Genomic DNA, 71,344 nt, shown 5'->3' on the forward strand with positions numbered 1-71,344 from the left:
GAAGGAACCGTCGACGGTTTGGAAGTGAGGGCTGCTTGGATGGCCACCCGGAAACATTCTGTGGCGCCTTGGAGGTCGGTGCGCACAGTTATGATCCCTTGCGGTCCTGGCATCTTCAGTATCATGTACGTATAATGCGGGATGGCCATGAACTTGGCCAATCCCGGCCTTCCGATGATGGCGTTGTACCCGCAGTCGAAATTCGCCACTTCAAACCTCAGGAACTCGGTTCTGTAGTTCTCCGGAGTTCCGAAGGTGACCGGCATGTAGATGTGGCCCAGCGGGTACTCCCCTTCCGTCAGCACGATGCCGAAGAAGGGAGTGTCCGACTTGTGGAGCTCTTTGAGGTGAGCTCCCAAGCCTTGGAGTGTCCGGGGGAAGGTAATGTTGATGCTGCTCCCCCCGTCCACTAGCACCTTCTTCACCCGGCTCTCTCGGATCACCGGATCGACGAGGAGCGGGTATTTGCCGGGATGGTCGAAGTTGAGCCATTGATCATCCCGAGTGAAAGTGATCGGGTGTTCTGACCACCGGTATGGAGCGGGAGGACCGGTGGTCGCCACCAGTATCTGGCGGTCGTTGAGCTTTTGCTGTCTCTTGCTCTCCTGCGACCCATGTCCGCCGAAAATGACGTTGACCTCCCTGTCGACGTGTGGGAAAGCTCCTCCTCCTCCCTCCTCCTGCTGATGAGGTTGTTGTGGTTCATCTGGTCCTCCCCTCGGCGGAGGAGGAGGAAGAGGTTGGAAGGGTCGGCCGTGTCCGACGAAATGCTTGAAGTCCCGACAGTTGCGAAGAGTATGGCGCATGTCCTTGTGGTACGGGCACTGGGCGTCGAGGATGTCGTCTAGTGTGCGTTCGCCCCCGCGAGGTCCACCTCGGGCGTGGGAGGCAGGTGGTCCGGCGGCGTGCACTTCTTCGCGAGGCCTCTTCTCCCAGCGTTTGTCGGGTGGCTGGTTCGCGTCGCGTCGTGGCGCTACCGGTGCGGGCTTTGCTCCTCCGATGAGGTCCTAAGCTCGCTCGTCGGCGGTGATGTAGAGGTCGGCTTCCCGGAACAGCTCCTCGGATGTAGTCGGCGCCTTCTGTAGTATGGCTCGGACGAAAGCCGAGTCGTTGGATCCCCTGTAGAAGTCCTCGATCACAGCCGCCTCCGTGACCTCGGGGATACGATTTCTCATGGTCTGGAACCTTTTGAGGTACGACCGGAGAGTCTCGTCGCCCCGACGCTTGATGGATTTGAGGTCCCACGGTTGCGCCGGCTTGTCGGAGAGGGACTGGAAGTTGGCGGTGAAGCTTCGACTGAAGTCTCCCCAGCTGTCGATGCAATGTCGGGGTAGGTGTCGCAGCCACTGCAGCGCATCTTGCCCAAGGACGATGGGCAAATACGCGGTCATAACGTCCTCGGATGCCCCGGCAGCTCGAGCGGCGGTGGTGTAGACGGCTAGCCAACCCCCTGGATCCTGCTTAGGTTCATACTTGTCAACATTGGATACCTTGAAGTTGGGAGGCCATTGGATGGCCCTAAGGCGCGGAGTAAGAGCGGACACTCCACACGTGTCCTCCTGTCGCCGAGGACGATGTCTGTTCCGGGGAGGGGAGTTGTGATTGTGGTTCCTCGACCGTCCCCGAGTGGTACCGCCAGTTGAGTCCGTGGCCGACTCAGTCCTGGTGGCCTGGCTCTGAGTCGGGATGCCATGATCCCTGTCGTACTCCTCCCGACGGCGAATCTCGTTCTCATGCCGCCGTTCGCGCGAAGCATTGATGGAGCTTCGCGCGTCCCGGCGACTGTTGATGGCGTGCCGTAGATCGTTCGGCGGATGAGCAAGCGGTAGAAGATGGTTAGCCGCCTGAGTAAACAGACGTCGGTAGCCCTCAGCGTCGGGAGTCCGAGGAAGTCCATCAGCTATCTGAGCTAGTACTCCTCCGACTTCGCTCGGCGTGTTCATGGCTCGGGCGAAGTCAGGATTCAGGTTGCGCCCGAAGAGTGGATTCTCCCGGCGCTGCCTTGCATCTTGCTCAGCCTGTTCCTGAGCTCGTCGGCGATCACGTCGTCGGGAGTTCCTTCGTTCTCTGAAGACGCGTTCTTCCGGAGTTTCTCCTATCTCCGAGACCTCGTCTCGCGAAACAGGCTGCTCCGGATTCCGCTCTCCGGCCGCGTGATGTCGTCGAACGTTCCTGTGCCGGTTTCTCCGTCGTCGGGACTCTTGTTGATGCGGTTCTTCTCCAGGCGCGGTCGGTTCATCGTCGGAGACGACGGGCGATTCCACTCTCCCGATGAAGAGGACGTCGGGGTAGAATGGTGCTGCTGTCGTGGCGACCTTCTTTCCATTCTCCTTTGAGGCCGGAGGAACGGAAAGAACGACTTGCTTCTCCCTGGTCTCCTTCTTCCTCGCGATCCGCGTCCATTCTTTTGTCGGAGAAGTAGACGGTGGAGTTTTCCGGGTCAACGGGCCCTCGGCCCCCGACTTTCCGGAGACGATCTTCATCCGGAAAGCTGGAGGTTGTGCTTCTCCGGTATTTTCGGAGTTCGTTGGGGGAGACTTCTTTTCCGGCGGCTCCGCGATACGGTGCAGAATTCCTTCTTCATCCGCCACAGATGAGATTGTTCCGAAGCAGAATACGGATCCGGGACACAGGGTGATCTTGCTGTAGAAGGTGATGGCCATTGAGCTAGCTTGGATCATCGACACACCCCCTACCTGGCGCGCCAGCTGTCGGTGTTTTGGGTCCGACCGCACACCCGGGGTTGCTCCTCAAGGTGTTTTAGGAGTAGGACGGCGTCGACAACTGTAGCAAAATGGTTCGTGCCGATCGCACGAGGGACAGCGGACAAGGTTTACAGGTTCGGGCCGCTTAGAGATGCGTAGCACCCTACGTCCTGGTGAGTATGCTAGGTGAATGTGGTTACAAGAGGGCTCTCTGGATTGAGAGTACAGAGGGCTGGCGTGGGTGGCTAAGTAAAGGGTCGATCGATCTGAAGGGGTGCCCCCTAGGCCTTATATATTCGACCGTGGGGCAGTACACGTGGATATGATAACAACAAGCAACCAAAAGGTAGTGAACCTCTTGAGTTTATCCCTACGTAACCCTTGCCGACTTATCCTCGCATGGCTTCGCTGCATGGGGGCTTCAGCGCGGGAAAGTCGGGTCTCTGTTGCGATTTACTCGCTCAACGTTGTGGGCCGTCCGGGTTTGCATCAATCCAATCTCACGTCGCTCTGCTTTGTTGGTTGTTTCCCCCAGGCCCACGAAAGAATGACCTTATGATTTATTGGGCCCTTGGGCCTTTCGTGAGGTCTTTTACTCCTTTAGTGGACCCGGGGGATATCTATCCCCCACAACGCAAGTGGGGAGAGTTGCCTTTAAAAGGAGGGTGACCCCCTTGGAAGGCAACCATGTCTTCGCATTCCCTTCATGCATCGCGTCCTTCCACCTTCCGAGCCCCGGATGGGGAGCACCCACGGTTCTTCCGCCTTGTCGTCGTTGGAGGAACGCAACTTCGCGGAAGTTGGTACCTTTCAGCCATCGTTCGGCTTCAAGGATTTTCATCAGGCAGCCCGGCCGCATCCCCTCGCCGATGGTCACCCAAGACGGTGACCACCAGTTCCAGGGTGGGGAGAAGCAAGCCGGGCTGCGGCCTCTGCCCCTCGCTCGGCTTCAAGGATGTTCATCATTAGTGCTGGGGCGGGGAGTGCGCCGAGTTGGGGCCTGTCTCCGCGCGGGCAGCGGCACGCTCCTTCCCTCAGTGATCGGGGGAAAGGGCGTTCGCCGTTCGTGGCGCTGGCAGCTGCCGCGTGTCCGGCTCTCCGGCCTGAGCGGCTTCGGCGCTGCTTCCAGTGCCACCTCCCACCGAGGCAGCTGGAAGAGGTTTCTCCACCGACGAGATAGCCAGCGCCACCCGCAGACTGACCTCCAACTCTACGGCCTTCTGCTCGTCCTCGCCCCTTGAGCGGGGACGCGGGCGAGGGCCTTGTCGCAGCAGTGTCTGCCCTAAGGTCATCGCTACTGCTGTTTGGCCGCCCGGAGCAGAAGTCGTTGTCACTGCTGTCGGAGCGGGCGGCGGCGAGCCACTTGGGGTTTCGTCGCCCCGCAGGCCCTCCAATGTGGGGGGTTGTTCGTACCTGCGGGGGTGGAACCGGAGTTCCGCTTGTAATGGCACCTTGAGTGCCGATGTCTGTTCATTGTGGCTGTCGGGGCCTGAACATGTATGTATTTTTGGCATGAAGCCGTGTTTTTTCCTCATTTCGAGCACTAGGACTCACCTGTCGGCTGACTGAACCGCTTAACCAAGTGTAAGTTGCCTCGTGCGAAGGTGACGAGTGAGGTATCCGTATCCCGAAGGCGTAGGAGTCCCTTGGCTCGGTCAGCCTTGCCGCCCGAGGCTTCTCTTGCTTAGTTAAAGGAACCCTTGGCCGCTCTGCGATGAGCCAGAGCCGGAGGCAACGGTGTCAGTGTGGACAGAGGCAGAGTTGGCTTGAAAAGAATACTTCGTCGGCCGAAGCCTGGCCGGGCCGTCCACTGGCGGGACCAGCGCCGGAGTCGAGTTGCCGAGGCCATGGGCCGGGCTGATGTCCTCGGGGGACAGCTGGCTGAAGCTTCGGGGCGGCCGGCCGAGCCGTCTGCTCGGGCCAGATTCCTGGAGGAGACCCTGGCGGTGATAGCCTGGGCGTGGCGCTGACGTCGTCCTTCGGAGCGGAGATCCTTCGCCCGTGTTGCCGTCCGAGGCTCGGTCGGACTTCGCCGAAGGTGGAGTTGACGTCGAGGGTGTTGCTGCTCCCCCTCCGTCAAGGTCCGAGCCTGCAGGATCAGTTTATCTTGTAGTGTGCGTATGTTTTCTGCGGCCGCCGAGGCCCAAACATACTGTCGTTGTGTTGTAAAGCTACGTTTCTTTTCCTCTTGTTTCGAATATCAAGACTTTTTTGTCGGTAACAGAATTGTTTGTCCGAGCGAGAGTTACTTTTCACGGAAGGTGATGAGTGAGGTATCCGTATCCCGGAGGCGTAGGAGTCCCTCGGCTCGGTCGGCCTTGCCGCTTACGTGTACTCTTACTCGTCCATAGGATTCTGCTATCGATATAGTCGAGAAGGCACGAAAAATCGTTTCGGCAGAAAAGTTCCCGAGCATTAAGACTTGTTCGGTCAATGGAATCGCTTATCCGAGCGTGAGTTACTTATCGCAGAAGGTGACGAGTGAGGTATCCGTATCCCAGAGGCGTAGGAGTCCCTCGGCTCGGTCGGCCTTGGCTGCTTACGTGTACTCCGTCGTTTTCAAGATCCCACTTTCGAAGTAGTCGAAAAGCATGAAAGACGTTCCGGAAGAAAGACCTTTTCTGAGGAAAATTTTGACGTAGAGGGGGTTCCCCCCTTCTAGCCCTCGAGGGAGGGTCAGGCTTTGCCGAGGCAAGGCTGACCCTTCATTGATGGTTAGACTTTGTATGTGAACGAGGTGTAGGAACGACTTGAAAGCATCTTAAGGGTAGAAGCGACGTAGCTGTCAGATGTTCCAAGCGTTGCTATAGACCTCGCCTTGACTGTTGGCCAGCTTGTATGTCCCGGGCTTCAGAACCTTGGCGATGACGAACGGACCTTCCCAGGGAGGCGTGAGCTTGTGCCGCCCTCGGGCGTCTTGTCGCAGCCAAAGCACCAAGTCGCCCACATGGAGGTCTCGGGACCAAACCCCTCGGGCGTGGTAGCGTCGCAGGGACTGCTGATACCGCGTCGAGTGTAGTAAGGCCATGTCCCGAGCCTCTCCCAGCTGGTCCAGTGAGTCTTCTTGGTTGGTTCGATTGCTTTGGTCGTCGTACGCCCTCGTCCTCGGGGAACCGTATTCTAAGTCCGTGGGCAAGATGGCCTCGGCCCCATAGACTAGAAAGAATGGTGTGAAGCCCGTGGCTCGGCTCGGCGTTGTCCTCAGACTCCAGACCACCGAGGGGAGTTCCTTCATCCATTGCCTACCGAAATTGTTGAGGTCGTTGTAGATCCTCGGCTTGAGTCCTTGCAGAATCATGTCGTTGGCACGTTCTACCTGCCCATTCGTCATGGGGTGAGCCACGGCGGCCTAGTCCACCCGGATGTGGTGATCCTCGCAGAAGTCCAGGAACTTTCTGCCGGTGAACTGGGTGCCATTGTCGGTGATGATGGAGTTCGGGACCCCAAAGCGATGGATGATGTTGGTGAAGAACGCCACCGCCTGTTCGGACCTGATGCTGTTTAGGGGTCGGACCTCGATCCACTTGGAGAATTTGTCGATGGCGACTAGCAGGTGCGTGTAGCCCCTGGGTGCCTTTTGCAAGGGAACGACGAGGTCCAGACCCCACACAGCGAACGACCAGGTGATGGGTATTGTCTGCAGGGCCTGAGCGGGTAGGTGTCACACCCGGTTTTAAGGAACAAAGCCGGGTGCATCTCATACATGCGCCAAAGAAGACAACATATATAATAACAGAGTGTATAGAGATAAATGTCACAATATAATCAGAGTACTTTATTACATAGCGGAAGTCTTACAATATAAGAGATAAATATCGCAGGATCTAAAATCTATCCTTGGCGCCAGAAAGCTGACTGGGAGACGCCACCTAGATCGAATCGAACTCCTCGATACTTGGCTCCACTTGAACCACCTGTTCTTCTCCTGTGGGGGTGTGAGACAGCAAGAGTGAGCTCACATACGTTCATCGCTCAACAAGTCGTGGGGAATAATGTGGCATGAACTCACCAAAGGTGGGAGTTCATGTAGTGTAAGGCTGATCAATGAAATAAAGGCTGAGGCTGAGCATTGCTTTTATAAGTTGGTCAAAATTTTATTAGCAATTACTAAGTATAAGTAAATACCAAACCTTAATAATAATAAAGGAAAGTAATAGTAAAATAATCCCAAATGCGATGCAAATGTCAAATTAACTTTAAGTTCCATAATTAATCATGTGAGGGTCCGAGCCGCTCATGACCGTGAGCACGGCTAGTATACCAGTTTTACACTCTGTAGAGGTTGCGCATCTTTACCCACAAGTCATGTTACCCATCTGCCAAGAGATGGCCAATCCCATACACCTCTACCGAGGAGGCGAGGCAGGGTAACACTACGAGGCCTTTACAAAGTTCCACTAGCTTCAGAAATCCCGCTACAGTTTATAGGAAGCTCCAATGCAGGGTTCTTGCCTGACCGCCATCGCAGCAAAATCAACCCAAGGACCTCCCTACACTGACCACTCCCCTACTGCCCTTGCCCCTTCCGGGTAAGGAAGACCTCCACTAGCTTTCCTAGTTAATCAGCCAAGGGCGTCCCATTATACCCTTGTGGTAGCACTGTTTTCCCGGGTGGTCGCTCCATGTTCCCATTAATTTAATGATCTTAACATGAACAGTAATAATAACAAGATAATAACAGAATAATCATGAATAGTATATCTCCATACCCAATCCACATAAAGCAATAGCAAGTACTACCCAAAAATATTTCAGGGGTGAACAAGGTATAGAGGTAATCAAAACTGGGGTAACATAAAGGCTCCCATCAAAATTAACCTATGCAGATCATTAAAATTAATAAGAACATGGCTGGGAAAAGTAAGTGATCAAGGGCACAACTTGCCTGGCACTTGAGATTCCAGGTACCAACTCGCTTTTCAGATGACATGTGTCCTCGCGCTAGTCGTAGCAATACAAAAAGATATGGTATAGATAAAATTAACATCACACCAAACATAAGAACAAACTGAATATTAATAATCTATGCGTTGCTACGAGACTAACGCAACTTGAATGGATCAAATCGGAGTTAAAACGAAGGAGTTATGACTTTTCTAAGGTTTTATGTATTTGATACAAGATTAATTAGGATATAAATTTAATGTGACTTTTATGTCAAAACAGAGGTACTATGTGATAAAAAAAATATTATAGAATTATAGGAATTAGAATGAACTAATTTGGACATCATATGAAATTTCTATGATTTAAACACATTCTAGCATTTATTTTTGCATTAAATATCATTTTCTAATCCCATTTATCTAATTTCTTAGCTTCCTGGACTAGACACACTAATACAGAGAAGTGCAGGGGCCTCGGAGCAAAAACCCCGCAGACTCAGACTACCTTCAATGTGGACGGCGGGTTGATTAATGGATTCTACAGGGGCTCTTTTACAAAATCAAACGGCGAAGGGGTATCGTGATCTCAGGGCCGTCCGATCAACACCGGACGTGCCAGATTAAATCGCGAGGGTTTGAATCGATACGCGCCGTGAGCAGTCTGATCACGATCCGACGGTGGACACCCTAGCTCCAGGAAAACCGTTCGATCTCCAATCGACGACCGCGATCGATCCCCAAAACGCTACAGCCCAACTAAATCTCCTCCACACGCTAATAGATCAACGGCCCCAGAGCATCCTCTCCCCAACTCTAATCCTAGCCGCACATGACTCATCCAATGCCCCACCGATCGCCTTCCTCCCCAGGCAGACCCCGGTCAGCGGCAAGCGATCCCCACGGCGGAGATCCACCGACAACAACTCGTTCTTCGCCGAGTGAACTAACCTTCGATTGGAGACACACAACACGATGCAAGAGCGGAGGCAAGGACAACGGGTAAGGTATTACCGACGGAGGTGTTGCGGTGATGCCGGTCCGCAGCATGAAGCGGAGCTGCGGCGAAGCTAGAGCTCCGATGAGGAATTATGGCGCCACCATAATGCCCCGCACCCGGACTGACTGCCGGTGAGATTCCTTGAGCACCAGAGACGATCCTCGTGAACTCTCCATGACGTTAGCGACGATGAGCAGTAATTCATAGGTGGCGGCCCTCTCTCTTCTCAGGCACTCCTCCCAGAGCGGCGGCAAAGCTTAGCGGCGCAACTAGTGATGGCTCATGGACTTGATGCCAGCGCCGTGGGTACTGCATGGTGGAGACGAAGGAGGGGCGCAGGACCCGCCCTCCCACGCGGTGAATCAGATGGCCCGGGCGGAGATCATCCGCGGCGGCACTCACACAAATCTCTCGGCGCTTGTTAATGGTGAACACGATGGAAGCGATAGGGAACGGCTCGGTAGGGGTCGTGCCAAACTTATGGAGGCAGGGCAAGTCGCGCACTACCACAGGAAGGAAACGGCCCCAGAAATCACCGGCGGACGGGTCCGATTTTCATGGGAGAAGTTCCGCCATGCGTGGGATTGAAGACGACGACGTCCAGGGAACGGGCTGGGAACATGGCCCCATATTGCAGCGACTCAGATTTTGACAAGGGCGCGCCCCTGGAGTCTGACCAAGGGGCCCCACACGGCAGTGGAACACCAGTGCTGAAGCGCGTGAGACAGACGGGCGGCTGACGCAAGGGTCCGCGATGTCAGCGACCACGACGCCAGGCCAGTGGCGCAGCACAAACACGGGTGGGCTAGGTGCGCGTGGGGGAGAGAAGACTGGGCCGAAATGGTGGTGGCTGGCCCAAGTGTCCAGTTTTGTTTTATTATTTTCTTTTCTGTTTTCCTTTATTTTCAAATTTAGAATTTGAATTCAAAATTTGCATCAAAATTTGTACTTGAATTAAGTATTCAACTTGAACCTACCAGTGTAGGATAAATTTATTTATTTACGGATTTATTTTGTGTTTTATAGTATTTCTTCCTTCTTTTCCATTTTTTTTCAATCCCCTTTCCGAATTTAGGTTTTAATCCAATTCAAACCAAGTTTGAATTCTAAATCTCAATTTTATGCACAAGCAAAACTCCAACATGATGCAAGTTATTTATTTTTTTTTTATTTTTTTATCATTTGTCTAAATTCTTCTCTAAATTTCGTGTATGCTCTTTTTATGATGCAAATGAGGCACATCAAATACGAAAACACTATATATTTCTTGTACACAATTTTGAGTATTACAAATCCTACCCCCCTTAAAAATAATCTCGTCCTCGAGATTTACGAAGATCTAGGGAAAAGGTGGGGAAAATCTATATGAAGCTCTTCTTCTCTCTCCCAAGTCGCTTCATCTTCACCGTGGTGACTCCATTGAACTTTGCACATCTTTATAACCTTATTCCTTGTGACACGAGTCAGTGTATCCAGAATCTTGATCAGGTACTCCGTGTACGTCAAATCACCCTGAACACTGAGCTCTTCCATTGGTAACTGTTCCTCAGGGACACGGAGACATTTCTTCAGTTGAGATACATGGAACACATTATGCACATCCGATAGACTAGTAGGTAGCTCGAGTTGGTATGCCATCTCTCCAACTCGCCTAAAAAAACTCTGAATGGTCCAATAAAACGAGGGAACAATCTGCCCTTGACTTAAAACCTCCTCATTCCATGAAGTGGTGACACCTTGAGGTACACATAATCTCCTTCCTCAAATTCCAGTGATCTTCTTCTGTTATCAGCGTAGCTCCTTTATCTGGTCTGAGCTACCCTCAAATTCTCCCGAATTATACGGACTTGTTCTTCTGCCTCTTGAATAATTCTAGGTCCAAAGAACTATCTTCCTCTAGTCTGATCCAATATAGAGGAGTCCTGCATTTCCTGCCATATAGAGTCTCAAACGGTAACATCTTCAGACTGGCCTGGTAATTATTATTATATGAGAACTCAACATAAGGCAAACTCTTATCCCAACTACTACCATGCTGAAGGGCACAAGCACTCAACATGTCCTCCAATACTTGATTAGTCCTTTAAGTCTATCCATCAGTCTGAGGATGGTAGGCCAAACTAAAATTCAACTTCGCATCCATATTCTCATGAAAACTTTTCCAAAATCTGGGGGTAAACTGTGATCCTATTATCCAAAATGATCTTCTTCGGTACACCGTGTAGAGACATAATCCGAGCTATATATAACTCTACCAATTGAGATCCCTTGTACGTAGTCTTGACCGGAATGAAGTGAGCCACTTTGGTCAGGCTATCCATAATAACCCATATAGAATCATATCCTTTCGAGGTGTGAGGCAACCCAGTAATAAAATCCATACCAATCTCTTCCCACTTCCACTCGGGTATCTTTAATGGGTATAATAGTCCAGCTTGTCTTTGGCGTTCTGCCTTAACTCTTTGACACACATCGCACATAGCCACATGTGTGGCCACATCTCTCTTCAATCCATACCACCAATATTTCTTTTTCAAATCCTGATACATCTTGGTACTACCAGAATGAATAGAATAATCCGGGTCATGGGCCTCCTTTAAAATAGTCTCACGAAGGCTTTCAATCTCCGGACACATATCCGATCCGTGAACCATATTGTGCCTTGCTCATCGTCCGTGAATTCCGGACCTCGTCCTTTAGTAATTAGATACTTAATCTCTTTAATTTTAGCATCACCAATCTGGCTCTTACGAATTTCTTGCTCCAAGGTAGATTCCACATCAATAGTAACTCCTTCAGTGTGAGCAACTATCCCCAGGCTAAGTCTACTGAAATCCTCAATAATCTCATCGGGTAGCTGGGCAACAACAGCTGAATGAACATGCTCCTTTCGACTCAAGGCATCTGCAACCAAATTTGCCTTGCCCGGGTGATAGTGAATCTCCAAATCATAATCCTTAATAAGCTCCAACCAAAAGCGTTGCCTAAGGTTGAGATCCTTCTGAGTGAATATATACTTCAAATTCTTATGATCCGTGCATACTTGACACTTGGTTCCCTAATATAATGTCTCCAAATCTTAAGCTCATGCACAACGGCTGCCAATTCCAAGTCATGAATGGGGGTAGTTCAACTCTTGTTTCCGCAACTGACGAGACGCGTAGGCAATCACATGTCCTTCTTGCATAAGCACGCATCCCAATCCTTGGCCACATGCATCACAATAAATATCAAATCCCTTCTGCAGATCTGGCATAATCAATACTGGTGGCGACATTAGTCTCTCCTTCAATTGATCAAAGCTTTCTTGGCACTTCTCATCCCACTCGAATTCTCTTCCTTTCTCCAAAAGCGAGGTCATAGGCTTAGCAATTTTAGAGAACCCTTCAATAAATCTCCGATAATATCCTGCGAGTCCCAAGAAACTCCGAATCTCAGTAACTGTAGTGGGCACTCCCCACTCCATTATCTCATTCACTTTAGCAGGATCCACTGCTATTCCTCCATTAGAAATAATATGACCAAGGAATGGTACCTTGTCAATCCAAAACTCGCATTCACTGTACTTGGCGTAGAGTTGATTATCTCGTCGCTTCTGTAGCACCAACCTCAGATGTTCCTCATGATCACTTTCACTCTTAGAATAGATAAGAATATCGTCGATAAATACCACGACGAATCTGTCCAGGTCACGAACACCTTATTCTTTCGATCCATAAAATAGGTTGGTGCATTAGTTAATCCAAACGACATAACAGTGAACTCATATAATCCATATCGAGTCGAGAAAGCCGTCTTGGGAATATCCGATGGCTTAATCTTCATTTGGTGATAACCCGATCGGAGATCAATCTTCGAGAATACCCTTGCACCTCTCATCTGATCAAATAAACCTTCAATGCGGGGTAATGGATACTTGTTGTTCATAGTGACACCATTAAGGGACCTTTAATCCACGCACATCCCTTGCGATCCTTCTTTCTTCTGTACAAATAGAACCGACACTCCACGAGGTGAAGAATTCGAGCGAATGTACCCAGCCTCTTGTAATTCCGTTAATTGCTTCTTAAGTTCTTTTAACTCTTTTACAGACATCCTGTATGACCGGAGTAGTCCCAGGTAAGAGATCAATGACAAACTCAACTTCCCTATCTGGTGGCATTCCTAGTAACCCTTCTAGGAAGACATCCGAAGAATCTCTAACCACACGGATGTTGACACCAACAAACTTCCCATCTACTAAGAATACTGCTAGTCTGGTGGCAGTAGTTACTGCAATTTCAACTTCAAATCTTTCTCCTTTGGACTGTTGAGTTCTACGGTTCCCTTAGCACAGTGTATAAAGTGCCTTTGCCTTTCTTAACCATGACATACCAAGGATCACATCTATAGTGTTCTCTTCTAACACTATAGGGGTAGTTCATCTGAGTTAGAAATACAGGGTAAGAAATGAAGAATTGTAGACAAGGCAAGTAATTATGAGAAATGTTACTGCGGGGGATTTATTAGCTAAGTAGATTAGTGTGTTATCCACTAAAGCTAATACATTACCTTATGGTGGTACATGCTAAGATGCCCGTCTATACTATTTCAATCAATCAAAGAAGCAAATCAGGCATTGATCATCAGCACAATCAATCAACATTTTTTTAAAATAGAGAAAATAGTTTTATTTTCATCTTAGGTTCCCTATCTCTGAAAAATGTCATAGGGGTAGGGATTCCAAGGTGTGAAATCCATCTTGACTAAGAGTAGAAAAGGTAAGAATGATCAGAGTAGAACAGTAGAAGATGAGTCTGGATCAAGATAAGTATAGAAAGAATCAGAGTGAGGTAAGTGTAGAATGAATCAGAATAAGATAAGTAGGTAAGGGTTTGACCATTTCTATCTAGGTTTCGTCCTACAGTCAACATTCCTCTGATACCACTTCTGTCACACCCGGTTTTAAGGAACAAAGCCGGGTGCATCTCATACATGCGCCAAAGAAGACAACATATATAATAACAAAGTGTATAGAGATAAATGTCACAATATAATCAGAGTACTTTATTACATAGCGGAAGTCTTACAATATAAGAGATAAATATCGCAGGATCTAAAATCTATCCTTGGCGCCAGAAAGCTGACTGGGAGACGCCACCTAGATCGAATCGAACTCCTCGATACTTGGCTCCACTTGAACCACCTGTTCTTCTCCTGTGGGGGGTGTGAGACAGCAAGAGTGAGCTCACATACGTTCATCGCTCAACAAGTCGTGGGGAATAATGTGGCATGAACTCACCAAAGGTGGGAGTTCATGTAGTGTAAGGCTGATCAATGAAATAAAGGCTGAGGCTGAGCATTGCTTTTATAAGTTGGTCAAAATTTTATTAGCAATTACTAAGTGTAAGTAAATACCAAACCTTAATAATAATAAAGGAAAGTAATAGTAAAATAATCCCAAATGCGATGCAAATGTCAAATTAACTTTAAGTTCCATAATTAATCATGTGAGGGTCCGAGCCGCTCATGACCATGAGCACGGCTAGTATACCAGTTTTACACTCTGCAGAGGTTGCGCATCTTTACCCACAAGTCATGTTACCCATCTGCCAAGAGATGGCCAATCCCATACACCTCTACCGAGGAGGCGAGGCAGGGTAACACTACGAGGCCTTTACAAAGTTCCACTAGCTTCAGAAATCCCGCTACAGTTTATAGGAAGCTCCAATGCAGGGTTCTTGCCTGACCGCCATCGCAGCAAAATCAACCCAAGGACCTCCCTACACTGACCACTCCCCTACTGCCCTTGCCCCTTCCGGGTAAGGAAGACCTCCACTAGCTTTCCTAGTTAATCAGCCAAGGGCGTCCCATTATACCCTTGTGGTAGCACTGTTTTCCCGGGTGGTCGCTCCATGTTCCCATTAATTTAATGATCTTAACATGAACAGTAATAATAACAAGATAATAACAGAATAATCATGAATAGTATATCTCCATACCCAATCCACATAAAGCAATAGCAAGTACTACCCAAAAATATTTCAGGGGTGAACAAGGTATAGAGGTAATCAAAACTGGGGTAACATAAAGGCTCCCATCAAAATTAACCTATGCAGATCATTAAAATTAATAAGAACATGGCTGGGAAAAGTAAGTGATCAAGGGCACAACTTGCCTGGCACTTGAGATTCCAGGTACCAACTCGCTTTTCAGATGACATGTGTCCTCGCGCTAGTCGTAGCAATACAAACAGATATGGTATAGATAAAATTAACATCACACCAAACATAAGAACAAACTGAATATTAATAATCTATGCGTTGCTACGAGACTAACGCAACTTGAATGGATCAAATCGGAGTTAAAACGAAGGAGTTATGACTTTTCTAAGGTTTTATGTATTTGATACAAGATTAATTAGGATATAAATTTAATGTGACTTTTATGTCAAAACAGAGGTACTATGTGATAAAAAAATAATATTATAGAATTATAGGAATTAGAATGAACTAATTTGGACATCATATGAAATTTCTATGATTTAAACACATTCTAGCATTTATTTTTGCATTAAATATCATTTTCTAATCCCATTTATCTAATTTCTTAGCTTCCTGGACTAGGCACACTAATACAGAGAAGTGCAGGGGCCTCGGAGCAAAAACCCCGCAGACTCAGACTACCTTCAATGTGGACGGCGGGTTGATTAATGGATTCTACAGGGGCTCTTTTACAAAATCAAACGGCGAAGGGGTATCGTGATCTCAGGGCCGTCCGATCAACACCGGACGTGCCAGATTAAATCGCGAGGGTTTGAATCGGTACGCGCCGTGAGCAGTCTGATCACGATCCGACGGTGGACACCCTAGCTCCAGGAAAACCGTTCGATCTCCAATCGACGACCGCGATCGATCCCCAAAACGCTACAGCCCAACTAAATCTCCTCCACACGCTAATAGATCAACGGCCCCAGAGCATCCTCTCCCCAACTCTAATCCTAGCCGCACATGACTCATCCAATGCCCCACCGATCGCCTTCCATTCCAGGCAGACCCCGGTCAGCGGCAAGCGATCCCCGCGGCGGAGATCCACCGACGACAACTCGTTCTTCGCCCAGTGAACTAACCTTCGATTGGAGACACACAACACGATGCAAGAGCGGAGGCAAGGACAACGGGTAAGGTATTACCGACGGAGGTGTTGCGGTGATGCCGGTCCGCAGCATGAAGCGGAGCTGCGGCGAAGCTAGAGCTCCGATGAGGAATTATGGCGCCACCATAATGCCCCGCACCCGGACCGACTGCCGGTGAGATTCCTTGAGCACCAGAGACGATCCTCGCGAACTCTCCATGACGTTAGCGACGATGAGCAGTAATTCATAGGTGGCGGCCCTCTCTCTTCTCAGGCACTCCTCCCAGAGCGGCGGCAAAGCTTAGCGGCGCAACTAGTGATGGCTCATGGACTTGATGCCAGCGCCGTGGGTACTGCATGGTGGAGACGAAGGAGGGGCGCAGGACCCGCCCTCCCACGCGGTGAATCAGATGGCCCGGGCGGAGATCATCCGCGGCGACACTCACACAAATCTCTCGGCGCTTGTTAATGGTGAACACGATGGAAGCGATAGGGAACGGCTCGGTAGGGGTCGTGCCAAACTTATGGAGGCAGGGCAAGTCGCGCACTACCACAGGAAGGAAACGGCCCTAGAAATCACCGGCGGACGGGTCCGATTTTCATGGGAGAAGTTCCGCCATGCGTGGGATTGAAGACGACGGCGTCCAGGGAACGGGCTGGGAACATGGCCCCATATTGCAGCGACTCAGATTTTGACAAGGGCGCGCCCCTGGAGTCTGACCAAGGGGCCCCACACGGCAGTGGAACACCAGTGCTGAAGCGCGTGAGACAGACGGGCGGCTGACGCAAGGGTCCGCGATGTCAGCGACCACGACGCCAGGCCAGTGGCGCAGCACAAACACGGGTGGGCTAGGTGCGCGTGGGGGAGAGAAGACTGGGCCGAAATGGTGGTGGCTGGCCCAAGTGTCCAGTTTTGTTTTATTATTTTCTTTTTTGTTTTCCTTTATTTTCAAATTTAGAATTTGAATTCAAAATTTGCATCAAAATTTGTACTTGAATTAAGTATTCAACTTGAACCTACCAGTGTAGGATAAATTTATTTATTTACGGATTTATTTTGTGTTTTATAGTATTTCTTCCTTCTTTTCCATTTTTTTTCAATCCCCTTTCCGAATTTAGGTTTTAATCCAATTCAAACCAAGTTTGAATTCTAAATCTCAATTTTATGCACAAGCAAAACTCCAACATGATGCAAGTTATTTATTTTTTTTATTTTTTTATCATTTGTCTAAATTCTTCTCTAAATTTCGTGTATGCTCTTTTTATGATGCAAATGAGGCACATCAAATACGAAAACACTATATATTTCTTGTACACAATTTTGAGTATTACAGTAGGTGCGTCTGCCTTGCGTAGAATTGACACCCTTGGCAGGTGCGGACAATTCTATTGGCATCGGCCATCGCGGTTGGCCAATAGAAACCTTGTCGGAAAGCGTTTCCGACAAGGGCTCGAGGCGCTGCGTGATGACCGCAAGCCCCCGAGTGTATTTCTTGTAATAACTTCTGACCTTCGGCGATGGGTATGCATCGCTGGAGGATGCCGGAGGGGCTGCGGTGGTAGAGCTCCTTCCCGTCCCCCAGCAAGACGAATGACTTGGCGCGTCGCGCCAGTCGTCGAGCTTCGGCTCGGTCGAGGGGCAGCTCTCCTCGGTGGAGATATTGCAGGTACGGGGTCTGCCAGTCTCGATTAGGCGGGACCCCATTCCGCTCTTCCTCGACGCGCAGTGCCTCACCCTCGGGGGCCGAGGGTGCCTCGGGCTGAGCCGAGGGCGCCTCTGGATGAGCCGAGGGTGCCTCGGGCAGGGCCGAGGCCTTCTCGCGCTCGGGCGTATCGTCGGTCTTGACTAAGGGATGATGTAGGTCTCGGGAGAAGACGTCGGAAGGGACGGTTGTCCGCCCCGAGGCTATATTGACCAGCTCATCCGCAGTCTCGTTGCGTCGTCGGGCGATGTGGTTGAGCACGAGCCCGTGGAACTTGTCCTCCAGGCGCCGAACCTCATCGCAGTAGGCTTCCATCTTTGGGTCGCGGCAGTGGGAGTTCTTCATGACTTGGTCGATGACAAGCTGCGAGTCACCGCGAGCGTCGAGGCGTCGGACCCCTAGCTCGATGGCGATGCGCAACCCGTTGACCAGAGCCTCGTACTCGGCCACATTGTTGGACGCCGGGAAATGGAGGCGCAACACGTAGCGGAGGTGCTTCCCGAGGGGCGAGACGAAGAGCAGGCCGGCGCCTGCCCCTGTTTTCATCAGCGACCCGTCGAAAATATGGTCCAGAGTTCCGGTTGGATCGGAGCTGCTGGAAGCTGGGTGTCGACCCATTCAGCCACAAAGTCCGCCAAGACTTGGGACTTGATGGCCTTCCGAGGGGCGAACGAGATTGTCTCGCCCATGATTTCCACCGCCCACTTTGCAATCCTACCTGAGGCATCTCGGCACTGGATGATCTCCCCCAAGGGGAAGGATGACACCACAGTCACCAGATGAGACTCGAAGTATTGTCGCAACTTCCGCCGCGTCAGAATCACCGCGTACAGCAGCTTCTGAATTTGTGGGTAGCGGATCTTGGTCTCGGACAGTACCTCACTGACGAAGTAGACCGGCCTCTGGACGGGCAATGCATGCCCCTCTTCTTGTCTCTCAACCACGATCGCGGAGCTGACCACCTAAGTGGTAGCGGCGACGTAGATCAAGAGGGCTTCTCCGGCAGAGGGGGGCACCAAGATGGGCGCGTTCGTGAGGAGCGCCTTCAGGTTCCCGAGGGCTTCCTCGGCCTCAGGGGTCCAAGTGAAGCACTCGACCTTTCTTAAGAGACAGAACATAGGTAGGCCTCTTTCGCCGAGGCGCGAGATGAAACGGCTCAGAGCCGCAAGGCATCCCATGACCCTCTGTACGCCTTTCAAGTCTTTGATGGGGCCCATGTTGGTGATGGCCGCAATTTTCTCCGGGTTGGCCTCGATGCCCCACTTGGAGACGATGAACCCCAAGAGCATGGCTCGGGGGACTCCGAAGACACATTTCTCGGGATTGAGTTTTACGCCCTTCGCCTTGAGACACCGGAATGTCGTTTCAAGGTCGGAGAGGAGGTCGGAGGCTTTCCTCGTCTTGACTACGATGTCATCGACGTAAGCCTCGGCCGTTCGACCAATGTGCTCGCCAAACACGTGGTTCATGCACCTTTGGTATGTTGCACCCGCATTCCTCAAACCAAATGGTATAGTAACGTAGCAGTACATGCCAAAAGGTGTGATGAAAGAGGTCGCGAGCTGGTCGGACTCTTTCATCCTGATTTGGTGATACCCTGAGTAGGCATCGAGGAAAGACAGGGTTTCGCACCCAGCAGTGGAATCCACGATTTGATCGATGCGAGGCAGAGGGTAGGGAACCTTCGGACATGCTTTGTTTAGACCAGTGTAGTCTACACACATCCGCAATTTCCCTCCTTTCTTTCTCACAAGCACAGGGTTGGCAAGCCATTCGGGATGGAATACCTCTTTGATGAACCCTGCAGCCATCAGCTTGTGGATCTCCTCGCCTATGGCTCTGTGTTTTTCTTCGTCGAATCGGCGCAGAGGCTGCTTCACGGGTCGGGCTCCAGCTTGGATATCCAACGAGTGCTCGGCGACATCCCTCGGTATGTTAGGCATGTCCGAGGGACTCCATGCGAAAACTTCGGCGTTTGCACGGAGAAAGTCGACGAGCACAGCTTCCTATTTGGGGTCGAGCTCGGAGCCGATCCGGATCTACTTGGAGGCGTCGTTGCTGGGGTCGAGAGGGACGGACTTAACCGTCTCTGCTGGCTCGAAGTTGCCAGCATGGCGCTTCACGTCTAGCGCCTCCTTGGAGAGGCTCTCCAGGTCGGCGAGGAGGGCCTCAGATTCGGCGAGGGCCTCGGCGTACTCCACGCACTCCACGTCGCATTCATACGCGTGTCGGTACGTGGGGCCGACGGTGATGACCCCGTTGGGGCCCGACATCTTGAGCTTGAGGTAGGTGTAGTTGGGGACGACCATGAACTTGGTGTAGCATGGCCTCCCCAGTACTGCGTGGTAGGTTCCTCGGAACCCGACCACCTCGAACGTGAGGGTTTCCCTTCTGAAGTTGGAGGGAGTCCCGAAGCAGACGGGCAGATCGAGTTGTCCGAGGGGTTGGACGCGTTTCCCAGGGATGATCCCGTGAAAAGGCGTCGCGCCTGTCCGGATCAAGGACAGATCGATCTGCAGGAGCCCGAGGGTCTCGGCATAGATGATGTTGAGGCTGCTGCCTCCGTCCATGAGGACCTTGGTGAGCCTGACGTTGCCGATGATGGGGTCGACAACGAGCGGATATTTCCCCGGGCTCGACACGTGGTCGGGGTGGTCGCCCTGGTCGAAGGTGATGGGCTTGTCGGACCAGTCTAGGTAGACTGGCGCCGCCACCTTTACCGAGCAGACCTCCCGACGCTCTTGCTTGCGGTGCCGAGCTGAGGCATTCGCCACTTGCCCACCGTAGATCATGAAGCAGTCGTGGACCTCGGGGAATTCCTCTGCCTTGTGGTCCTCCTTCTTGTCGTTGTTGTGGGCCCTGCCACCTTCCGCAGGTGGCCCGGCCTTGTGAAAGTGGCGCCGAAGCATGACGCACTCCTCAAGGGTGTGCTTGACGGGCCCCTGATGATAGGGGCACGGCTCCTTGAGCATCTTGTCGAAGAGATTGGCACCTCCGGGAGGTTTCCGAGGGTTCTTGTACTCAGCGGCGGCGACAAGGTCCGCGTCGGCGGCATCGCGTTTCGCTTGAGACTTCTTCTTGCCTTTCTTCTTGGTTCCGCGCTGAGTGGACGCCTCGGGGACATCTTCCGGCTGGCGGCCCTGGGGCTGCTTGTCCTTCCGGAAGATGGCCTCAACCGCCTCGTGGCCAGAGGCAAACTTGGTGGCGATGTCCATCAGCTCGCTCGCCCTAGTGGGGGTCTTGCGACCCAGCTTGCTCACCAAGTCGCGGCAGGTGGTGCCGGCGAGGAACGCGCCGATGACATCCGAATCGGTGACGTTGGGCAGCTCGGTGCGCTGCTTCGAGAATCGCCGGATGTAGTCCCAGAGAGACTCCCCCGGCTGCTGGCGGCAGCTTCGGAGATCCCAGGAGTTCCCAGGGCGCACGTACGTGCCCTGGAAGTTGCCGGCGAAGGCTCGGACCAGGTCGTCCCAAATGGAGATCTGCCCTAGAGGCAGATGCTCCAGCCAGGCTCGAGCGGTGTCGGAGAGGAACAGGGGGAGGTTGCGGATGATGAGGTTGTCATCGTCCGTTCCACCTAGCTGGCAGGCCAGTCGGTAGTCCACGAGCCACAGTTCCGGCCTCGTCTCTGAAAGGGAAATGTGCCCTTGGGCCATTTCTAAGTATTTTGGTGATTGAGTGCCAACACAAGTGCTTAAATGTGAATCTATACCCATGGATGGACAAAGTGCAAATCAAGAGTAAAGGTATGTTTCTAAGCCTTAGTACATTGTTTTGAAGACTAATGTATTGTGCCTAAGTGCTTGAAACAGGAGAAATCGAGTCAGAGAAAAGTTGGCTGTGTACAGCCAAAAGGCTGTTCGGTCTGGAGCACCGGACTGTCCGGTGGTGCACCGGACAGTGTCCGGTGCGCCAGACTGACTCGGGCGAACTGGCCGCTCTCGGGAAGTTACCGGCGACGTACGGCTATAATTCACCGGACTGTCCGGTGAGCCAACGGTCGGCCGCGCGATCTACGTGGGACACGTGGCCGAGCCAACGGCTAGAAGGGGGCACCGGACTGTCCGGTGCGCCAACGGCTCTCTGGTGGCCAACGGTCGGCTGTGCCATTTAAGGAAAGAAATCGGGCACCGGACAGTGTCCGGTGTGCACCGGACTGTCCGGTGCGCCAGGCGACAGAAGGCAAGAATGGCCTTCCAGATTTGATCTCAACGGCTCCTAGCTGCCTTGGGGCTATAAAAGGGACCCCTAGGCGCATGGAGGAGAACACCAAGCAACCTTAGAGCATTCTTGATCATCCACACTCAGTCTTTGCGCATTCGTTTGTCATTCTCAGTGATTCGAGCTCCGTTCTAGTGAGAACTTTGAGATAGACCTTTGAGCTCGATTCTTGGCCGTGTGTGTGCGCATTTTGCTGTGGATTTGTGTGTGTTGCTTCCCTCCCTTACTCCGTGCTTCTTTGTGAACTTCAAGTGTAAGGGCGAGAGACTCCAAGTTGTGGAGATTCCTCGCAAACGGGATATTGAAAGGCAAAGCAAAACACTGTGGTATTCAAGTTGGTCTTTGGACCGCTTGAGAGGGGTTGATTGCAACCCTCGTTCGTTGGGACGCCACAACGTGGAGTAGGCAAGCGTTGGTCTTGGCCGAACCACGGGATAAACCACTGTGTCATCTCTGTGTTTGATCTCTTGTGGTATTGTGTTTTGTTGAGACTCATCTCTAGCCACTTGGCGATTATTGTGCTAACACTTAACAAGTTTTTGTAGCTATAAGTTTAAGTTTCACAGGATCACCTATTCACCCCCCCCCCTCTAGGTGCTCTCAATTGGTATCAGAGCCGTTCTCTTCAAGAAAGGGACTAACCGCCCGAAGAGATGGATCCTAAGGGCAAGGGGATGGTGATCAACGACAAGGAGAAGGAGTCCTTCGTCAATGAGCCAAATGATGACAAGCCCACCGACTCAGGCTCGGGCCACAAAAGAAAAGACGGGAGGAAGAAGAAGACAAGGCACATCAAGGAAATTGTCTACTACGACAGCGACGAACCTTCCTCCTCCCAAAAGGACAACGACGACTACGGCAGACGAAAGACGGTTAACTCAAACTTTTCTTTCGATTGTTCGCGCATTCTGCATAGCTCAAATGCTCAATTGCTCCCCATTCCACTTGGCAAGCCCCCTCACTTTGATGGAGAGGACTACGGATTTTGGAGCCACAAAATGCGTACTCACCTGTTTTCTCTCCATCCAAGCATTTGGGAGATTGTGGAAAGTGGAATGAAATTTGATAGCTCGGATAGCCCTGTGTTTATTAATGAACAGATTCATAAAAATGCACAAGCTACTACTGTGTTGCTAGCCTCTTTGTGCAGGGACGAGTATCACAAGGTGAGCGGCTTGGACAATGCCAAGCAGATCTGGGACACCCTCAAGATCTCTCATGAGGGGAACGACGTCACCTTGCTCACCAAAATAAAGTTGGTGGAGGGCGAGCTTGGAAGGTTCGCGATGATAAGGGGCGAGGAGCCAACTCAAACATACAACCGGCTCAAGACCCTTATCAACAAAATAAGGAGCTACGGAAGCACGCGATGGACGGACCACGACGTCGTCCGACTGATGCTAAGGTCCTTTACCGTTCTTGATCCTCATTTGGTGAATAATATTCGTGAGAATCCCAGGTACACCAAAATGTCGCCCGAAGAAGTCCTCGGAAAATTCGTTAGCGGGCGAATGATGATCAAGGAGGCGAGGTACGTGGACGACGCCTTGAATGGTCCGATCAACGAGCCGCAACCCCTTGCTCTCAAGGCAACAAGAAGCAAGGAGGCGCTACCTAGCAAGGTGGCACAAATCGAGGCGGCTGGACTTAATGATGAAGAGATGGCCCTCATCATCAAGAGATTCAAGACGGCGCTTAAAGGTCGCAAGGGACAGCAAAGCAAGACCAAAGCCAAGGGGAAGCGCTCATGCTTCAAATGCGGTAAGCTTGGTCATTTTATTGCTAACTGTCCCGATAATGAAAGTGACCAGGAACAAGGGAGCAAGAGGGAGAAGAAGAAGGCATACAATAAGGCAAAGGGCGAGGCACATCTAGGCAAGGAATGGGATTCGGATTGCTCCTCCTCCGACTCCGACAATGAAGGACTCGCCGCCACTGCCTTCAACAAGTCATCCCTCTTCCCAAACGAGCGTCACACTTGCCTCATGGCAAGGGAGAAGAAAGAAAGCACTCATGATACTAGTACTTATGCTTCTTCAAGTGAGGATGAGTCTAGTGATGATGATGAGATAGATTACTCATGCTTATTCAAGGGATTAGATAGATCTAAAATTGATAAGATTAATGAGTTGATTGATGCTTTAAATGACAAGAATAGATTACTAGAAAAACAAGAGGATCTTTTATATGAGAAGCATGATAAATTTGTTAGTGCACAAAAATCTCTTGCTCTAGAAATTAAAAGAAATGAAATGCTCTCTAGTGAATTATCTTCTTGTCATGAAACCATTGCTACTTTAAAAAGTGTTAATGATGATTTAAATGCTAGTAAATCTAAGTCTTGTGTAGAAATTGTCGAAACTTGCAATAGGTGTAAAGACTTTGACATTAATGCGTGTAGTGATCATTTAGTTTCAATTTCCAAATTAAATGAGGAATTGGCTAGTCTTAATGACCAACTTAAGACTAGCAAGAATGAATTTGACAAGCTAAAATTTGCAAGGGATGCCTACACGATTGGTAGACACCCCTCAATTAAGGATGGACTTGGCTACAAGAGGGAAGCCAAGGACTTGACAAGCCATAAGGCTCCCATCTCCGCCAAGGAGAAAGGGAAGGCCCCTATGGCTAGTAGTGTGCAAAAGAACCATGCCTTTATGTATCACGATAGGAGACAATCTAGAAATGCTTATAGGAGTTATAATGCATATGATGCCTTTGATTCTCATGCCATGTTTGCTTCTAGTTCTTCTTATGTGCATGATAGAAATGTTGGTAGGAGAAATGTTGTTCATAATATGCCTAGGAGAAATGTTGTTCCTAGGAAAGTTAATGAACCTTCTACAATTTATCATGCTTTAAATGCTTCCTTTGCTATTTGTAGAAAGGATAGGAAAATAGTTGCTAGGAAGTTAGGGGCAAAATGCAAGGGAGACAAAACTTGCATTTGGGTCCCTAAGGATATTTGCACTAACCTTGTAGGACCCAACATGAGTTGGGTACCTAAGACCCAAGCCTAAATTTGCCTTGCAGGTTTATGCATCCGGGGGTTCAAGCTGGATTATCGACAGCGGATGCACAAACCATATGACGGGGGAGAAGAAAATGTTCACCTCCTACGTCAAGAACAAAGATTCCCAAGATTCAATAATATTCGGTGATGGGAATCAAGGCAAGGTAAAAGGGTTAGGTAAAATTGCAATCTCAAATGAGCATTCTATCTCTAATGTATTTTTAGTTGAGAGTCTTGGATATAATTTACTATCTGTTAGTCAATTATGTAATATGGGATATAATTGTTTATTTACAAATGTAGATGTGTCTGTCTTTAGAAGATGTGATGGTTCACTAGCTTTTAAGGGTGTACTAGACGGCAAACTTTACTTAGTTGATTTTGCAAAAGAAGAGGCCGGTCTAGATGCATGCTTAATGGCTAAGACTTGCATGGGCTGGTTGTGGCATCGCCGCTTAGCACATGTGGGGATGAAGAACCTCCACAAGCTTCTAAAGGGAGAACACGTGATAGGTCTAACCAATGTTCATTTCGAAAAAGATAGACCTTGTGCAGCGTGTCAAGCAGGTAAACAAGTGGGAGGAGCACATCACAGCAAGAATGTGATGACCACGTCAAGACCTCTGGAGCTGCTGCATATGGACCTCTTCGGACCTGTCGCCTATCTGAGCATAGGAGGAAGTAAGTATGGTCTAGTTATTGTTGATGACTTTTCCCACTTCACTTGGGTGTTCTTTTTGCAAGATAAGTCTGAAACCCAAGGGACCCTCAAGCGCTTCCTAAGGAGAGCTCAAAATGAGTTTGAGCTCAAGGTGAAGAAGATAAGGAGCGACAACGGGTCCGAATTCAAGAACCTTCAAGTGGAGGAGTTCCTTGAGGAGGAGGGGATCAAGCACGAGTTCTCTGCTCCCTACACACCTCAGCAAAATGGTGTGGTAGAGAGGAAGAACAGGACGCTCATAGATATGGCGAGGACTATGCTTGGAGAGTTCAAGACCCCCGAGTGCTTTTGGTCGGAAGCCGTGAACACTGCTTGCCACGCCATCAACAGGGTCTACCTTCACCGCCTCCTCAAGAAGACGTCGTATGAGCTGCTAACCGGTAACAAACCTAATGTATCGTATTTTCGTGTTTTTGGGAGTAAATGCTACATTCTAGTGAAGAAGGGTAGGAATTCCAAATTTGCTCCCAAAGCCGTAGAAGGGTTTTTACTAGGTTATGATTCAAATACAAAGGCGTATAGGGTCTTCAACAAATCATCGGGTTTGGTTGAAGTCTCTAGCGACGTTGTATTTGATGAGACTAATGGCTCTCCAAGAGAGCAAGTTGTTGATTATGATGATATAGATGAAGAAGATGTTCCGACGGCCGCTATACGAACCATGGCGATTGGAGAAGTGCGGCCACAGGAACAAGATGAACGAGATCAACCTTCTTCCTCAACAACGGTGCATCCCCCAACTCAAGACGATGAACAGGTTCATCAAAAGGAGGCGTGTGATCAAGGGGGAGCACAAGATGATCACGTGATGGAGGAAGAAGCGCAACCGGCACCTCCAACCCAAGTTCGAGCGGTGATTCAAAGGGATCATCCCGTCGACCAAATTTTGGGTGACATTAGCAAGGGAGTAACTACTCGATCTCGATTAGTTAATTTTTGTGAGCATTACTCCTTTGTCTCTTCTATTGAGCCTTTCAGGGTAGAGGAGGCCTTGCTAGATCCGGATTGGGTATTGGCCATGCAGGAGGAACTCAACAACTTCAAGCGCAATGAAGTTTGGACACTGGTGCCTCGTCCCGAGCAAAATGTTGTGGGAACCAAGTGGATGTTCCGCAACAAACAGGACGAGCACGGGGTGGTGACGAGGAACAAGGCTCGACTTGTGGCAAAAGGTTATGCCCAAGTCGCAGGTTTGGACTTTGAGGAGACGTTTGCTCCTGTGGCTAGGCTAGAATCAATTCGTATCTTGCTAGCATATGCCGCTCACCATTCTTTCAGGTTGTACCAAATGGATGTGAAGAGCGCTTTCCTCAACGGGCCGATCAAGGAGGAGGTGTACGTGGAGCAACCCCCTGGCTTCGAGGATGAACGGTACCCCGACCACGTGTGTAAGCTCTCTAAGGCGCTCTATGGACTTAAGCAAGCCCCAAGAGCATGGTATGAATGCCTTAGAGACTTTTTAATTGCTAATGCTTTCAAGGTTGGGAAAGCCGATCCAACTCTTTTTACTAAGACTTGCGATGGTGATCTTTTTGTGTGCCAAATTTATGTCGACGACATAATATTTGGTTCTACTAACCAAAAGTCTTGTGAAGAGTTTAGCAGGGTGATGACGCAGAAATTCGAGATGTCGATGATGGGCGAGTTGAACTACTTCCTTGGGTTTCAAGTGAAGCAACTCAAGGACGGCACCTTCATCTCCCAAACGAAGTACACACAAGATTTGCTAAAGAGGTTTGGGATGAAGGACGCCAAGCCCGCAAAGACGCCGATGGGAACTGACGGACACACCGACCTCAACAAAGGAGGTAAGTCCGTTGATCAAAAAGCATACCGGTCCATGATAGGTTCTTTGCTTTATTTATGTGCTAGTAGACCGGATATTATGCTTAGTGTATGCATGTGTGCTAGATTTCAATCTGATCCGAAGGAGTGTCACTTAGTGGCTGTGAAGCGAATTCTTCGATATTTAGTCGCTACGCCTTGCTTCGGGATCTGGTATCCAAAGGGGTCTAACTTTGACTTGATTGGGTACTCAGATTCCGACTATGCTGGATGTAAGGTCGATAGGAAGAGTACATCAGGGACGTGCCAATTCTTAGGAAGGTCCCTGGTGTCATGGAACTCTAAGAAACAAACCTCCGTTGCCCTATCCACCGCTGAGGCCGAGTACGTTGCCGCAGGACAGTGTTGCGCGCAACTACTTTGGATGAGGCAAACCCTCAGGGACTTTGGCTACAATCTGAGCAAAGTCCCACTCCTATGTGACAATGAGAGTGCTATCCGCATGGCGGAAAATCCTGTTGAACACAGCCGCACAAAGCACATTGACATCCGGCATCACTTTTTGAGAGACCACCAGCAAAAGGGAGATATCGAAGTGTTTCATGTTAGCACCGAGAACCAGCTAGCCGATATCTTTACCAAGCCTCTAGATGAGAAGACCTTTTGCAGGCTGCGTAGTGAGCTAAATGTCTTAGATTCGCAGAACTTGGATTGAATTGTAGCATACATGTATTTATGCTTTTGATCATGTTCCTTTTTGCATTTTGTTGTTTAGTATGGTGCTCAAGTTGTACAAACACTCCCTGGACCTCACAAGTCCGTTGCAAAGTGATGCACAGTTTTAGGGGGAGATGTGTTACAACTTGACCCTTTGAGACTAACCATATGCTTGAGTTTGCTTGTTTTAGTCTCGAAGGAGAATTAAAAGGGAAAAGGTGGACTTGTACCATGCAAGACTTCCACTGCACTCTGATGAAACGAGTAACTTTTCCAAGTTCATCTTTTAACTCTTATTGCCTATTTACTCTTAATTGAAGATTTTGGTGAGGCAATGGGGTTAAAGGGGCCAAGATTGATCCCGTTTTGGTGCTTGATGCCAAAGGGGGAGAAAATAAAGGCCAAAGTGATAAATGGATCAGCTACCACTTGAGAGATTTTGAAAATAGTAGAATAGAGTTTTTTGTTTTGTCAAAACTCTTTTATTGTCTCTCTTGTCAAAAGTTGGCTTCTTGTGGGGAGAAATGTTGATTATGGGAAAAAGGGGGAGTTTTTGGAATCCTAAATCAAATACTCCTGAAATGACTCTCTTTATGACTTAACATGTGTGTTTGACTTAGAGATAGAAATTTGAGTTTTGATTTGCAAAAACAAACCAAGTGGTGGCAAAGGATGATCCATTTATGCCAAAATTGAATCAAAATAAATTTGAGTTTTATTTGAAGTGATATTGCACTTGTTCTAGTTGCTTTATGTTGTGTTGGCATAAATCACCAAAAAGGGGGAGATTGAAAGGGAAATGTGCCCTTGGGCCATTTCTAAGTATTTTGGTGATTGAGTGCCAACACAAGTGCTTAAATGTGAATCTATACCCATGGATGGACAAAGTGCAAATCAAGAGTAAAGGTATGTTTCTAAGCCTTAGTACATTGTTTTGAAGACTAATGTATTGTGCCTAAGTGCTTGAAACAGGAGAAATCGAGTCAGAGAAAAGTTGGCTGTGTACAGCCAAAAGGTTGTTCGGTCTGGAGCACCGGACTGTCCGGTGGTGCACCGGACAGTGTCCGGTGCGCCAGACTGACTCGGGCGAACTGGCCGCTCTCGGGAAGTTACCGGCGACGTACGGCTATAATTCATCGGACTGTCCGGTGTGCACCGGACTGTCCGGTGAGCCAACGGTCGGCCGGGCCAAAGGTCGGCCGCGCGATCTGCGCGGGACACGTGGCCGAGCCAACGGCTAGAAGGGGGCACCGGACTGTCCGGTGTGCACCGGACATGTCCGGTGCGCCAACGGCTCTCTGGTGGCCAACGGTCGGCTGCGCCATTTAAGGAAAGAAATCGGGCACCGGACTGTCCGGTGCGCCAGGCGACAGAAGGCAAGAATGGCCTTCCAGATTTGATCTCAACGGTTCCTAGCTGCCTTGGGGCTATAAAAGGGACCCCTAGGCGCATGGAGGAGAACACCAAGCAACCTTAGAGCATTCTTGATCATCCACACTCAGTCTTTGCGCATTCGTTTGTCATTCTCAGTGATTCGAGCTCCGTTCTAGTGAGAACTTTGAGATAGACCTTTGAGCTCGATTCTTGGCCGTTTGTGTGCGCATTTTGCTGTGGATTTGTGTGTGTTGCTTCCCTCCCTTACTCCGTGCTTCTTTGTGAACTTCAAGTGTAAGGGCGAGAGACTCCAAGTTGTGGAGATTCCTCGCAAACGGGATATTGAAAGGCAAAGCAAAACACCGTGGTATTCAAGTTGGTCTTTGGACAGCTTGAGAGGGGTTGATTGCAACCCTCGTCCGTTGGGACGCCACAACGTGTAGTAGGCAAGCGTTGGTCTTGGCCGAACCACGGGATAAACCACTGTGTCATCTCTGTGTTTGATCTCTTGTGGTATTGTGTTTTGTTGAGACTCATCTCTAGCCACTTGGCGATTATTGTGCTAACACTTAACAAGTTTTTGTAGCTATAAGTTTAAGTTTCACAGGATCACCTATTCACCCCCCCCCCCCCCTCTAGGTGCTCTCAGTCTCCCCCGAGTACTTTGTGATGGTAGTCGGGGTTCAGAACCGGGTCGAGAACGGCGCCCGTCATATGGCCCGGCTGAAAGCCTGCGGACCGGGTGGCTCGGGCGAGGGACTCTGATCCTCCCCGCTGTCGTAGCGTCCCCCACGCCTGGGATGGTAGCCTCGGCGCACCCTCTCGTCGAGGTGGGCTCGACGGTTGTGGTGGTGGTGCTCGTTGCCGAGGCGACCCGGGGCCGCAGGCGCTGTGTTGCGCATGCGCCCGGTGTGGACCGAGGCTTCCCGCCTGAATCGGGAAGTCGCGGCGCGATGCTCCGAGGGGTACCCCTACCTTTGGGAGGCAGAGCTTTCGACACGTCGGATCGCGGTATCCTCCAGGAGATTCTTGAGCTCTTCCTGGATACGCCGCCCTTCGGTGGTCGATGGTTCCGGCATCGCGCGGAGTAGTATTGCTGCCGCAGCCAGGTTCTGGCCGACCCCACTGGAAGCCGGTGGCGGCCTTGCCCTGACGTCGTCGGCAATGCGGTGCTGGATGCTCTGGGGTAGATGACGCGCTTCTTCGGTCGGCGCTTGGTCTGCCCATTCCTGTCCGATGTTCAGTCGGAACTGCTCAAGTGTTCCTGCTCCCTCGTCGAGCCTGGCCTGCACCTCGCGGATTTGCTCGAGCTGTGCGTCCTAACCCCCCGCAGGGACTGGGACCACAACTAGCTCCCGAAGGATGTCAACGCGAGGCGCAGGCCTAGGGGGTCGCCGTTTTCCGGCATACCAAGATGGTTGCTTTCTCCGAGACCCCCTAGATCGACGTGGAAACATTCACGACTAGGGCTGCAGTCCTCGTCGCCGAAGCTGCGGCTACCATCGGAACAATCGGAGAGGCAGTAGTCGCATGCGGTCATGAAGTCCCACATGGCACTGGGGTTATCGAGCCCGAAGAAATCCCAACAAAAGTCGGGCTCGTCATCTTCCTCGGAACCCGAGGGTCCGTAGGTCGAGACGGTCGTCAGCCGGTCCCAGGGTGACCGCATATGATACCCCGGAGGGTTTGAACATGCCTTTATAAAAGCGTCCACCAAAGCGGTGTCGCTCGGTGGGTCGCAGCTGGATCTAAAAGGCACGAGATGGGAATCGGTCGGTACCTCCTGATCGACGGGTGGTGACGAAGTCTCGTCAAGGGCGGACTGCACCGTCGTCTCAGGTACAAGGGTGACGCCCAGCAAGTCCCTTGCGAGCGTGCTGGCGTCGTTCGTCCGCTTGGAGTTGGCGTGTCGCGGGGAAACGACGCTCGTCTTCGTCTCAGACGCGAGGTCGTCGCCCGACGTGTCCCCCGTTGGGGGCGCCGGTGCCGTCGACTCGCTCGACAGCCGACGAGGTGCCGCCTCCTGCTTGGCCGTAGTTGCCCCGCCTCCTCCTCCGTCGGCGGGGGAGGTGACGGGACATACCCGAATGTTGTTCTTCCGCCACGTGGGGAAGATGTCGTTGATTCCGCCGCCGGCGGGCGGGCCGTCGGCCGCCATTGTCGCTGTCGCGCGGCGGAGGAAGGAGTATCATGTCGTAGCCGCCGTCGAGGGACATGAACTCAAGACTCCCGAAACAGAGAATCGTCCCAGGTTGGAAAGGTTGCTGGAGACTACCCATCTGGATCTTGACGGGAAGCTGTTCGTCAACACGCAGCAGGCCCCTACCTGGCGCGCCAACTATCGGCGTTTCGACCCCGGGGGGTCCCTGGACCGACGAGTAAATTGTCGCCGCGTGCCCTAGCCCAGATGGGTCGGCGCGAGACGGAACACGAAGGGGGAAAAGGAGACAGGCAAAAGGGGAAACCCGCGGCCTTCATGTTGTCCTGCGCCCAGGTCGGGTGCGCTTGCAGTAGGGGGTTACAAGCGTCCGCGTGGGAGAGAGCGAGAGACTTACGCGCCGGCCCATTCTCCCGCGCGGCCAACCTTCCCGTACGAGAGCCCTGGACCTTCCTTTTATAGGCATAAGGAGAGGGCCCAGGTGTACAATGGGGGATGTAGCAGTGTGCTAACGTGTCTAGCAGAGAGGAGCTAGAGCCCTAAGTACATGTCGTCGTGGCAGCCGGAGAGGTTTTGGCACCCTGTTCATGTGATGTCGTGGCCGTCGGAGGAGCGCTGGAGCCTTGCGAAAGGACAGCTGTCGGGGCTGTCGAGTCCTTGCTGATGTCTCCTTGCTTCCGTAAGGGGCTGAGAACCGCCGTCATCATGGAGCACGCGGGGCGCCATCATTATTTGTTTACCGGGGCGAGCCAGATGGGACGCCGGTCTTGTTCCCCGTAGCCTGAGCTAGTTAGGGGTAGGGTAATGATGGCCCCCCTTGTGACGTGGTCGGTCCGAGCCCTGGGTCGGGCGAGGCGGAGGATCCTCCGAGGTTGAGGTCGAGTCTGTCTTCCAAGGTCGAGGTCGAGTCCGAGCCCCGGGTCGGGCGAGGCGGAGATCGTCGTCCGAGGCCAAGGCTGAGTCCGAGCCCTGGGCTCGGGCGAGGCGGAGTTTGTCGTCTTCCAGAGCCGAGGCTGAGTCCGAGCCCTAGGCTCGGGCGAGGCGGAGTTCGTCGTCTTCCGGAGCCAAGGCTGAGTCCGAGCCCTGGGGTCGGGCGAGGTAGAGCCCATCGTCCGAGGTCGAGGCTGAGTCCGAGCCATGGGGTCGGGCGAGGCGAAGTCCATCTTCCGAGGCCGAGACGGGGGCCGAGCCCTGGGGTTGGGTGAGGCGGAGCTTCCTATAGCGCCCGAGGCCGGACTTGGCTGTTGTCAGCCTCACTCTGTCGAGTGGCACAGCAGTCGGAGCGACGCAGGCGGCGCTGTCTTCTTGTCAGGTCGGTCAGTGGAGCGGCGAAGTGACTGCGGTCACTTTGGCTCTGTCGACTGAAGAGCGCGCGTCAGGATAAGGTGTCAGGCCATCCTTGCATTAAATGCTCCTGCGATATGGTCGGTTGGCGTGGCGATCTGGCCAAGGTTGCTTCTCTGCGAATACTGGGCCTCGGGCGAGCCAAAGGTGTGTCCGTTGCTTGAGGGGGGCCCTCGGGCGAGACGTGAATCCTCCGGGGTCGGCTGCCCTTGCCCGAGGCTGGGCTCGGGCGAGGCGAGATCGTGTCCCTTGAGTGGACTGAGCCTTGACTTAATCGCACCCATCAGGCCTTTGCAGTTTTGTGCTGATGGGGGTTACCAGTTGAGATTAGGAGTCTTGGGGGTACCCCTAATTATGGTCCCCGACACGTTGGAACTCCATTTGGAAGGCTCTGGTTGCCTTCTGTCCGCGGGTGCACAAGATTGTCCGATGCACACCAGACACTGCACAGTAGCCGATTTCTTTCCATCTTCGGCCGAGCTGACCGTTGATTCAGCCGTTGGAGCCTTCGGTCGCCTAGCACATCGGACTGTCCCAGTGGTGCCTCTCGACCATTGGCCTAGCAGACGTGGCCACCACGTGGCTGTCGTTGATTGCACGCCGACCGTTGGTGTGGGCAGAGTTGCTGGCCTCCTGGCTCACCGGACTGTCCGGTGCACACCGTACTGTCCGGTGAATTTATCCAGCGCACTTGCCACTTTTCCCTAGAGCGGCCAGTACGACCACTAAATAGTCTGGACACCGGACATTGTCTGGTGCTCCCAAACTGGCACAAGTTTGGCTACACTTAGTCAAACACCATTTCTCTGAAAATGGTTCGATTTGAGAAGTTTGCTAGCAATTTGATAAACATAGTTAGTAACTCAACAATTTACTAAGTGCTAGAATCATACCTTTGTTCCTTCCATACAATAGGATTTGCAATATACACAAATATTCACTTTTCCCATGTTTCTCAATTTGCCTTTCAAATACCTGTGCTTATGCTCATACATCAAGATGTTAGTCCAATACAATGTGTTAAATATTTAATCATCAAAACAAAATAGAAATGGTCCAAGGGCACATTTCTGTTTCACTAATTACTAATTAAACTTATATTTTGTAGTCGCCTTGTACTTGTGTGAGTTAGTGGCGTCCAATCTTCAAGTGTGGCAACAACTTGTGAGGAATTAAATACAGGTGCAGGTGGGAGCATCCAGTGTTTTAGGAACACAAGGTGTAGTGCCAAGTGGAGAAGGTGGAGCTGGCACAGATGGAAGACCTCTTTACAGCTAGGAATGTCCAGTATTGTACCTACGCAACTTGTTGCGCCAAGTGTTGTAGCTACTCCATCATGCCATCCAATTATTGCAGAAGCAAGTGGAGGAGGTGGACCTGGCACTGGTCCTCAAATGCTTAAAAAGAAGCTCACACCAAAAAAGGAAGGCATGGGCACCTGATATGTGAACGAGAATGTGTTATGTGAAGCTGAAACACTATGTTATTGTGTTGTGTAAAACAATATGTTCTTTGAAACACTATGTGATTGTTGTGTTATTGTGATAGAATATGTTCTGTGAAACACTATGTGATTGTTGTGTTATTGTGAAACAATATGTTCTGTGAACTAGTTGTTACTTGTTTCTGCAATAGTGAACACACTATGCAACTGTGTAAACAACATTGTTTTATTTCTACTCTTTTTTGTTTGGGAGCTGGTTGTTACTTGTATTGGAAACAGGCTGCACCAGCTTGCAGGCTATATGTTGTTTTTTCTGCAAACACCACCAGTCACAAACACTATAAAATTGGAATTTGCAGACAAAAACAGTCTAAAAGTGCCACAGACAGACATGACTGAAATTTGCATACCATAATCAGACTGAAAGTCTCACAAACCATTAGGTTCAGTTTACATAGACTAAAAAGACATACCATTACATCATACATTCAGTTCACATTGACACAAACCATTACACCATATATCTCGTTCACATTGTCCCAAATATCATGGACTACAACCTAGTCGGAGTAGCTAGGCATCTGGTCTGAGTTGTAATCGACGCCCAAACTTCTCAATGTGCTCTTCAAGGGATAGGAAGCAGTCTGAACTAGGAGAAGGTAGTGGGCTTTCAATCCTCTCTAAAGCCACCATCTCGTCGTGCTCCAAATATTCCTCCTTAACAGTAGCATCCAAATCCTCTTGGCAAAAAGGGAGTCCTGGTCCAATCCTTTGGCAGCGAATTCAAGTGCTTCCCGAAGTTCCTTAACCTCAATTGTAGTCAACCCCTTACCAAAGGGTAACTTCTCCTTGCAAATACGAAAGATATGCTTGGCATGATCCTGCATCAAGATGGTTGCCTTGTCGGCGATTTCAGTGCTCTTCGACATCCCTGCATCCATAATACTATTGCAAATAAATAGACATTTGAACTAAATAGAATCAGCGTTGTTGGTAGGAAAAATCAAGGTGGACAAGCAAATCAAGGTGGACAAGCAAATCAAGGTGGACACCAAACTGAAGCTAAACACACTACTTTTATGACAGGATTTCACATAACACAATCATGAGAAGCATACATTCCTCTGTATCTTGTTATGAAATTTCTAAAAGCTAATCACAGGATTTCACAGCCAGCACAAAGCACAAAGTGGTAAAACATCCAGGAAAAGCAGTGTGTTACACAATCCATCAGGTACGAATGTGTACCCTAAACCCTAAATTACACTGGGCACAAGCATACATAAATGAAATGCCTAACCATGGCGACGAAGGAGTCGTGGACGACTGACCTGCAAAGGGGAGTGGGAGACATTGTCGTTTCCGTCGTCGGTGGTGGCGGCAAACGTTGAAATCCACGGCGACGGAAGGGAGAGAGGGTTATCGCCGATGCCGTGACAGAGGGAAGGGGAAAGGTGGCCTATTTTGACGGGAGATGGAGTTCTTCTATGCCAGAGAGACGGAGTCGGTGAGACCGTAAGGGCATAAACGGCACAACGAGGCTATGGGCCCACCTGTCAGATCCGCCAAACAATCCGTGACCTATTTCGACGAACAACACAGCTTGAGCGACTCTCTTTTCGAACTAACACGAGAAGCGACAACGTAGAGTGACACGTTTTGCCAAATTTCTCTTTGTTTCTCCTACGTGTCATCAGTGAGAGAAGCCTACGACAGTTGTGATATTGGCGCCGTGGGCTTGATGGGCAGCGAGGACTTCTTCTCCATCGAAGTTGCAGCCCAAGTGCCAATGCCAACCATGGTTCCAGGGCGGAACATGGAAACTATATCACCGCTGGACTCCATGCCAAGCTTTGTGTGCTCTTCCTCAACGCTCACTTATGGATTCTACGACTTCATAACCACAACCAGGTGCATATGTTGTTGATGCCATACCGGCGCCCTTGCACGTGTAAGGCTTGCAAGTCGTGGATGGACGCCAGTCCTATCTATCTTTTCCAGTTCGCTTCTCTGCTTCAGCGCTCCTTCCCATTCTCACCCTGCTTGGCTGTCTCCATAATGTGATTTCTCCTATTATTAACTTCCAGATGTCCTAGTGTTAGAAAAATTAGACAGATGTTTTTAATTTAATCCAAAAACAAATAATCCAAAAATAAAAGCATAACCATGACAACAAACATGTATATAAAGCGGACAGTCTAAATATGCGCGACGTTTAGCCCTGCCTCGTTATTGCCAAAGACAACAGATGAGAAAAAACTTATCATGGAGATGACTCAACTATTCAAGTTGAGTTATTTCTACGTTAATTATCATGTGGGGCAAAATATTTCCACGTAAATCTCAATGTTGCCATATACGTATTGTATTCATAAATGGTGAGATAATGGTTTTGAAATTAAAATGGGCTAGGCCCAATAATTCTAACACCTAGCAAAATTAACCCATTGATTTGGAATTTCTTCGTGGTCCATTTCAGTTTCAAGTTCCAAGTCGATGATAAAGCTTCTTGTGCTGTCTCTATATGTTTAGGGTTTATGTTTAAACAACCATTTTATAGTAGTGTTGAAACCATTTGCCTTCCAAGGGTCAGGCGCATAAAATTACAGAGCATCTAACCAAGACCTTATCTGTTTTTTTAACGAAAACCTGAAACTAGCTGTTAAATAAACGAAATGATAAAATTTGTTAAATCCGAGTGCTCCTCGTGCCATCTCCAGCAGATCCCTATCACAGCTCTCATATTTTAAACTTCACTTTACAAACACAGTGTCAAACAGTTCTACCTCCTCTATTCTACGCTATCTAACAGAGACACGGCTGGCCCTGAGGGGGTGTGGAGGGTGTGGCCGCACCGGGCCGCCAAAACAGAGACCCCCTTAGCCATTGGACGCTAGCACTTTTTCCTATTAAATTTATCTATTCTAGACACAAATACACAAAGAGCAATGCGCTATCGATCAGTCTCATTTAGATTGTTAAACTCACGTCTCAATTACTTATCGAATACTCCATCCGTTTCAAAATAGTATTTGTTTTAGCTCTTGATTTTTATGTTTATATTCAACTAGACGATGATGAATCCACTAAAGAAACAAAACGAATTCTATTGTGATATAGAGAGAGTATTATTTATTATACATATGATGGTTGCATCTGCAGAGAGAAGCTTTTTAAAATTGAAATATTTTTGTGAACTATTTATGGTCAACAATAACTCAAAAGATGTTAAATAGTTTGACATTCTATATATTGAAAAAAGTTGTTGGATGAGATTGATTTCAATGATATAAGCGATGACTTTGTATCAAAAAATGTTATAAGATATTTTTAATGATATCAGATAACAAGTACGTGTTTTGCCTATATTTTACATTTTTATCTTATAAACAATAAAACATTACATAATAATTTTTGTAAGTTAAATATTTGATATTATATGTATAATTATATATATTTGTGTGTGGATGGTCCTTCATATCGAAATAATTATATATATTTATGTATGGATGGTCTTTCATATCAAATTTCGCATTGGACTCCTGAAAAATCGGCCCTGAACGGAGACATCCTCATGACAAAGGTCTAGGTAGCGAAGTTTGGTAGAGAAGTTTGGGGCGCCGCTATTAGTTCCATCAACAATTTCAAATACAGTGGGGCTGGTTACTGTTGTGTAATCGTTGTGCGAAGAACAGCAACGCGTGCGGACTCATCCCCGTGATCCAATCTGTGATTTCTGCAACAGCTCTTCTACTTGGACTTAGACCTATTTGAAAGTTGAAACGGCACCATATTAGAGATGGCAACAGGTAAAAATTCGTTGGGTATTACTTGCTCAAACCCATATCCACAAAGAAAAAATATGTCCGCTAAAAAACTGATACTTATGACGGCTATAAAATTTTGTCCAAACTCATATCCATGTGGGTTTCGGATACCCAACGGGTTTCCCATACCCACCAACATCAACATAAAAAATAATTCATCATGTAAATAACAATCAATACATTAATAGGCTAGGATAAAAGGAACAAGTGATAACTAATTTTAGCTTAAAATTTATTACATGAAGTTTATTTCAATTAGAACATATTCAATTAATAATATTATGAGACATATTTATAAGGAATGATGATTTTAAGACGGGTTTTAAAAACTCATGGATTTACGGGTATGGGTGGTGTAAGAACAAACTCATGTTCACGTACCCATTGAGTTTCTATTTGGACCCATTAACAAACTCATGAGTAGAGAAATTGATCTAAACCCATATCCTAATAGAGCAAAAACCTACCGGGTTTCGGGTAGCGGGTACCTATTGCCATCTCTACACCATATGCCTTTCTCGTATAAGGCTATCCGCAACCGTTACCCCTAAATTTTCCCCCTATATCACTTTTCCCCCTATTTTCCCCCCTATTTTTTCATCTCTCGCAGCGGTTCCCCCTAAATACTCCCCATATATCCCACTACCATTATAAAATATCATTTTCTATATCAACTATCAATTTTTTATCTACTAACAATTACTCGTGGACCCACAAGACAGTGTTTAGGGTGATGAACAGTGACACGCTAGATCTGGGGGGAGAGAGAAGGGGACCGACACGTAGGGGGCGTTGTAGGGGGCACCGCTGCGGCCATAGGGTACCCCCTACAGCCGACATGAAGGGAGGGGGAGCGGTAGGGTCGACCGCTGCGGTCAGTCTAAGCTGGATCCGGCGAGGCGGATGACGTGGCAGGGTCCAGCTGCTGATACGCGGTGAACCAGTCAAAGGCATTCGCCAGTCTGGGGTCAGCGGGTCAAATTCTGGTCTCCAGCCGTCAGAGAGTTGCGGCGGGCTCGACGTGAACATCCGGTGACGTCCGCAGCGCAGCCACTCTGCCCCCCACGTGCTCGATGCCTGCACGTCTCGTACTCTAATCGCTTGGGTTATTAATTTATTACTAGATAAGTACCCGTGCGTTGCAACGGGATATAATATCATGGTAATTTATGTATTTGGTCGCACGACTGACTGACCCACCTGCCTCGAGCGTTCCTCGATCCTCATCCGTGCTCGCCAAGCGACGAAACCCAAGACGGCAACGCCACAGCCCACAGCACACCGCGCGGCCACACCAAAGCCAAGTAAGCAGCTTAGGAACCCACGCGCCCGACGTAGGCCTGAGAATGGGTCACAATCCAGCCCTAACCCCACTCCAATCCTAGAAGACTTAGAAGCTGACTCGGCCCTACCTAAATCCAAAATAATTTGTTGTAGCTCAATCCGAATCGATTTTAAAACCTTCTCACCCTAATCCGCTCCGATCCTTTCAAAATCCATGGGCCAATCCACATTAGCAATCCAAGGGCCCTCATAAACAAGCAAACACCTCCAGCGACTAATGAATCAGTATAAATCCATGGGCTCACGCTGTCCACATGGGCGCATAACAGCAATAGTTAAACAAGCTAGCACGTAGACTGTGCTATCTAAAAATACACAACATTGTGCTATCTAAAAATACAGTGTTGCAGTCAAAATATAATCATGTCCATTCAAATTGTGCTATCTAAAAATCGAATTATTACAAATTGTCAACGATTTCGTCTCAGTTTTTTTTGATAAAATTCAAGCTGATGCCATGGCTTGAAGCTGGTGCCATTGTTCTTGCTGATCGTGGTGTTGTCTTCATTGATGAATTTGATAAAATGAATGATCAAGATCGAGTTGCTATTCATGAAGTTATGGAACAGAAAACTGTAACCATTGCAAAGGCAGGAATACATGCCTCACTAAATGCAAGATGTAGTGTAATTGCTGCAGCAAATCCAATATATGGAACTGTAAGCTGCTAAGCTCTTATCATGTCTTTCACTTGCTCCATAGTACCTCTTGATTGTTTGCTATTTCTGACAACAATTCCTGGCTTTATGACAGTATGATCGTTCATTGACACCAACAAAGAATATCGGGCTTCCAGATTCACTGCTTTCTTGTTTTGATTTACTTTTTACTGTTCTTGATCAAATGGACCCTGAGATTGACCGGCAAATCTCAGAACACGTTGCACGAATGCATAGATATTGCACTGACGATGGAGGTAGTTTTTCTGTTTTACAGTCCAATATATATTCAATATATATTTGTTTTCAGTTCTTTAATTCTTTTCGTTTGGTTAATAAAAGACAAACCTCATAATCTGTAGGAGCAAGGTCTCTTGATAAAGAGGGATATGCTGAAGAAGATGATGGTGATGCTAATGCAGCCATTTTTGTCAAGTATGATAGAATGCTCCATGGTCAGGATAGAAGAAGAGGAAAGAAATCCAAGCAGGACAGGCTAACTCTCAAATTTTTGAAGAAATATATTCATTATGCGAAGAACCTTATTCAACCAAGGCTCACTGATGAGGTAACCTTTTTCCAATCCTGGATACAGTCATACAGAGCAATACAAAGTTGTGGAGGTATTAGTGTTTATGGAAGAGCTACAGGTCTGAGATCCATGCAGAATTTAGAGTTTTTATGATGTCAAATACCCTCAATCTGCCCACAGTTTTAGCTCCAGGAATTTTTTGGACCTAGTGATGACCAAGCTCCAAAAATTCTTGGAGCTGGAACTCTGCCAAAAATTTCTGGACCTAGTGATGGCAGGTAGCTGCTTAAATGGAGGACGAGTGCAACTACAATCATTAATAATAGTGATAAGAGAGAAAGTGGCGTGCTTGCAACTAACATACACCAATTAATCAGAATGGTGGCTAGAGTTCGTATGATACTAATTAACTCCACCCAAATATGATACTAATTAATAATACTGATTTTTTCTTTTGCGATTATGCATAAACTTTGTGACAAGAACCATGCTTTAGATGAAATTCATAATCACTAACCGAAATATGGACAGAAACCCGTAATAACTGGGAAATCATCTACACGGGAGTTCTGAACCAAAACCCAAAGAATCCCCTTCTCTGTTTAACTTGTGGGATGCCGGTTGGGGACCAATTCCTCACACGATTGACCTTGTGTCGCATGATTCCACTGCATTTGCGCCGGAGGCCATAGAGAGCACTGCACTTTTAAGCCTCCACCGGATGCTCGAAAGAATCTGTCGCCAAAGAAACAATGGGAGCAGAAATTTATCCTATTATTTCTACCAGCGGAGAGCTGGAACTCTGCCAAAAATTTCTGGACCTAGTGATGGCAGGTAGCTGCTTAAATGGAGCCCCAATCCATACGAACACAATCCAAGCATATGGTGATACAATAATAATGTATTGAGGAAAAAAATGTACGGACTTGCATGCAAAGCTGTGAGCCCAGCGGTCTCCACGCTCGCAGCGGTTCCCGGTGACGCAGCAAGGGGCACCGCCGCAGAAGCCGTAGTTGAAGATGGCCTCCAGAATCTGGATCTGCTCCGGCCTGGGGTTCCACCGGGGCTTTGGATCCGGGGTCCGCTCCTCGCCACCTACGCATGCACAAATCGAGAACCAAGATAATCAACCAGCACGTACGTAGTCAGCTTCAGTTCACCCCTCGATCTTGATCCCCGTCTCGCTACAAATAAACACTACCTCTAAAACTGATAGGGGGCATCACGAATGGGGCGTCCATACGGCAACTGTCGGGGCGGGGACCGCACGACAAGCAGGGGCGCCGGCCATGGATGGTGGCGAGGCGTAGTCCAACACAGAGGCGAGGTCGAGCACCAAGAACGGTCGACGCTGGGAGCGGCGCGAGCAGGGGCAGTGGTCGTGGATTCCGGGTATCCCGGGCGCGGCGCTGGGTGCGCGACGGTGGGGGCGGCCGCAGGGGCGACAATCATAGCGCCGAGGTCGGGGAAAAGGGGGCGCTTCGCACGGGCGGTTTGCGGCGGGCGGCGGGAGTTCGTACCGGCGGGATTCGCGACGGCGGGCACGCGGGATTCGCGGAGCGTGCGCTACGGCAGGTAGGCGGGCGTGCGGGCGTTTCGCGCGGCCGTTCGGTAGCGGCGGGGGCAGTCTACAATAGACTCTTAATAGTTATTTATATTATTATATTGATTCTTTCTGCTCTACTATAGGCCCGGACCACCGAAAGACACGTACATTAGAAGATATAAAGGTGAGAGCATCCTGACCATCCGAGCAAGCCGATCCAGCGGCTGCGAGCCTGCGATGTGCTACTTGACCGAACTCGCCGTGTCTCTCGCTGCGCGCGCACTCACCCATGGCTGCAGCAAGAGCAAAACGTAATCCGTGCGCACTCATTCTCTGAACAGTCTATCAAGAGGCCTGTCAGGCACTCATTCGGCACGTGATGCTAAACTGCGTTCGAATTCCTGATCGGCCGACGAACGATAAGCAGAGGAAAATGGTCCCCCGTCCACTGCTGCTGCCTTCGGCTGACTTTGGCTGGTCTCGGACCTATGTGCTAGTGCTACTCTAGATGACTAGATCGAACCATTATTAGGCCCAAGAGTTATTACTATATTAAAAACAAAATATATTGAGACTGGACCTTAGCCATTGCTATTGCTTCAATAAGGCTATGTTTAGACACCCTCCGATTATAATAATCAGCTTATACAATTAAATTATAATCCAAATAGGATTAGGGCCTGTTTCTTTAAGATTATATTCTGCCCAGATTATATAATCTAACAAATTTTAAACTAAATGTCAGTTCAAAATTTGTTAGGTTACATAATCTAGACAAATTATAATTCCAAACAAACACCCGGTTAGTCGTATAATAGATTACTACAATCAGAATCTTTTACTAAAATAATCCTATAGTGTAGATATGACATGATTTAGAGACCATGGTAGCGAGGCTTTATTTTCGTCTAAGAATAGTGTACGATACAACATCACATCTTTATATCGTGTCGCTTCAAGTACCATATTTTATTAGGTTTTTTTGTCGGTAATATAATAATATATATATGTCGGAGAAGGAATTCTCCGGCCGGGTGGCGGAATGCACCCGTCCTAAATCCTAAGATGAGAAATGGGCTTAAGCGTTTTGTCTGTCTTGCTAAGCGATCACCGAGCACATGAACACGCGGCGATTTAGAGTGGTTCGGGCCGCCGGAACGTAATATCCTACTCCACTGTGTGTTGGATTGCTATGGAAACTTGAGAGCTGTCTAAGTTTGGTCTAAAAGAGCCTGTGTTGTAACGTTGCATGCCTCCCCTTTTATAGCCAAGGGGGCATGCACAAGGGTACTGAGCCCCGATATGTGGACCCAGGAACATAACGGATGTAGTACTTGGAGCTACTAATGTCTGCCGCTCAAGCAATCTTCTTGCGCCCGACATCCGAGATCTGCGTAGTATCGGCATGCAGGGGAAGCTTCTCGTATAAGGGATGATGGACACAGTGCGTCGCGCAGCACGGACGCACTGTTTGACAATGGACTGGACAGGCGCGCCGTCTGCAGGATGACCCTGGCGCCACCTGCCAGCGGAGTGGACAGGATGCATTAAATGCTGAGGGGGCACATCGCCTGTCAACAGGGTGGACAGATGGCGCATCCTGTCCGCAATAAATGCAGAGACCGCGCGGCCTAGAGGCCTTACGTCAGGCTCCGCCCGCTGGCTTATGTCACGGGCAACAAGCCACGCGGTAGCATCGGGTCTCCGCCTGAGCGGGGAGCGCAAGCGCACAGGATAAGGCCTGACACGTGTCAGTACCGGACCCTTGCTTATGCCAGGGTATCCCCTGTCCCGGGACCTCATTGTGGCCCGGACCTTACTCGGAGGGATCTGGACCCCATCCAAGGGACCCGACATGCTTACTTGGGAGTCCCGGACCATAATCGGGGGTCTGGGTTGTGCGTACAGGGGTCCGGTGCTTCCTCGCGGAGGTACGGTCCAACTAATACATCCTGGGATGTATCATCTTTTCTCGCCACGTGGTGCCCCTTGAGCCGTCCACATGGTGGGGTCGGGTGTTGTTCACCGTACGGCTAGAGATCGCCGTACGGGCACCATGTCTTCATACTGTAGCAAGGGGTACCCCTGATTCAGGGTACCGACAGTGGCCCCCGGGCCCACCTCAGGGGAGGATACGAGCCTGCAGGTGGGGCCAAAGTTTAGTTGGCGATTGGCTCGCTGTTTCTGCGCGCCCGTTGGTGTAATTACTGCCAGTCCACCCATGGTCACGCCGACTGCCACACCTGTCCCCGCGGCTGACTGACCCGTGACCTCCGCACTTAATGGCTTTGTTGGGCCATGTGCGGGGTGCCTCGAGTTGCTGCATTGGTTTAACTTCTTTGTCTTCTACGGCGGCCCCGAGGAGGCACGGTACTGGCGCGAGCGGCGGTGCGACTTCTCTGTACTCAGGAACCGGCGCCCAAGGAGGATGACTCGTGGGCCCCGGCCCCCGTGTCAGAGACTGGGCTGTTGGTTTCGGCGGGGGCAAAGAGACGCACTATCGCAGGCGGTAGCGTGCTTCTTCACACGTCGGTTCGCCTCCTCCGCACACAGAAACCGGCGCACTAGGTGCATGACATGTGGGCCTGGCCCCCCATGCCAGAGGTCGGATGACTGGTTGCGGCGAAGCCGAGGGGGCGCGCTACCTCGGGGTGGTAGCATGCTCCCTGTGCGGTGGATCGCCTTCTTGACCGTTAGTCGCGGCGAAGATGAAGGGGGCGCACTACCGCGGGGCGGTAGCATGCTCCTTATGCGGCGGTTCGCCTTCTTCGCACTCGAAGACCAGCGCGCCAGCTGTATGACTTGTGGGACCGGGCCCCCGTGTCATGGGATGGATACCCCAGTGTGCATCGGGGGAGGCTTCGCGCGGCGCTTCGAGGCGGGAGCAGGGGAGTAGCAGCCATGCCTTGCTTCTCTCCCACTCGTAGCGTCCTTTCGCCTCCAAGCTCTCTGCGCCCCTTTTGCCTTCAAGTTCTCTGCTTTGCGTTGCCGTAGTTTGCCATGGCCTTGTGATTTCATCCCAAGCGCGCCCAGACTGAGTGAGTGCTCGAAATGGTATACCGCCTGCTTGGATGGGATGCGCCGGCGCTCGGCGGGAGGATTTGCGTCGGCGTCATCCACCCCGATGAACTTGCCGCTAGAGAGTTCGTGCCTTTTGTCCTCCCTAGCGGGTCGGTGTTACCGGTCTTGTCTTTCCTCTGCTGGAGGTGTGCGGCCTTGTGGGAGCGACGCTCTTCCACCGGTGCTTGGCTTCAAGGATGTTCATTAGCCTCGCGGTGGTGGAGAGCGAGCTGAGTCTCAGCTTCGCCTCCCACATGGGCTGGTGGCCCGCCTCTTCCTCCAGCATTCGGAGGAAAAGGATGATCACCAGCCTTGTGAAGGAGGCGAACTTCAGCTACGCGGTCCCGGCCAGACCGCAAGCACCGCCTTCCGTCGTGCTCCCGACTCCATGGCTTGGATGGTCTTGTCCTCACCCCCGTAGGGGGATGGAGGCAAGGACCTCTTTGCCATGGTGCGCATGCTGAGGTGGTCGCCACTGCTGGGGAGGCTGTCCGGTGCAGAGGTGGTCGCCGCCGCTGGTGAGGCTTCTTGGTGCAGAGGTGGTTGCCTCTGCTGGCGAGTCGCTCGGAGCTGAGGTAGTCGTCGCTGCTAGCGAGCCGTCGGTGCAGAGGTGGTCGCCTCCGCTGGTGAGCTATCCGGAGCTAGCTTCCAACGCGACCCTGCTGGTGCAGACTAGTCCATTCCTGGAGAGTAGAGGTGGAGCTAGGACTCCGCTTGAAAGAGGATGTAATACTTTTGATTTTTGTAAGGTACTTTTTGAGTACTATTTATCAAGCATTATTAGCACTTATCTGTGTACCACTTGTCCCTGTTGTGTGTGGTGTAACTGATTCCTCCTTGGTACCTAGCCCCCCTGGGATGTAGGCTCGATTTGTCGAGGCTGCAGACCAGCATACCTAAGAAAGAGTTGGCAATGGCCCCTAGGAGGTAGCCTCGACTGGGACCTGGACCTGCACACAGCTTCGGCTAGGGAGCATTAGTAGTACACCCACAGGACCCGCCATCTGACACTAGCCATCCTTTGATACATGCTCGGGATCTACAGGGTCTAGTCTGAGAGGCCAAGTTGTGTGTCTGGACCCCCTGGATGGTGGTTCTAGGTACTAGGACACTCGTCGCAGAGTGGTGGAGCGTGCAGGCCCACGGTACGGAACCAGGCTGAGCGCCTACACTGGCTCCGGACCACCCCAGGAGACAAGTGTCCATTCTCTAGTTCCGGACCCCAGGTTGCCGGACCCACAGGACTTATAGCTCCAAATATTAGGGTACCCGTCACAGAGTGGTGGAGTGTGCAGGCTTTCGGGTACGGGACCAGGCTAAGCGGCCACACAGGCTCTAGACCACCCCATGGAACGGGCTCCCGTTCTTTAGAACCGGCCCCCAGGCTATCGGGCCCTCCTGCTTTCGCAGAGAGGTCCTAAACTGCAAGCCTGGCTGTTCAATTCGGATGTCATTATGTCTGATGGAATGGGAACTGTTTGGGTGGGTTAGATAAAATAACATTAGGAAAACTACAAGGTAAGACCATGGAGCAGTAGGATAAAACTATCATAGAGGCACATCTGAGGGGGTAAATCTTTTCTTTATAACTTGTCATGCATGGGTGCAGACCTACAGGCTGGGCTTATGAGGGCGGACCTCACCGGGTTGGCGTACACGTATGCATTACCTAGTTACAAAAGGGAGAAAATTTCGACCCCTTAGACTTGCTCCTATGGATAGTACTTACAGAGATGCTCTAGTGGTCAGGAAGAGGTACTCCTTCAGTCGTAGCAAGATAGTCACCCCCGGGTCGACGCGTTCCCGTCGCCTTGAAGGGTCCTTTCCAGCTGGGGGAGAGTTGCGGAGCCCTTCTTGGTTTGGTACTTGCCGTAGGACTAGGTCCTGACCCTGGGTTCCCATCTGCGTCTAATGAGGGAGCCCTCGTCCTCGTGCTATAGCCATTTCTGCATGGACTAGTCAGAGGCCTGGACCCGTGGGGAGTCCAGAAGGGTTTCCAGGGGAAGGCAGGCTTTGGCCCCGTAGACCGGGGAGTACGGGTCCCTCTAGGGGTCCATCTAGTTGTCGCCACCAGAGTAGGAATCTCTGGCGAAGACATCCTTCAGGTCCCCCTCGGGTGACTGATACCCGAGGTCCCATTCAGCCGCGACCACCTCGCCGTCGTCGACCTTTTCTTTGCCAGGTCGGCGGCAATGTGGGGAGCCATCCTTGGAAGACTGCTCGTGCCGCTCACTGACGCGTTTCGCGAGGTCAATGATCTCACGACACTCCGCGACCGTTGGGGTGCATAGGGCATGAGCCGATGTTACCCCTCTGCGGCCGTGGGCGTTTGTTGCGGTCGCCCCGGCCCCCGGTCGCGGTTGCAATGACTAGAGCGGTGGAACACGGCTTCTGGTAGTCGCGGTCCTTCTTCTTTTTCTTCTTGCCATCCCGGGGGACGGCGCCCGAGCCGCCCGACTGGGCAGCCCCGGTTTGCGGGGCCGAGTTCCATGCACAGCCCTCGGCGACTCTGGCGCATTTGTCGGCCAGAGCGAAGAGTGTGGGGACAGTCTCCACATCATGCGTGGCCAACTTCTCCAACATTTTCTCATCACGTACTCCCTGGCGGAAGGCCGTGATGATGGAAGCATCGGAAATGCGAGGTATAGTACCTCGCACCTTGGTGAAGCGGGAGATGAACGTCCGGAGAGTCTCCACGGGCTCCTGCCTTACCGAGTGGAGGTGGGCCTCCACACCATGCTGTTGGTAAGCACTGGCGAAGTTCGCAGCGAACCACGCGTAGAGCTCTTCCCAGAAGTAGATTGACCCTGGGCGAGGTTCATGAGCCAAGTTCGGGCAGGTCCAGACAAGGCGACATGAAAATATGTCGCCATCACAGCGGTGTTTCCACCTGCTGCTGTGATAGCGATGACGTACATTAGCAGGAATTCCGACGGGTTTGACGTACCGTCGTACTTTTCTGGCAGGTGTGGACGAAACTTGGATGGCCATGATGCCGCGCGGAGATGAACCGCGAGAGCGGCGCAGCCTACGCCGGCCAAGGGGACACCCGCTTGGGACCGGGTGCCCATTGGGGCTTGCGGTGCTACCGCAGCGAAGTCTTGATCGAGGTTGTGACCTTCGATGTTTTGTCGGCGCTCGCGCGCCCTCTCTAAAGAGACCCGAGCGTCCTCTCCCGCACGCCTGCGGTTGAGTTCTGCCTGGAGGTCGTTGGTCTGTGTGCCCCTCACAGGGGGTGAGCGCACAGACGTCGACGCCTCATGTTGGCGCCGAGATGACCGTGGCCTCGACCTGGTCGAGGTAGAATGTGCCATGCCGAGCAGTCGGTCGACGTCGTCCCGCCACTGCTTCATGGCCCCGGTGAGGCTGTGGAGCTTGGAGGGTGACGCAGCAACTCCCAGGCTGCTGACAATGCTCCCGGAGCCGCTCTCGACGGAGTTCGGGATGTCTGCACAGTTGTATGCTGCCGTGCAGCGTGCACAGCAGCAGTGCCCAGCACTGGGCGGTTGGGAACCTGTGGCGTGGAAGAAACAGCTTCTTCCTCCACCAGGAAATCCATTGAAGTCTCGGCGCAGTGCTCCACGATTTGCACCATCATGCTGAGTGAGGAAACAAGCAAAAACCTAATGCCTAGCCCCCTACCTGGCGCGCCAAATGTCGGAGAGGGAATTCTCCGGCCGGGTGGTAGAATGCACCCGCCCTAAATCCTAAGATGAGGAAAGGGCTTAAGCGTTTTGCCTGTCTTGCTAAGCGATCATCGAGCACATGAACACGCGAGGATTTAGAGTGGTTCGGGCCGAAGGAGTGTAGTACCCTACTCCACTGTGTGTTGGATTGCTATGGAAGCTTGAGAGCTGAAAGTCTTTGTCTAAGTTTGGTCTAAAAGAGCCTGTGTTGTAACGTTGCATGCCTCCCCTTTTATAGCTAAGGGGGGCATGCACAAGGGTACTGAGCCCCGACATGTGGACCTAGGAACATAACGGATGTAGTACTTGGAGCTACTAATGTCCGCCGCTCGAGCAATCTTCTTGCGCCCTAACATCCGAGATCTGCGTAGTATCGGCGTGCAGGGGAAGCTTCTCGTATAAGGGATGATGGACACAGTGCGCCGTGCAGCACGGGCGCACTGTTTGACAATGGGCTGGATAGGCGTGCCGTCTGCAGGATGGCCCTGGCGCCACCTGCCAGCGGAGTGGACAGGACGCATTAAATGCTGAGGGGGCACATCGCCTGTCAGCAGGGTGGACAGGCGGCACGTCCTCTCCGCATTAATGCAGAGACCGCGCGGCCTAGAGGCCTTACGTTAGGCTCTGCACGCTGGCTTATGTCACGGACCTTACTCGGAGGGATCTGGACCCCATCCAAGGGACCCGGCATGCTTACTTGGGAGTCCCGAACCGTAATCGGGGGTCCGGGTTGTGCGTACAGGGGTTCGGTGCTTCCTCGCGGAGGTCCGGTCCAACTGATACATCCTGGGATGTATCATTTTTTCTCGCCACGTGGTGCCCCTTGAGCCGTCCACGTGGTGGGGTCGGGTGCTGTTCACCGTACGGGCACTGTCTTCATACTGTAGTAAGGGGTACCCCTGATTCAGGGTACCGACAATATATATATACTATTTTTGTAATTTTTTAGTATTTTTCATAATGCATTCTACAATTAGAGGAGAAGAGAGATAGTATACTAAATACTATGAAATTACATCGTCACGTTGTAGAATGAAGCACCATCCAAGATCCAACGATTGAGTGCTCACGAGACTAGTCCGGTGAGATGCAGAAAAGTTTGCCACCTTCCAACCTATTTGATTATGTGTTTTTAGTGTTTGATGACCAACATGACATGTGGACTAATTTATTTGCTAGTGTTTATGTTTATAGTTCATATGATACAAAGTGATTTTGGATCAAGGCATTGAGGGAGCGACACCTCAAAGAAGACATCAAAAGACTCATTGAAGATTTACCAATATCAAGCAATGTCCCAAACACAAGACAAGAAAAGCCCAAGTAAAGAAACTTGAAGATATGAATACTATGCTGTTTTTGGGTGCACCGGACCGGAGATCAGACTGTTTACGCAAAGAGCGCAACTTTGGCACCATGTGCCTGCAGGTGCACTAGATCAGACTACAGCAACATTGGGGGCATGTCGGACCGAATACGTAGATACGTATTCTTCAGCAATACTAATCCTTGTACACCGGACCAGTCCAGTGAAGCACTGATGGCCAGCCAGAATAGAGGCTCAACGACCAACAATGGCTAGTTTCAAAGGCTCTCTAGCATGACCAACACTAGATCAGTCCAGCGGTGCACCAGACCTCTAGTGTGGCACAGTGAATCTATCAGAGCAGTAATGGCTAGTTGACGTGGAAGGGCACCAGACTAATCTAGTGTAACACAGACGGCTCACCGGATCGATCCGGTGAGACGTAGAAAAGTTTGCCACCTTCTAACAGCTCTTCTGGGTTTCAGGATCTATATATTCCCCCAACTAGCCATTTTCATGTGTGGAGAGTTGAGAAACATTACTAGTGCGTTGAGACACTATTACATAGCTCTAAGATACCCAAGTGATAATAGTATCACTTGGTGATTAGCGTAGGTGCTTTGCGAAGTGCTTATGTTAGTTAGACCACTTAAGTGTTCTTGCTCTAGGTTTGTTCCTAGTTGTTTGAGTGAGGTTAGACAATCCTCAACACCCTGGGCTCTTGCGTGAGTCATTATAATTATACCAAGTGGGGTGAGAGTCTTGTGAGACCACATTAAATAAATGCATTTGTGGTATGGCCGCCACCGTGTATCGAAAGGGATGAGGCCCATGGCATTTTATCTTGAATCTTAATAGTGAAGACGATGAGAAGCATCTGAGAGAGGCTACAAGCGGAGCACTTGCGCATGGAAAAAGCCCACAACTATCTATAAAGTTACCTATTTGAGGTGTTTGGCCCTTGCGTGGGCTTCCGTTTGTGTAGGGGCATCAATAAGGATTGGTAAGATCCTTGTGTGGTTCTTGATACATTGGTAAAAATATCGGCGCATCAAAATAAGTTTGCATCTCTACCACTCTTAAGCTTCCACATTTATATTGCTTCCTTTAGTTGTGTTCTTTCCCATTCTTATCTTAGTCATAGGCTAGTTCGTAGGGCTGGAACTTAGGTTGCATAACTCTGTTTTGTGGTAGAGATAACAACACTTAGATAAAACCTTAGTTGCACTAGCTTGCTTGGTTATGCACATATGTTTTGTCTAAGAGAATTACTATTGTCCTAGTTTAGAGAGGAGAAATGGAAGCCCTAATTGACTCCCTCTTAGACAGCCACGTTCATTTCAATATTCGTTCGTTTTAAACTATTTTTGTGTAACCATGTATCCCGCAACCGTTCCGTTATCGACTATATCGCTCTTGCTCCCATTTTTGATAAAACAAATATGGTAATGGAAATGAGGGAAGCCCAAGGTTTTTCGACCCTAAGTTTAGGGATATCGCATGTAGAAATCCAATTGGACTTGTATGATATGTTATACCATAAAGGATACAAAATACCACTTGTAAGTCATCATCCATACTTAGGTCTAGGGTCTCCATTTTATTTCAATGAGACTACTACATACATGGAAAACTTGAAAACATGTTAGTCTCAAAGATTCTAACTTAGATTGACCTTCCCTAAAAGTGTGCATGTAAGTATGGAATACCTGTAGGAGCTATGCACTTAGACTTTTATGGTAAAAAACACCACTTTGATAGATAATGTCACATGAAGGTGAACATCACTTATAGGTGATATTTAGGATGAGATATCTATAATTTGAACTTTGGCACATATAGGTTAAAGCAATTTAAGAAAGAAGTTATGTGCGGGGAGGGGATATCTGGTTGCTATATTTGCATCTTTGACTAGGCATAGAGCCGATGCCAGGGCCGAGGGCTCGATCATGTACCTGAGCCTACCTAATGGGGAAGCTGCCCATGACGTAGTGGTTGGAGCAGTGCCGAGTACGGCAAAAAACCCTTGGTAATATGTCAGCTCCGCTGTTTCTTGTGACGTCGGGCGCCCTTTCATCGATAATATCGAAGCCGAAGCCATGCTCGGGCGAGGCGGAAGTCTGCCCGAGGCCATGGCCGAGCCCGCTCTGGGATTCGTAGACATGCATGACACAGTTGAAGGAGTGGCCTCCTGTAGGATTCACAGGGAGCAGGTAGCCGAGGCCGGGCTCGGGTGAGGCATAATTTGTTTCGAGGCTGAGGCCGGCTTTAGGTGAGGCGTAGTTTACTCCTAATGGCCAGCCCGCGCTTTGTCATATGCTCGTCCCATCAGGATTTGACAGATGGCATGGGGGATAGAGCCGATGTAGCTTGGCATTCGTCATCATAGTTGGTGAAAGCTGATGGGACCGTGGTCTTGTCGCTCCGGTTTTCCTGCGATGCTGCGTAGGGTAGGTACGCACATTGAATGCTCATGTCCCTTGTGCCCTTCGACTGAGGTCTGGCTTGGGGTTGCTTCCTTCTCCGAGATGAGCTCGGGTAGGCGGAAATGGTGGTACCGTGGAGTGGGGACCTCAGGCGGGACGAGGATTTCCCCAAGCACGTACCTAGTCCGAGGGTAGGCTTAGGTAAGGCAGAGTTATAAGTGACCGCCGATAGGAGCCTTAGGCAAGTCGTGATTTACACTCTCTTGACCTCGGGGAATGTGTCTGACTGTGGTCTTGGGATCAAGCGCGTTTTAGGGGCATAATCCAGGTACCCCTAATTACGATACCTGACAATAGCCCCTCGAGTCCTCCAAGGAAGTGTTTTGACACTTGTTTGGAGGATCTTCTGTCTCCGTGCGGGTATCCTGCTTAACCCTAAGAGGCGGTAGACTTGTTTTCGATGGATGCACACGAGCGCACCCATCGGGTGTAGCCCCCGAGGCCTCGAAGGAGTGGTTGACTCCTTCAAGGTCTTAATATTTTCCCCCATAGATATCGTTAACTTGTCCTTTGTCTCGTTACCTGGAAGTGGCCTAGGTGCAAAGACAGCCCCCGAGTCTCTGTGTTGGGTTGCTGGAGTTTCCAATAATTATGTCGTAGCATGGGTGCAAGGGCAGCCCCTGAGCCTCCACATAGGGCGAGAGGACGATCGAGGAACGCCTTGACTTTATGGTGATATGCCTCTTCATCGTCTTTTTGCAAGGAGAAAGAGGGGAAAGCGTCATGCTACCATCGGTGGAAAACGAGCATGATGTCTCTGGTGAGCTGTTATTGGGTAATTCGAGCGGGGGCCCGAGCTCCATTTGATAGGAGCCGGCTAGTGGTCCAGAGCAGCGGCCCAAAAGTACCTGCGGGTGATTCGCCTGGTCCCGAACCCGTTCGATGGGGCCCGAGGGCTCGATGCCTCCATCCAATGGGATACCATCACGAATCGCTCCCGGGGTCTCGAATGTCTTAGGGTGCCTTGGGATTGTAGCCCAAGCCTTGGCCATGTACGGACGTACCCATAGTCATCCTTGATTCTGCGCTCTGGGGCGGTTGTTGAACCCTGCTGAGGGGCCATCCTATGAACCTCTAATTAGTAAAGGGCTCGAAGCCCGTGTGCTCTAGGGCCTTTACCAAACCCTGCCGAGGGTTTAACCTTTGAACCCTTGATCAGTATGAGGTTAGGGCCTCACTTCCTTCATAGGGAAGGAAGTCCAAGGGGATGTCTCCTCCCTGTTACTTGTGGAGGACGAAAGAGGAGAAAGAGACACACACACCTTTTGATGCATTTTACCTTGAGGAGGCGGAGCAACGCCCGTTGGCTCGTGTCAATCGGACAGGACATGCAGCCTGCAGGCGGCAGTTCATGCGACGGGGCACGACGACCCATAGGCTATCCGTTGCGATGCGTGTGCGCGTAGAATTCGAAGAGACTAAGCCCATTCCTGGGTTTGACTCGGGGGAGCTCGGCCTAGGCCTCGGTGAATCCGTCAGTCCCTATATATTGGCCCAGGAGGGGATCCTTCCTGGTTCTTACATTGCATCTGCCTTCAGCCCTAGCCACCTCTGCTTCCCTCAGCCGCAGCCAAGAGTGTGTGCGTAGAGAGAGGAAAATAGCCCACGTGCCCTTCTTCGTCGCCCTCCTCCGCTGCTATGGCTGAAAAACTTAGCGTCCTTCATACCTACGACCCGTGGCCCATCTCCTCCGTTGCCGATGAGGATCTACAGGCCCTGGTGGATGGTGGGCTGCTTTGCCCCCACTTCCATGGGGCGCACCCTGATTGGCTCGCGCTGGGGGATGAGCAGGAGCCAGCCCGCGGGCTATGTGGTCAGCTTCACCCCCTTCCACGGGAGGGGGTTCAGGGGCCCACAACTCGCTTCATGCAGGTGCTCCCACACTACTATGGGGAGGAGTTCCATAACTTCAACCCCAACTCCATCACCCAGGTGGCCATCTTCACGGCGATATGTGAGGCGTACCTAGGGATCGAGCCCCATTGGGACTTGTGGTTCAATATTTTCCCTGCGGAGCCATTCTCCCTTCCCTCGGAGGTGAGGAAGGTGCGCCACACGGTGAGGGCCGGTAGTTTAACTCTCCAACAGCGCTCAGATCGGGCGCAGCTCTACATCCATGCCACCCACACCTCATCGAACAAGGGGCAGAGCTGCTGGTTTTATCTTCGCAACGATGGCGGTCGGTTGCCAGAGTGTACCCAATGGGTCATGACTGCAACGGGGAGCATTGGATATGGGGCACACCGAGGGAACACCAAACTTTTTTTCTACCCATTTGCATGGGTTGTGGGGGTATCCAGACTGCCCGACCCTGGTCCCAGAGGATGCGGCTGGATGGACGGCGCGCCGGTTGGTCTCCGAGGAGCAGATGAGGAAGAAGGACGTGGAGAAGAAGCGGGCCATGAGAAAAGGGTGGCCCACAACACATTGGAGAAGTGCCGTCGTGCGCAGGAGAGGGATGGGGTGCCCCTAGGGCCCTCCCCTAGCACAGACGACGACGACAACGAGGGGATGGAGGTCCGGCTGGGCTTTAGCCCCGAGGTTAGGCTTTGGTCTGAGCCGACCTCGGTGGGCCCATCCAGTGGTGCGGACGTGCCCATGCCTAGGTTTGGGGTGTCAGTGCCCCTGCTTGAGGCGCAGGTGTCAGCTGAGCCAGGGCCAGCCCCATAGTCGAGGAGGAAGCAGCGGTGGTAGAGAGGGCCGCCGACCCGCTCCAATTGTAGACCTTGAGGGCAAAGGGCCCGAGGAGCCGAGGGCCTAGGACGATAGGCATGCTCCAGTCTGGGTAAGTTGCTGAGAGGTAACACGATCTGATCATGTTTCTGAATTCTTGGTGTGATTCATTTGCCTCTTCATGCCTCAGCCTGAAGTGCAAGGCGGGTGCGCCGACCTTCACCCCAACTAAGGCTGTGAGGACATGCGCGGGGTCATCGGTCGGGGCTGTGGCCCACTCCCTTGCTTGGGTCAATGCTGCCCGGGAGGCCCTTCACCGGGGTATCGATGAGGCCAGGCTTGCCCTAGGTGAAGGCCAGTCAGGATATCTCTACTGCTGAGGTGGCTGTGGCGCCTCTGGCAATGTCCGTCGACGCCATCTCCAGCTCGTCCGCGGAGGGGTGAGGGTCGCTGACGTAGCATGAAGACGGCACCGAACAGGTGGACCCCACCTGCCAGCGACTGCCCACGTCCGCGCACGCGTGCTCTCTCTCCCTCTCTCCCTCCTGCTGCCCGGTGGGCCAGACCTGTCAACGCCGAACCATCCGTGTTCGTGGCTGCTCTCGCTCGCTTCTCGGTGGGACCTTCCTATCAGTGCTGACTGCCCGTTTGCCGCTCACCCTCGCTGGTCCGCGGACCCCGCATGTCAGCCACTCCCCTCGTCCCTAATCTATCGCCCGCGCTCTCCGTCGTGGACGCGCCCATGACCACGCGTTTTCCGGCAACGACCGCCACGCCCGAGCCCTTTTCTGTAGCTCACGCCCACTCACTCACTCACTCCCCTCGCTCAGTTGCACCCTCAGGCGAGCACCCTCACCCTCTCTCTCGCTCTGCACGCGTGCCCGTGGAACTCCGCCGAAGGATCGTCGTCGTTCCGTGGCCGTCGTCGCGCGTCTGTCGCGTTCGTTGCCTTAGTGAGCTTTGCTCCTTCGTCGGCAATGCGGGACACCTCCCGATTTGCCCCCACCCTCTCTAATTCGCACGGTCCGCGCTCACCGGCGTTCTCCCCGTGCAGCCAAAGCCCACCGTCGTCGAGCCGAGCCATCCCTGCGTCCCCGACATTGCCCCGGTGCTCCAGAGTTTCCTCTTGAGGTGAGCAACCTCCCCATGCCACTGTTTCTCTGTTTGTTGCCCTAGTTTTCGCGCGATTGCTTGTCGGAGCAAATCCGCATCGCTGTTGGGCCTCTCCGCCTCGTTTTGCGCCCTCTGGTGCCCCCGCGCCTGTGTTGTGCCCACGGTTGAGTCTGTCATGTCGCCTTGAGTGCGCCCGAGTCCTTCCCGACCCCCTAGAGCCTTGCCGTGGTCGTGCCCTCGCCTCCGGCGAGACCTCGCCGCAAAGACGAGCGACGCCGCCGCAAGATCAGCCGCCCTGACCTTGCTGGCCATTAGATCTCAGACATCCATCCAAGATTTGGTGGTCTATGTTTAATTAGGACCGACCTAATCTCAGCCGCCCGTTGTAGATTTGGCCGCTTAGATCTCCCCCTCACCCGCACCCCTACCGCTGGGCCTGGTCCGTCAGTCCTACCTTAGGTCACTGACGCCCCGAGCCCACCTATTAGCGCTTGCCACGCATCCGCGCGCGCGCTCGTCTATAGGATCTGATCTCGCCCGTTGATTTGAGATCTGACGGCTGAGATGGCTCGATACCCCTTCGCATGTAGTTTTGTTAAAGAAACCCCCGGCTTTGCAGTAATCAACCCGCCGTCCTTGGATTTGGTGCGCAGGCCCCTGGATTCTTATAAGTAGACCCCCAACCTTTTTAATAATCACGGATTTGGACCTAATTTTGTATTTCAAACTTCAAAACTTGTTTATTTCATATCTTTTTCATATGAACTCCAAATTTAGTGATTCAAATTGCAAAATGTTTATAGAATTATTCTATGTTCAAATAAATTATGATCATCCACAGTCTATGCATTCTAATTTTATGCCTAGGCTATATGTTAGTTTATGTGATAATTTATTTGTTTAATAAGATAAATAAAAAGGAAAACCCTAGTGGTAAATGGATATTTAATCTTGTGAGATTAATAATATGTAGTATATGAATTTATCCCTGGTTTAACTTTTATGTCTCATTAAATTGAGTAGAATCAGATTATGTAATCATGGAGATGGACAACACTTAGAGAATAACAAACTAGTAAAAGTGATTTGTTCACCCTATACCCTAAACTCCCTTTTGAGTTTATACTTTTCCTTTTGAGATGTGTTCCATTGTTTGTACATGATTGGTGTGGTATTCATTTGCTATTTTCCAAATGTACTGAATGTATGGTCGCTTTATTAAGACGACGAGCAGCCCATGGTTCCTGAGTGTGTTGCCGAAGATCTTCCTGAGCAACAACCTGGTGAAGGCAAGTGTCCTCTGACCCATTATGTCCTATTTACTTATAATCCACTGTCCCGCATTACATTATTGAAACCTAAGGATTGACTAGTCTGTATTTACCTCATCCTTGTTTACCTTTTGGGTTATCATGATTAGCTTTATGCTATTGCTTTACCTTAATCAATGAACATGATGTGAATACTTATGATATGATGATGTTATCTCGATGATGATCCTATGATACATTAGGGGACTCAGGCTGTTTCCTGAGTACCTCTCTGTAAGGACCTATTCATGGAGTGACCACCCGGGATAACAGTGAAACCATGAGGATGGAATTGGACGCCCTTAGCTGATTAATTAGAGGAACCCGAGGTGTAGTTGGCTACGCCGTAAGGCCGTCAATGGGGTCCAGGCACAGTACTTGCTCTGTCAAGGCTGGTTGCAGAGGTTCTTTGATTTGGTTTTGTTAGTTACCCTTCCTTTGGGGAGTGGTACTGTATTTATCAAACTTGAGAAACCTAACGGGCGGCTATGACCTCAGGGAAATCTTTGTAAAGGCTACGTAGTGAGACCATGCTAGATCACCTTGGTAGTGATCGATGGAGAGTCATGATCTCTAGGCAGAATGGGAATCACGACTTGTGGGTAAAGTGTGTGACCTCTGTAGAGTGTTAGAAATTGATATATCAGTCGTGCTCATGGTTAAGAGCAGCCTTGGGATCCTCTTTGCTTAGAAGAACTTTGGATACTCTTATGATGATGTTTAATGATGATGGTTACAATTATGATCTCTGGTATTTCCTCTTGGAGGGAGTACATTTGGGCAATAACTGGGTTTATTACTAAAATTTGGCTCTACTATTAGTAATAAATACTTGACCAACAAAAAGCAACTGCTTAACCTTAACTCCACATACAGCTAGTCCACTTTAGCCAAACAGGACATTTGCTGAGTACGTTGATGTGTACTCACCCTTGCTTTAAAAAAACCCACCCACCCCAGGTTGTCCCCACTGTACTCAGTGCTCAGGAGGAGATGTTGGCAACATGGTGGACTTTGAGGAGTTCCAGGACTACGACGAGTTCTAGTTATCTTAGTGGCACACCCCCAGTCAGCTGCCTGTGAAGGCCTTATCTACTATGTTTCGTATTCCACACTTTGATTATGTTAATGACTATGTTATAGACTCTGTGGATGCTTGTACATCTTGATGTAATAAAGTACCTTTCCGCTATTTACTTTGAGCAATGTGTGATGATGTCCAATTATGTAATCGCTGTGTATGTGAGTTTCTGATCCTGGCACGTACATGGTTCACATCTGGTTTGCCTTCCAAAACCAGGTGTGACAACTCTTTCATCTGATTTGGTGATAGCCAGAGTAGGCATCAAGGAAGGATAAAGTTTCGCATCCTGCAGTGGAGTCAATTATCTGATCGATTTGAGGCAGGGGGTAGGGAACTTTTGGACATGCTTTATTTAAACCAGTGTAGTCTATACACATCCTCCATTTCCCTCCCTTTTTCCTGACTAATACGAGATTTGCTAACCACTCAGGATGGAGTACCTCCTTGATGAACCCGGCCGCCAAAAGCTTATTAACCTCCTCCCTGATGACCCTACACTTTTCCTCGTCAAATTTATGGAGGTGCTGCTTCACCGGTCTAGAGCTACCGTGGCTGTCCAAGGAGTGCTCGGCGACCTCACTTGGTATGCCTGGCATGTCCAAGGGACTCCACGCAAATACCTTTGCATTCACACGGAGGAAGTCGACGAGCACCTCTTCCTATTTCGGATCGAGCTCAGAGCTAATCTGCAACGTCTTCTCACCGGAGCCGCTGGAGTTGAAGGGGATGGTCTTTGTCGCTTCAGTCGGCTCAAAGCTACCAGCGTGCCACTTGGGGTTGGGACCTTCGTTGGCGTGACTCAACCCATGGCCAGTGGAGCCAGTGGAGCCAACACTCCCCACACAATAGGAGGATGATCTAGTAGAGTTGGTGCTGGGCCGACATGTGTTGACGTCCATGCTCCGGGAAATAGGCTATTGCTCGTCAGGTCCCTCGCGAGGGAGTCTATGTCATCGACCAACTAAAAGCTATCATGTGGGTTTTGGTAGCTTGAATGACAACCCAATTAAAGGACTGATAGGTATGTTAAGTGTTGGGCAGGTACTTAATATAAAGTTTGTGAAGCTCAACACCAGTATTCAAGAGTGCTGGTCCAATGACTGAATTGATTATGTTATGGACATCACAAGTGATGTAGAACACTACTTATGTGAGAATTGGTGTGTGTAGCTTGGATACAACTGATCAAGCTAAAGATGGAAGCAAGAAGTGCTTCGAGGTACCGAGTGCATGAGAGAAGGTCATGGAGGCCGAGGAACCCAAAGACAGGGGTGAAGGATATGACTTGCTAAATCGAGGTTGATCAAGTTGGGAAGAGCTATGGTGCATCAAGGATCATCATGTAAGAACATGACTTACAATCAATGAGGTAACATCTATTGTTATGTGGTATAAGTCATAAGGCTCAAGATCAAGCTCAAGATGAAAAACAAGGTCATTAGAAAGTAGAGCTCTGGTTGAGGTGTGATAGTCACCTAGAGGGGGGTGAATAGGCGAAACCTGAAAATTAAAACTTTATCCCCCAACTAGATCCCTTGATTAGTGGTTAGAACAAGATATACAAATATCGGAGAATAGAAACTAAGTTCTTGCTTGAAAAGAGTATTGCTAAATAATGCGGAAGTGATAAATCAATACAACTAGTAAGTTATAGAATAACAATGCAAGAAGCCTTAGATGAGAAGAGCACTAAGCCAAGTTCTTTCTTGCGAAATGTTGCTTCACTAAATGGAATTAAACTTGAAGCAACACCAAATGATATTAGCAAATAATGGTGCAAGAAAACTTAGAGCAAGGGAAAACAAACAAATCACAAGCAATAAACACAATGGACACGGGTGATTTGTTTTACCGAGGTTCGGCCCTCGAAGGCCTAGTCCCCGTTGAGGAGTCCACTTAAGGACGGGTCTTTTTCATCCCTTTCCCTCTCTCCCCCGATCACACAAGGATCGGCGAGCTCTTCTTCTTCTCAAGGATCACTCTCGATCCCGCAAGGACCACCACACACTTTGGTGTCTCTTGCTAGCTTTTACAAGCCTCCAAAACTTTGGAGGAAGTTCAATGGGAGTCAAAACTCCACGCGCAAATGAACACAAAGATGAAGCACACACTATCTCTCGATGAATCTCACAAGGCACTGGTGCTAAACTCAAATGAGTAGCTCTCTTTTGCTTGCTCTCTCTTTTGTGGCACTTGTGTTGGTTGTAGTGGTCTAAATCTTGTGTATAGGATGGATCAATGAATATATGTGGTTGGGAGGGCTTGAGTATGTCAACTAGATGACTTGGAATGTTGCTTGGGCTCCCCCCTTGAAGTGGCCGGTTGGGGTGGAATTTATAGCCCTCAACCACCCATATAGCCGTTGGGGCGCATCTGCCAGAAATTGCACTGGCGGACGGTCCGCGGCTAGGGCCCGGACGGTCCGCGACCCTCCAACGGTCGATTCTGACATCTTCAACGGATACTTCTAACAGATCAACGGTTAGATCAACGGCTATCTGCCTCGGTGACACCACGCGGACGGTCCGCCCTTGGTCCCGGACGGTCCGCGCCAGCTATATAATTCCTTTTGATCAACTTGTCACCTTCGGGCTGAACCAGGTCTTCACCTGCGGACTGTCCGCGAATTATAGCCGGACGGTCCGCGCGTTGTAGCTGGACGGTCCGCGGTTTAGTCGGACTGTCCCTGATTTGTAGTTCCTGGTCGAAGTCAACTCGGTGTCGCGGACTGTCCGCCGCAAGGGCCCGGACGGTCCGCGCATAGTCTGTTTTTCCAAAAAGCTTCTCCTGTCCGGAATAATCTACGGTATTCCGGACAGTCGATTTAGTATAGTTGTAGATGAACCTTTGGCACCTGTAGAGCATATAATCTAGAACAAACTAGTTAGTCCAATTATTTGTGTTGGGCAATTCAACCACCAAAATCATTTAGGAAAAGGTTTGAGCATATTTCCCTTTCAAGGTGAAACATGAAAGATGGGAGAAGATATGAAAAGAGGTAACCTTCTAATACTTATTGAATTGAATTATACTCTAAAAGGTATTTGTCTAAGTCACAGAAAAGTCCTCCCAAAAGTTGAATATGAATGGGGAAGAAAGAAGAGGAAAGCACACAAGTGTGCTGCTGTCTAGGTAGCACCGGACAGTCCGGTGCACATCACTGGATAGTCCGGTGTCCTGGACGACCAACTGTATAGCCTCAGGTGTCTTTACTAAAAATGTCGAATAGTCCGGGCCCATGCACTAGACAGTCCATGCCCGGTCACCGGACAGTCCGGTGATCCTAGGAGGCAGCAACTACCTCCAATGGCTACCCAGCGACATCGGCTAGCTGACACACTGGACGGTCTGGTGGTGCACCGGACAACCTGGTGTCCATCAATGCAAATGGAAGGAGGCAATCAGATCCCACGATGGCGGGCTCCAGTGGAGCACCGGACAGTCCGATGCTGGCGCCGGACAGTCCGGTGCCCCCACAGAAGTGGCGGTTATTTCCTAGATTTGAGATCTTCTTTGCATGGAAATGGGCAATGGCTAGGGGCTCTTTTGGGGCTATAAAAGGACCCCTGAAAGGGAAATGGGCTTAATCATTTCCTATAATCGATTTTGGTGGTTGACGTCCATCACAAACCACGTGGACTAACTAGTTTGCCTAGATGTCTTTTATCTCAGGTGCATAAGGTTCAACACAACCCAAGAAAGAAATTCAGTTGGGGACTCAAATATATTTGGAGCAAGACTTGAGGGTGTGCTGCGAAGTGGCGCACCGGACAGTGTCCGGTGCACCAGGCCGAGCAGCACTCAAATAGCTCACTCTTGGGTTTCTTCAGGGCGCGCTCCGCTATAATTCACCAGACTATCCGGTGAGCCAACAGAGCAACGATAACCTGTCACCAACGGTCGTCTGCCAAAAGTGAACAGTTGTGAACAGTGCGTGGCAGAGTTCAGAGCAAAGAAGTCAGAGCGCACCGGACATGTCTGGTGTGGCACCGGACTATCCGGTGCAACTACAGGACAAGGGTTCCAACGATCAAGTCGCTCCAAACCCCAACGGGCGTGCTGACGTGGCACGCACCGGACAATGAACAGTGGTTGTCCGATGCACCACCGGACTGTCCGGTGTGCCCATCGCCAGCAAAACCAGCCAACGGCAAGGAAGTGGTTGGAGGCAATAAATACTGCAACTACCTCCTTCAATGGCATCCAAGTTTTCTGAAGTTCCTATTCAATACAAGAGCAATAGCATTCACTCCAAGACACATTCCAAAGATCAAATCTTCTCCAAGTCTCAAAATCAACTCAACCACTTAGTGACTTGAGAGAGAGAGAGAGAGTTTTTGTGTTCATTTGTTGCTCTTGTTGCTTGAATTGCTTTCTCCTCTTCCATTTTTATTCTCATAAGTGCTTTGTAAAGCTAGCAAGAGACAACTAAGTGTGTGTTGGTCCTTGCGGGGTCTTAGTGACCCAATTGATTAAGTAGAAGGCTCATCAGGTCTAAGTGACCGTTTGAGAGAGGGAAAGGGTTGAAATAGACCCGGACTTTGTGGCCTCCTCAACGGGGACTAGGTTCTTTGGAATCGAACCTCGGTAAAACAAATCACCGTGTTCACTTGCATTGATCTTCGCTTGATTTGTTTGCCCTCTTTCCTTTCTCTAAAGTTTCCTTGCTAATATTGATTTGAGTTTGCTCCCAAACGTCATCTGCATCAATTGAGCAACTCTTAGCAAGAGAAACAATCTTCCGCACTCGAATTTAATTCTAACGCTAACCCCGGCCCTAGTGTGTGTTTAAGTTTATAAATTTTAGGTTTCGCCTATTCACCCCCCCCCCCTCTAGGCAACTTTCAACCCCCTTGGTACCCTTTTGGTAAACATAAGTGCAGGCAACAAGTCCATACATCATTGTGATCAATTCTTTTCTCCCTCTCTTGTGTATCTCTTTAGTTTATGTAGAGGCACAGTTATAAGCCTTTAGAGAGAGGGAATGTGCTGTTAAGAGCAAGATCAAGATCTTGAGCACTGTTACTCTGCTGGAGTGCTGTCAAGAAGGTTGTAAGCAGCCACGACTACATTGTAACTATCATCAAAATATTGGAAGGCTCTATCTGTCACATTGACAGATTTGAGCACATTAGAGGACGGAGTAAGATACTCCAAGCCAAGGTGTGGCTAACTCCAACGAGGACTAGGCAACATTTCAGGCTTGGTCGAATCTCAGTATAAATCCTTGTGTCCTGCGTGCTCTATGTTGTGACTCTTGTCTTGTCTCAGTTTCTGTTCTCTGTCTCTTGCTTTATTACTATGTGCACTTCATATACTCTTATCTGTTGTATGAGTTACTTGTGATGTGCAGGACTCTTTGAGACAGGAACTTCATTTCTGCTGCCACCTACTCGAAGCAATCTTCATTCGTTGTGATCCAGTCTTCGAGTAGAGTAAGGTTTTAAGTTTTACAGTGATAATTTTTATTTTCCTATTCACCCCCTTTATACGACATCCAGATCCTGTTCTCGGGCATAGGGAACTTTCAATTGGTATCAGAGCTAGGCCTCTCCAGTGTGGGCTTAGCCGTCCGGAGACGACGATGTCGTCACAAGAGGTAACTATAGAACTTCTTAATACTGATGGCTCTAACTATGCATCCTGGTTCTTTTCATTTACACAATACTTTTAGGAGTTTAGGCCCTAAAGTAGAGCAAATATTTGATGCTAGTATTTTGTCTATTAATATTGATATGAAAAATCCATTTGAGCATGATCTAAGATGTTTGCGTCAAAATTATCAAGCCTATGACATCTTACTCAATTCTCTTAGCAAAGATGTTTACTTTACTATCATGAATAGTAATAGTGATTTACTTGTTGATGCTCATGATCTATGGACTAGAATTAAAGTAAAATATTATGAGTCCAAGTGTACTACTTGTACTCCCTATGTTGCTTGTGGTACTAACCTTTTGAAGGGAGAATAAAAATGATGGCAACCAAACGATGAATCCACCTCACCGACAGGTTTGTCTCCCACTAGTTATAAATGTCTTATTGCTGACAATGATAGTGGAGACGAAAGCGATGATGAGGGGGAATATGAGGATGAGTCTTCATCACCACAAGGTACATTTTCCTGCATTGCTTCCACTAATGATAATGACAGGGAAAATGAGACCGTTGATGTGGAAGAAGAGGAAATTCGCTAGTTCTACACCAGTCTCAACAAAGGAGACAAGATGCTTTTGATGAAGTTGTTTAGTAGAAACAAAGAACAAGGCGAGACACTTCTCATGCTGGAGGAAACACTCATCAAGGCAAACAACAACCAGGAGAAAAAGACCAAAGAACATGAGGAGCTAAGGTGTTCTCATAATAATCGGGTCCAACAGTATGAATCATTTTTATTTGAGCAAAGAAATAATGATAATGTATTATCTTGTGTTGCTCAATGTAAAACTGAAAATTCCATGCTTAGGAGTCAAGTAGAAATGATAGAACTAGAAAAACTTGCTCAAAGTTAAAAGTATGATATGTTGTCTTATTCTCATAATGAACTAGTTGATGATCATATCATGCTTGACATTGCTCATGAGGTAGTTATTACAAGTTTAAATTCATGTGAACCTCATTCTTGCACATGTGACCAATTAGATAAATATTATCATAGGTTGACCTCTACTGCTCTAAGAAAGGCCAATCTTTGATTGAGCAAAAAGTTATAAGGTTAAAATGAAAATTACTTGGGAACAAGAAAAGAAGACAATTGAGGAGAAGACACCATGCTTGACTTCCTCAAGATATCCATGAACGCGTGGTGAAGAAGCTTGAGAAAGGAGAAACTGTAGCAAGCGTCAAACTCCACAAGAAAGAAGTTCCTAAAGTAATAAATGAAGCAATCAACATGAACAAGGAAAAAGGTAAATATTCAATTAATCATGTTGGTTGTGCTGATAATATCTCCATGTCCTCTAAGCACAAAAAGAGAAGAGGCAAAAGGAGATGCTTCAATTGTTAGGAACCAGGTCACTTTATTACATCTTGTCCACACAAAGACAAGGAGGATAGGATGAGGAGATGCTTTGAATGAAACAATAAGGACCATATAATCTCTTCATGTCACCTCATGAAGAATCAAAGACATGCATCATCCAAGATGACTCTCACCAAGACAAAGGACGAACAACAAGTGTCATGTCAGGCTGAGCGACGCTTCTGCTACATGTGCGGTGAGCAAGGTTGAAAGTCGCCTAGAGGGGGGTGGATAGGCAAAACCTGCAATTTACAAACTTAAACACACACTAAAGGTCGGGGTTAGCGTTAGAATTAAATTCAAGTCAAAAGAATGTTTCTCTCGCTAAGAGTTGCTCAAAGAATGCGGATAACGTATGGGAGCCAACTCAAATCAATACTAGCAAGGAAACGTTAGAGAGGGAAAACAAATCATACAAGCATCAAAGCGAGTGAACACAATGATTTGTTTTACCGAGGTTCAGTTCCGAAAAACCTAAACCCCGTTGAGGAGGTCATAAACACCGGGTCTATTTCAACCCTTTTCCTCTCTCAAACGGTCACTTAGACCGAGTGAGCCTTTTCCTTAATCTCACGGGTCACTTAGTCCCCGCAAGGACCACCACACACTTAGGTATCTCTTGCTTCGATTACAAGTCTCTTGAAAATAATAAGGGAAAAAGATAAGGCCAATCCAAGCGACAAGAGCAACAAAAGAACACAAGTGATTCTCTCACAAGCCTTAATGCACTAGAGTTGATTTGGGGACTTTGAGTGGATTGATTGCTTTAATTGTGTCTTGGAGTGTTGGGCTTTTGCTCTTGCAATGAATGAAGATTTCCGGTGGCTTGGATGGGAGTGAAAGAGGTGGTTGGGGGGTTTTTATAGCCTCCCAGCCACTTCTAGCCGTTGGCTGATTTCTGCTGGCGATGGGCACACCGGATAGTCCGATGCGCCACGGGACAGTCACTGTGCACTGTCCGATGCGCGCCACGTAAGCGCAACCGTTAGGGTTCGGAGTAGTTGACTGTTGGAGCGCCTTGTCGTCTTGCTGCACCGGACAGTCTGGTGCCCTCTCACTTCTGCTGCTTTGACTTCTGCGCGGCACTGTTCACCGCTGTAACTTTTGCAGAGAGCCATTGGCGTGCAGGGAGTCGTTGCTCCGCTGGCTCACCGGACAGTCCGGTGCATTATAGCGGAGGCTGCCCTGGAATTCCTGAGAGTGGCGGGTTCGGAGTTGTACGACCCTGGTGCACCGGACAGTGTCCGGTGCGCTAATTACCAACACACTCAAGTTCTTTGCTCCAATTTTGATTGAGTCCCTGTGGGGGATAGATATCCCCTGGGTCCACTAAAAAAGTAAAAGGCCTCACGAATGGCCCAAGGGCCCAATAATTCGTAAGGTCATTCTTTCGTGGACCTAGGGAAAGACAACCAACAAAGGAGACGTGAGACTGGTTAGTGCAAACACAGGCGGCCCACAACGTCGAACGAATGGATCATAACAGAGACCCGACTTTCCCGCGCTGAAGCCCTCATGCAACAGAGCCATGCGAGGATAAGTCGGCGAAGATTACGTAGGGATAAACTCAAGAGGTTCACTATCTTTTAGCTACTTGTTGTTATCGTATCACATGTACTGCTCCACGGCCGAGTATATAAGGCCTAGGGGGCACCCCTTCAGATCGATCGACCCTGTTCTACTTAGCCACCCACAAAAAACTCTCTGTGCCCTCTATCCAGAGAATTCTCTTGTAACCACGCTCGTAAACTCACCAGGACGTAGGGTGTTACGCACTTCTAAGCGGCCCGAACCTGTAAATCTTGTCCATTGTCCCTCGTGCGATCGGCACGAACCATTTTGCTACAGTCGTCGACACCGTCCTACTCCTAAAAACACCTTGAGGGGCAACCCCGGGTGTGCGGTCGGACCCAAAACACCGACAGCTGGCGCGCCAGGTAGGGGGTGTGTCGACGATCCAAGCTAGCTCAATGGCCGTCACCTTCCACAGCAAGATCACCATGCGTCCCGGATCCATATTCTGCTTCGGGACAATCTCATCCGTGGCGGACGAAGAAGGAATCCTACACCGCCTCGCGGATCTGCCGGAACAGAAGTCTCCTCCAACAAACTCCGAAAATGCTGGAAAGACGCTACCTCCGGCTCTTTGGAACAAGATCGTCTCCGGGGAGGCTGGAGCTAGAAGCTCGCTGACCCGGAAGACTCCGCTGTCTACTTCCCCGACGAAAGAATGGACACAGATCATGAGAAGGAAGGAGATCAGGGAGAGGCCGGTCGTTCTTCCCGTTCCCCCGACCTCAAAGGAGAACGGAAAGAAAGTCGCCGCGGCAGCAATACCGTTCTACCCCGACGTCCTCTTCATCGGGAGGGCAGAGTCGCCCGCCGTCTCCGACGATGAACCGACCGCACCCGGAGAAGAACCGCCTCAGCGAGAATCCCGCCGACGAAGGAACCGACGCAGAAACGTTCGACGACATCACGCAGCTGGAGAACGGGATCCGGAGCAGCCTGTCTCGCGAGACGAGGTCTCAGAGATAGGAGAAACTCCGGAAGAACGCGTCTTCAGGGAACGAAGGAACTCCCGACGACGTGATCGCCGTCGGACTCAGGAGCAAGCCGAGCAAGATGCAAGGCAACGACGCGAGAATCCGCTCTTCGGGCGCAACTTGAACCCTGACTTCGCCCGAGCTATGAACACGCCGAGCGAGGTCGGAGGCGTTCTAGCCCGGATAGCTGACGGACTTCCTCGGACCCCCGACGCCGAGGGATACCGGCGCCTGTTCACTCAGGCAGCCAACCATCTTCTACCGCTCGCTCACCCGCCGAACGATCTGCGACACGCCATCAACAGTCGCCGAGACGCGCGGAGCTCTATCAATGCTTCGCGCGAACGGCGGCACGAGAACGAAATTCGCCGTCGGGAGGAGTATGACCGAGATCATGGCTTCCCGACTCAAAGCCAGGCCACCCGAACTGAGTCGGCAACAGCTTCAACTGGTGGAACCACCCGGGGACGGTCGAGGAACCACCACCGCCACTCCCCTCCCCGGGACAGACGACATCCTCGACGACAGGAGGACACGTGCGGAGTATCTGCCCTTACTCCGCGCCTTAGGGCCATCCAATGGCCTCCCAACTTCAAGGTATCCAATGTCGACAAATATGAACCTAAGCAGGATCCAGGGGGCTGGTTGGCTGTCTACACCACCGCTGCTCGGGCTGCCGGGGCATCCGAGGACGTCATGACTGCGTATCTGCCCATCGTCCTCGGGCAAGACGCGCTGCAGTGGCTACGACATCTACCCCGACACTGCATCAACGACTGGGGAGACTTCAGTCGACGTTTCACCGCCAACTTCCAGTCTCTCTCCGACAAGCCAGCGCAACCATGGGACCTCAAATCCATCAAGCGCCGGGGGGATGAGACTCTCTGGTCATACCTTAAAAGGTTCCAAACCATGAGAAACCGCATCCCCGAGGTCACGGAGGCGGCCGTGATCGAGGACTTCTACAGAGGATCTAACGACTCGGCTTTCGTCCGAGCCATACTGCAAAAGGCGCCGACTACCTCCGAGGAGCTGTTCCGGGAAGCCGACCTCTACATCACCGCTGACGAGCGGGCCCAGGACCTCATCGGAGGAGCAAAGCCCGCGCCGGCGGCACCACGACGCGACGCGAACCAGCCGCCCGACAAGCGCTGGGAGAAGAGGCCTCGCGAAGAGGTACACGCCGCCGGACCACCCGCCTCTCGTGCCCGAGGAGGACCACGTGGAGGCGAACGCACGCTGGACGACATCCTCGACGCCCAGTGCCCATACCATAAGGACATGCGACACACTCTCCGCAACTGCCGGGATTTCAAGCACTCCGTCGGGCATGGCCGACCCTTTCAACCTCTACCACCTCCTCCGCCGAGGGGAGGACCAGATGAACCACGACAGCCCCATCAGCCGGAGGAGGGGGGAGGAGGAGCTTTCCCGCGCGTTGACAGGGAGGTCAACGTCATCTTCGGCGGACATGGGTCGCAGGAGAACAAGAGACAACAAAAGCTCAACGACCGCCAGATACTGGTGGCGACCACCGGCCCTCCCGCCCCGTACCGGTGGTCGGAGCACCCAATCACGTTCACTCGGGAGGATCAATGGCTCAACTTCGACCACCCAGGCAAATACCCGCTCCTCGTCGATCCGGTGATCCGAGAGAGCCGGGTGAAGAAGGTGCTAGTGGACGGGGGGAGCAGCATCAATGTCACCTTCCCCCGTACGCTCCAAGGCTTGGGAGTTCACCTCAAAGAGCTCCACGAGTCGGACACTCCTTTCTTCGGCATCGTGCCGACGGAAGGGGAATACCCGCTGGGCCACATCTACATGCCGGTCACCTTCGGGACTCCGGATAACTACAGAACCGAGTTCCTGAGGTTCGAGGTGGCGAACTTCGACTGAGGGTACAACGCCATCATCGGGAGGCCGGGGCTAGCCAAATTCATGGCCATCCCACACTATACGTACATGATACTAAAGATGCCAGGGCCGCAAGGAATCATAACTGTACGCGCCGACTTCCAAGGCGCCGCAGAATGCTTCCGAGTGGCCATCCAAGCAGCCCTCACCACCAAGCCATCAGCGGTTCCTTCTACACCGGCGAACTCTAAGCCTGAAGAAGACCTCGTCGTGCCGGCAAACGAAGCTCAGGCCGCGACCTCTATGCGGCCGACTGAGGACACCAAGCGGATCAACCTGGGGTTCGCTGATGAGCGCAAGACGGCCATCATCAGCTCCAGTCTGAGTGACAAATAGGAAAGCGCGCTCGTCCAGTTCCTGCAAGATAACCGAGACGTATTCGCATGGCAACCTGCGGATATGCCGGGAGTCCCAAGAGAACTGGCCGAGCACAAATTGAAGGTCTATCCCCAGGCGAGGCCGATCCGGCAAAAGCTGTGTCGTTTCACGCCCGACAAGAGAGAAGCCATTCGTGCCGAGTTAGCCCGCTTGGTCGCGGCCGGATTTATTAGAGAAGTATTACACCCCGAGTGGTTAGCCAACCCTGTTCTTGTACTCAAAAAGAATAAAGTGGATTGGCGCATGTGCGTCGACTATACTGATCTCAACAAACACTGTCCGAAGGATCCCTTCGGGCTCCCGAGGATAGATCAGGTGGTGGATTCCACCGCTGGATGTTCGATGCTGTCTTTCTTAGATTGCTATTCCGGGTATCATCAGATTAGTTTGGCAAAAGAAGACGAGGAAAAAACGGCGTTTATCACCCCGTTTGGTGCTTTCTGTTATACCTCCATGCCGTTCGGCCTCAAAAACGCTGGAGCGACTTATCAGAGAGCTATTCAAACATGCTTAGCCGATCACTGGGGCAAGCGTGTGGAGGCTTACGTAGACGACGTGGTGATCAAGACGGAGAATCCGGAAAACTTCATCAAAGACTTACAGCTGGTTTTCAACAGCCTAAGAAGATATAGATGGAAACTTAATCCTGAAAAGTGCGTTTTCGGGGTACCAGCAGGA

General features: G+C 50.3%; 2 protein-coding genes and 1 long non-coding RNA gene across 3 annotated transcripts; 1 reads left to right on the top strand and 2 right to left on the bottom strand.

Moving 5' to 3' along the window:
• Positions 1 to 34,552: 34,552 nt before the first annotated feature.
• Positions 34,553 to 35,654, bottom strand: LOC118476658 (uncharacterized). The gene is made up of 2 exons (XR_004857133.1): positions 35,513 to 35,654; positions 34,553 to 35,112 (listed from the first exon to the last, which is right to left on the bottom strand). It is a non-coding gene; the product is annotated as an uncharacterized lncRNA (long non-coding RNA).
• Positions 35,655 to 39,804: 4,150 nt separating this feature from the next.
• Positions 39,805 to 40,840, top strand: LOC103651937 (DNA replication licensing factor MCM3 homolog 1-like). Its single transcript, XM_008677601.4, has 3 exons — positions 39,805 to 40,011; positions 40,106 to 40,268; positions 40,374 to 40,840. Exons 1-3 carry the CDS (start codon positions 39,805 to 39,807, stop codon positions 40,694 to 40,696), a joined length of 693 nt encoding a protein of 230 aa, XP_008675823.3. The 3' UTR covers positions 40,697 to 40,840.
• A 183-nt stretch (positions 40,841 to 41,023) lies between these two features.
• On the bottom strand, positions 41,024 to 42,088 carry LOC103650087 (uncharacterized). The gene is made up of 2 exons (XM_008675747.3): positions 41,745 to 42,088; positions 41,024 to 41,638 (listed from the first exon to the last, which is right to left on the bottom strand). The coding sequence occupies exons 1-2, from the start codon at positions 41,782 to 41,784 to the stop codon at positions 41,310 to 41,312; spliced, it is 369 nt and encodes a 122-aa protein (XP_008673969.1). The 5' UTR covers positions 41,785 to 42,088; the 3' UTR covers positions 41,024 to 41,309.
• Positions 42,089 to 71,344: the final 29,256 nt, after the last annotated feature.

This window comes from Zea mays, chromosome 3 (genome assembly GCF_902167145.1).
Source record: "Zea mays cultivar B73 chromosome 3, Zm-B73-REFERENCE-NAM-5.0, whole genome shotgun sequence".
Taxonomy (NCBI): Eukaryota; Viridiplantae; Streptophyta; class Magnoliopsida; order Poales; family Poaceae; genus Zea; species Zea mays.

What these genes read in the sequence shown, in the direction of transcription:
- LOC103650087 (XM_008675747.3), bottom strand. Translation starts at nt 41,784, where the DNA reads ATGGACGCCCCATTCGTGATGCCCCCTATCAGTTTTAGAG. An exon ending in GCCCCCTATCAGTTTTAGAG is followed by an intron (nt 41,639 to 41,744) that starts GTAGTGTTTATT and finishes GTGCATGCGTAG; the next exon opens with GTGGCGAGGAGCGGACCCCG.
- LOC103651937 (XM_008677601.4), top strand. Translation starts at nt 39,805, where the DNA reads ATGCCATGGCTTGAAGCTGGTGCCATTGTTCTTGCTGATCGTGGTGTT. An exon ending in CAAATCCAATATATGGAACT is followed by an intron (nt 40,012 to 40,105) that starts GTAAGCTGCTAA and finishes GCTTTATGACAG; the next exon opens with TATGATCGTTCATTGACACC. An exon ending in ATATTGCACTGACGATGGAG is followed by an intron (nt 40,269 to 40,373) that starts GTAGTTTTTCTG and finishes CATAATCTGTAG; the next exon opens with GAGCAAGGTCTCTTGATAAA.